Source organism: Erithacus rubecula, assembly GCF_903797595.1.
Source record: "Erithacus rubecula genome assembly, chromosome: 6".
Classification (NCBI taxonomy): domain Eukaryota; kingdom Metazoa; phylum Chordata; class Aves; order Passeriformes; family Muscicapidae; genus Erithacus; species Erithacus rubecula.
Genome location: NC_136688.1, coordinates 30,809,501 through 30,881,589, shown reverse-complemented (window position 1 = coordinate 30,881,589; position 72,089 = coordinate 30,809,501). Strand labels below are relative to the sequence as shown.

General features: G+C 36.9%; 1 protein-coding gene across 1 annotated transcript; it reads left to right on the top strand.

Moving 5' to 3' along the window:
- The first annotated feature begins 11,894 nt into the window (after positions 1–11,894).
- SPRED1 (sprouty related EVH1 domain containing 1) lies at positions 11,895–69,166 on the top strand. Its single transcript, XM_079308095.1, has 6 exons — positions 11,895–12,955; positions 45,354–45,528; positions 53,394–53,562; positions 54,824–54,873; positions 62,608–62,766; positions 67,398–69,166. The coding sequence occupies exons 1-6, from the start codon at positions 12,927–12,929 to the stop codon at positions 68,055–68,057; spliced, it is 1,242 nt and encodes a 413-aa protein (XP_079164221.1). The 5' UTR covers positions 11,895–12,926; the 3' UTR covers positions 68,058–69,166.
- The last annotated feature ends 2,923 nt before the right edge of the window (positions 69,167–72,089 follow it).

The window sequence follows — 72,089 nt, the reverse complement described above, 5'->3', positions numbered from 1 at the left end:
TATTGGATTATTCTCTATATGCCCATTCAGTGACCAGTGCAATTAATCCCAGATTTTGAGAATCGTAGACACTCTGACACCAGCAGCATCAGAGCCTACCAAGCAGGTATGGATTACCAAACAAGTAATATCATGGAAGGAAAATAGCTAAAAATGTTTGTTAATTTTGAATTGCTTAATTTTTCAAGAACAACCGAGATACAAATTTTCAGAAAGAGCTGGAGCATCCTCTTCTGAGGATAGGCAGAGGGAGCTGGGTCTGTTCAGCCCCAAGAAGAGACAATGGAGAAGGGACCATGTCTGAAGGGAGGTGGTCAGGAGGAGGGAACCAGACCCTTCTCAGTGGTGCCAAGCAATAAGAAAAGAGGCAATGGACAAAACTGATGCACAGCAAGTTCCATTTGAATATGAGGAAGAACTTTATTGTGTGAGTGACCGAGCACTGGAACAGGAGTTTCACTGGAGGCATTCAATAACTGCCTGGACACAATCCTGTGCCATTTGCTCTAGGATGGTGTGAAGATTGAACCAGATGTGCAAGCTATACTTACATGTGTGTCTGTGGATGAGTGTGGGTGTGGGGGTGTCTGTGTGTGTGTGTATGTGTGAGAGTGTGTGTGTGTGTGTGTGTGTGTGTGTGTGTGTGTGTGAGACATTTTAGAAACAACGGTACTTCACAAGCATTTAGAAGATTGATTTAGTAATGGAAGAATTCAACCAAAAACCCAGAGCACATTTCCAGCCATGTGTTCTTCATTGTACTTGTCTGCATTTCCATCTACAATGAATAACTGGAAACACTCTGTCAGTACACCAGATCACAAGAGGAGCAGGATGCTTCTTAACTACCACACATTTTGTAAAAGGAGAAAAGGCTGCTTGCTGTAGTGTAAGTCAGATCAGGCTGAAGAGAAGCAATTCTGTCTCTTCCTCCCACACACAGACAATTTACACCTGCACAATTCAGCTGTGCTGAAGCATTTTAATAAATCTCAGAAAATCAAGAATAGGGTTTAAAATTCCCTTCTCAGGAAAGATCAGAGATGTAGGAATGTCATATCATATATGTTGCAGCTGGTGTGTACAATGGAAATAATTAAAAATAGTTTCTAAAAACCTTACTATTTTTTTCACATATTTATGAATTGGATTTAGCCATTAAATTAACTGAACACTGTTCTTTGTACAGAAAATACATGTACTTTGTTATTTACAGTGGGAGATTTTTTTTATCCTTACAGAATGTGGAGGCTAAGAGGAAATATGTAAAGCATTACTATTATCCATGATTCATTGACAACAGGGCAGTTTTTGTCCATACTTCTTCAGAAATGGTGTTTCTTACAATAGTGCCAACTAAGAAAAAGAGCCCATTTTTCTAAGCACTATGGAAACAGAATAATCTTAAAACAAGCCCTACCTCAATCAGCTTACAACCTAAGGAATGAGAGAAAGCAGATAGCTGTTGTTACTCTTTATGTCTTGCCTTGTATAACGAAACTGTAAAGAATTATATAAATTGTTGCTAGTTCTGATGTAGCTTTGTGATTTGCAGATTAAACTGAAACTAAGTATGGTTTCTGCCTTACTGTTCCAACACATTTGAATTTCTGGATCTGAATGAACCTGACAACCTTCTTTCTCACAAAGGCTTTTAGTTTTACTTCCACAGTTTTTTAATCAAACTTGAATGAAAGGGGAGTCATGCTTAAGGTTTTCTAGTGCCTTCTAATCAGAATTCTTAATCAGACGAGGCATCAAAATCAGATCACACTTCTTTACACTTACTCTGAATCTTAATACTGTTTATTTGCCCTTAATTGTTCTGAAGTTGTTAACATGCACTCATACAAACTAGTAAACTGCCTACAAATGTTAGCAGACTGAGGTAGCAGGGGGAAATTTCACGGACAAAAATAGCTTTAAGGCCTTGAATGATAATTCTAATATCTTTGGGGAAGAAACAGCTACCCTGTTACAAAATGCCTCTTCAAATCTCATTTAAAAATATATGCAGGAGCAGTGGTCTCCATGTCACCTTACAAAGTGAAAATGTGTCTCATCAGTTGTTCAAAGAAAATCATCAAGCTGCAAAAAGACAGCAAGTAGAGCTCCTAAAGAACTGCTCTTGGATTCATCCTATTTGCATCTGGATGCATGTAGATGTCACTGAAAACAGCTGTGGTTATGAGATGGACTGACAAAGCAAAAAGAGGGCAATGAAGGGAGATATCACACTAGAAAAACTGGGTAACTTTGAGGACTGGAGAAGCAGAAACTAAATTAAAATGCTAAAATCAAGCATTTTGAAACTTAGAACAAAAGTTTTACAGTAAGATCCAAGATTTTCAGCTAGAGGAGACCCAAGAGAAGAAGGACATGTAAACATCAACTGAATACAAAACTATTTGGGCTACCAATCTACTGTAACCAAAGAAAAAGTGAAGTACGTTGATAGGCTATATCAGGGATAAGGAAGGATTCATACCATTAGCACAGAACCCTGGCAATAACTCTTATGAATTGTTCTGCACTATTCATGTTCAAGAAGAATGAATTCAAGCTAAAGTAGTTACAGAGATGGGCTACTCAACTGCCCTTGGAAATGCAGAGCCAGGCATATGAGAAGAAAATGGAAGTCTGTGGTCTAGTGCATCTCGAGAATGGGGACTGATTTCATGACAGACTAAACATATCAAGTGGGGAAATAACTATTAAAGGTAGCAGGAACACATGGGTATAATCTGAATTGATTGCATTAACAGATTTAGGCTGGATTTTAAGATGTTTTCTCTTAATTAGGGAACAAAGAGAGAGACCACCTTCCCTATAAGTATGGGGGAGACACATTATGTTGTTCTAACACAACAGTTTGTTCTAATGCCAACTAGTCAGTACAACAGAGAAATATAACACAGGTGCTCTTGTGAGCAGAGCCACATAAATTGACTTTATGGGGTTTTGTCCTTATTACTTTATAGAATTCTTTTAGCTATATATGCAAACCCTCATTTTTTGTTTCAGCAAGGTAACTGAACTCTTTAATTCTTTATCTATATACCCAGCCCCACTGAACTAATCAAATAAAATATATGGGTTAAAATACTGGAAGTTGGAAGCCAACTATTTTTGCCAAAATGATTTATGTGTGCCATGCTGTCCTGTGTAAGATGGAGAGTCAGCCATGCAAAAAGGTTGTGATATTATTTGAAATACAGCATTTTCCAGGCTTCCCAAAAGCCAATAATTTAATTCCTTCCTACTTGGTATGTTTACCATACATTGTATAAAATGTTACTATAAAAAGATATTTGTTAGTTTTATTGTTTAAACCCTGGAAATATAAAATATTCCTAGAGAGCTGGTGAGCAAGCATTTTACTGACATGTCTACGTAACATTGAAATACACTGAAAAGAACTAATAAATTTTTTTGGCAGGTTTGCCCCTAAACTTCTGTGCCTGTGATCTGTCCACTAACAGGTACAGCCTTAACATCTGACAGGTTATCAACAGCTTAAACATCTTTTCCATTTGTAGCTGACTGAAATGTCCCAAAAGAATTAATTTCACCATTGATAACTAAATTATTATTGAGAAAGTAGAGAGAACAATGCAAAAGTATTTCTTGATTCCAGTCTTCTCAGAAGGATTGTGTCCTTTATAACTCAGCTCTCTCTGAGATCCAAGACTACCTTTTTATGGTTCACAAGTTGTTGTTGTAATCAACTTGGCTGCAGGCCCAAAGCAAGCTGTGTGACTCAGTGACAGTTGCAATCAGTGCAACCAGGAAAAAGACAAAGAGCCAATACATTTGGAATCCACAGCAATGGAGGAAAATGTTTGGAGAGCTTTTCAAGAAGTCTATTAGTTGAAGAGTTTCAGATTAAACTGATGTTTAAAATATTAAATATCATTACCAAAGAACAGCATCTAATGTTGCCATTTATTTTTTTTATTTGAAGAGTATTATGTTTCAATTAGATACAGTTTGCTAATGTCCCACAATAAAATGTGCCACTGTTGCTGTGCACTACAAGACTATTGTTTGGGAAATGCTTAGACATGTTTTAATACAGGCAGCAAGTTCCACTCTCCTAAAGACACAAAAGAGGTCAAGAATGTCATTAGCTGTATGCATGAGCTTAACTCTTAGAAATATCAGTGAGATTTAAATATGGCCTAGACAGAAAATCAGTTGATTATGACCATGCACCATCCCAGAGCCCAATACCTCTTCCTGAAAAATAACACATTTCCTATTTGCAACTTGCAGATTGCTTTGAAATAAAAAATGTTACTTCAGTGGAAGGTATCTAAATTTTTTCTTCTTATAAATAATAAAGTCCCTTTGTACAAATTTATTGTGTAAATTCTTTCACAAGCATTTTGGTAGCATTTGTGTGATCTGTTTGTAAGAGCAATCAGGAATCCACACTAACACTGTTGCGAGGAGTTGAATCCAGGGTGAGATACAGACGATGTTAAATAGTTACACCTGTTCTGCACTTTCTGCAAGGAGAGGAAAAATGCACAAGCATATGAGAACGAGTTAAAGATATCCTGAATAGCTCCAACTTATGTAATAGTACTCCCACTTTCTCTGCTAGCAATTCATTGCTTCTTCATGAACAGAAATGTACTTAAAAGTCACCCACAATCACACATATGAATACAGTCCCACTCGCACATTTGTACAGCGATTCCTATAATCTTACCTTGTATCAAGCAGCCTAAAAATGAACTTTTAAGGAAGATCATACAATACACATTTTAAATAGCCCTGGGAACTCAGCAGATACATCAGTGAGAACTATGACACGACCCCTTGTCACAATGAGCCGTTGGTTACATAAAAATTGCCAGATTGGCTCAGATTAGTTGTCCATCGAGTCTTGAATCCTGTTTTTGAAGGTGACAAGTACCAGATGCTTCAGAGGCAGGTGCAAGAAACCCCCATACTGAACACTTATGTAATAGAGAGGGCTCTTCCTAAAATCAGGCAGTTGGTGGGTGGCTTGTGTTTCACAGCAGGAGAGTTTATAATGCCGTGAAATGTTTATCTTCATTATGTAACCGTCGATGTGATTACCCATCTATAGTCAGCTTGGGCAAAAAGTGCCACAGGGCTTTTAATAAACACTGCTAATCAAGACTTTGTTTTATTTCTCAGATGAGAGACATCAGAGCAACTGAGGATCCCAGAGATCCCAGAGTATTACACCAATTTGCCAGACTAATAATCTTTTACAATACAGAAAGTACTCTCAAGTAGGGTTTGTCTGGCCATCTAAAAGGTGAGTGTCTGGTCTAAGCTAGTCACTAAACCAGGAATATATTCCAGTGTTGATAACTAGAAGCAGTAATTTTTAGGGTTACACATGATAAACTTGAATTGGGGAAGTAAGCAACAGGACTTTTTCCTTCAAGTCCTTCTTGAGGAAAAAAATAAAAATCTCTTAGGCAAATTGAGTTTAAAATAGCCCAGATCTGAAGCAGACGACAATTCTAAAATAATATTCATAATCTCCTCTACTCTAGATGAAATACAGAGCTCCTAACTAAAATAAAAGGGTGAATTTTTTCCATAGTAAAGAAGTAAGATTGTAAACTTGCAGTCATAAAGTAGCAATGGAAACATGCAGTATAAATACCAAAAAACTCATCTATACTGGATGCTTGATTTTTAAGGAAGTTTATATTGGTGTTTTAGATTTTTATTACGCTTCTTCAAGTAAAGCTTTTCTCCAAGAGGCAGAATGCATGTATAATGATTAAATAGAATTTGTTTGATGGTACAATCATGCCATTAGTTAATTTAGCACAACACTGTATGGCTTCTAGAAGTAATGGCACATACAGAGTAGTCATCACATTGGATTGCAGCACAAGACCATTTGTAGGAAAACAAACAAGTACAGTGCAGAAAGTCTCTGGGTTTAACATTCTTTTAAACTAAATTATTTTGATGAAAGGGCAAAAATAAGCGTGGTGGAACAAGATATTGGAACAACTGGGCACCTGAAGTGGTACAAGGCAAGTTCCCTCTTTGCTATCCTGTTACTGTGCAGTCTATTTTCTAAAGCAACATTCACTTGCACTTGAGTTAACACTCCATTCAGAACTTGCTTATCCATTCCTGATTTCTTTTTGCTTCTATCAGACCAGAAAAGCTTGCGAGAGTTAGTATCTGTTTGCATATCTGAGGGACCCTTAAAAATAGAATGGATATTTCCATTCTCATTTCTAGAAGTGAGAGAAATCAGGGTGGAATAAAAATTATCCTCCCATGGAAGTCAAGTGATGTAGGAACTTAGTTCCTCATGACTGAACATATTAAATGCTTGTGTAAATGCTTCTTGTTCATTTTACTGAAAAAGGAACAGGTCTGCTTGATCTGCCTGCACTGGTAAGTTGAAACTTACCCATCTGTGCCCTGAAATGTATTAAAAATCTGCATAAAACTGACCACAGCATCTCAGCTGAAATCTCTTCAACTACACTGCAAGCTCTTGTTCCATCACACCATACCCTGGAAATATTTTAAATGAATTGCCAGAGACTGCACAAAACAGGGTTGCAGGTCTGGGAGGAGAACCAGGACTGCTGATGGGTCATTGTGTTCAGTGCATTAGACCACAGTTTCCCCTGTACAGTGCATTTCTGCATATGGTTCAGAAATATGTCTCCTGTTCATATTTCATATGGGCTGAAATGACTGCAATGAATCTGCCCGGGTTGCTGGCCAGCAGGTTCCACTAAAATTTCTAAATATGCTTGGGGTTTTCCCTTTGGAGGATCATGAGAACTGATTTTCTAGGTGACTATTGACCACAAGTCAAAAAGTAAAAGGAAAAAAAAAATAAATATATTAAAACTTTTATTACATTAAGAACAGTATTCTAAATAACATTTTTGCATATTCTTCACAGAATAATTACTTTTTAGTACAACCATTTGTGAATGAATGAGACTGCAGCCTTTTTCAGTGTACTTCAATTGTCTGTTTTCTTCCTTGGATTTACCCAAATTTGGTACCAAGCCACGCTTTAGGCTGGCACAACTCACCACTGCCTCCATAAAAAGAAGTTTTGCACTGTCACTTTCTTCTTGCTCCCCACTCCATGTAATCCATTCTTGGGCGAGTGTGAGTGTTTATCTAGTAACATAGTTAGCTGGAAATACTGAAAGACTAATCAGGACATTTTTCCCACGCTAGTTTTAATCTAAGTGAACATCCCAGTGAAGTACATTGCCTAACACACAAATATTTGGGCCACCTAAGGTGCCAGATAGAGAAGGGAACAGAGTAGGAGGAAGGCGAGGTTGATTGTTCAGTAGCAATGCTGTCCTAACTGGCCTTACTTTAAAGCACTTAAAATATCACCAAAATTGAATATATATTAATCCCAAAACACACTATCAGCACGCTCAAAAAGGATAGGATAAACTTCCTGAACAACAAATACCACAGATCACCACTGCAACTGCTGTGCACATCAACCACATCTGCCATATCAACACCACAAGATGTGTTCCCCATCTCCCACCTGGGTCTCCATCTTCCCAACATGTAGCAGCAATTTCTATCCAGATAGTTCTAGGTTATTGCAAATCATTAACTGGAATAATTTATGAAACTTTGATATTCTGATGAGTTAGATCCATCTCAAAAACATTAGAATTGATAAGGATTTGACTCTAACGTTATTTTGTATCTGTGCAAGATTTCTGCAGAGAACATAACAGGATTCCTGCTTAGAACTTAATAAAATCTGACTTTCCTGATACACTAATATAGATTTAATCAGCTCAGTTTAGCTAAATCCTTATTAAGATGTGTGTAATGACCACCCAGTGTTTTAACTCACACTACAATTGCAAATGAAACCTACTGCTGAAGAAATTCCCAAATGACCTCTAATAATTTTCCTCAAAATGGCTGAACATCCACTTGAGCTTCATTTTTTGTAAATGCATCATTAGCACCTGGATACAAACATAAGCATCACAGTGTTTTCTAGAGGCAGAGTTCAAAACTTTCATATTCAGGACTTAGAGCTAAGAATTGGTCACTTAAATTCTGCAATGACTGACTAATCTGGATTGCATTACTTAACTTCCACTGATCCTATTATGGATTTTAAGATGTGAATGCCATGCAGATCAGAATTATGCAACCTAACCCCCATAATACATCTATATATAATTCTTCTGCCACAGACTCAGTCCTGCTACACTCCATGGCCACTCCTGACCATCTCATTCATCAGAGATGTCATAGACACATGTGGAAATGGTTCAAGGAATGGTGAATAAGAAGACTGGGCCAAATGTATATGTTTTGTACATGTCTGAAGGTGTTTTGCCCATGATGGTATTTGGTGAGTGCTGTCTCTGCTGGACCTTATCTCAACCCACAAACCTTTTATTATGTTTTCTACCCCCAGCCCAGTTGCAGAGGAGAGTGAGGGATGCTCTGGCGGGTGCCTGATCCAGCCAGGGTCAGCCCACTACACTCACACAGATTTATTCTTGCATGTTATATGGCTTCCTAACAACATACATTATCTTCCTTTTGCTTTAACAGTAATGGTTGCCTCCTTAGCTCTCATTTCAAAAGTTCCACAGCTATTAAAATGTTGCAGCAGAGCAATAGCACTGATGTATTCGTTTTCATTAAGTGCAACTTAGGAGGCATTTGATATAGCAAAACATCAAATGTAACATAAAAAATAATTATTTTTAACCTCACTTGCCCTATTGTATACTGAGCATTGTCTCTAGATAAGGTGCCACATCTGTACCCACACCAAAAAGTGAGAACATTTCACCAGCTCTAGTTAATAGAGCAACAGAACTTTTCCTTTTTAGAGGTAACTTCTCCAAGCCATAGAGAAGATAGCCAGATTTCAACTCAGAACACTTAAATTGTCCAGATTCAAACAATGGAAAGCAAAGAGGCACATAATTTACAAAGACAAGGTCCCAAAATGTGTGGGATACAAAGCAGTAAGTTGTCTGAGATGTCTGAATGGTGACACACATGCCCAATTTGCTTCTCCTTGTTTGCACAGACAGGACTCATAAATGGTTTATTTTAGCGAAATAAACCATTTGCATTGAAAACACCTGCTCACTTAATTCTGCTCAAAAGAATCAAACCTGGAAAGCCCTGAAACCAGCTGCTGCTCAGCAAAATAATACCAGAACTCCAGGACTGTGCTCTTCAACCTTTCTAACGTGGACAGAGGAACACAAACAAACAGGCATTCAGAACTGAGGCGTAAATCACAGCAGATTTTCTGTGCTCTTTAGGATATTCAGGCAAAGGGAGAGAAACTGCATGCAAGACCTCTGCTTCACATACTGCTGCACGAGCCTGCTAGCAGAAGTCAAAGGGCATACCACAAGTAAAGAAGCAGTGGGTCCTTCTCCCCTTACTACCTCCACACAGAAAAAGAGAAGCCCAGGATGAGTCTCATGTTTTTCAGCTGACAACTGAATACACATTTTATTCTTAATAAAGATGTTCATAAAAACCTTAAGGAGACTGAAATCATGTGAAATTATTTGTATTCATTTTATTGAATTGCCACTATGAAAATATTTTTACATTAAATATATTTAAGGAATCAGAATAAAAACCATACACCTAGATTAATGATCTTGTCAGCATTGTGTCTCATTCTTCAGATGCAGTGACTACAGCTAAACCACTATCTGACCAACTGCACAATTCTTGAGCATTCTTGTACAGAATCATGTCAGTTTGACTTATCTTAGTCAAAGCAAAAACTTACAAAATGTTAAATATTTCAATTCTAAAGCCAAAAGAAAATGGGAAATAAAATAGCAGGAAGTCACATTATCTTGCCAGTCACAAGACAGGAAGTTCTCAGAAAGGATTCTTACTGCTAAGTAGAATATAATATTGTGCCCACAGCTGAGTTTTAAACACTTTTGATGTGAATTGTAAAATTATACAAAATTTGGTTTGTAATGTAGTTTTAGTATCCGGATGAGGTTGTGCCATGAATAACTGTTCCATTTTTAATGTATTCTTCTGAAAAAAATAATTACAAAACAATTGGAAATTTTACCCCCAAAGCCTCCTAGATAAAGAGCAAACTTTAATACTGCATGGTTGAGATGTGTGCTGCTTGCACATGTTAGTGTCTTTGCCAGAGCAAGCATGATAGCAGTTTACTGTAATTGTACCATTAAGTTTATGGCAGAATCCTTTTATAGAAACATGGAATTTTGATCCATAGGAATATTGCAACATAAATGATCTAGAAATGCCTTTCCTTGCCTTCGAGGTAAGATAAAAATATATTTTGTTTAAAATGCTCTAAGTAAGCACTTCACAAAATAAAAATCTGACTAAAACTGTATATGGTTAGTGAAATGGAACAACTTCCTTAACAAATACGCTTCACAAATGCAATAGTGCCCTGCTTCTGGGCATTCAAACAAACCAGGCGAGTTTATAGTCTGGCTTTCAGTGATGTGAGGCACTCCAGATTCCCTTGAAATCCTGGAAATTCCTCCTGATTCCCCATGTTTCTGTCTCTCCCTTCCTTGGGAAAAAGTCAATCAACAGTAGAGTAGGAATCAGAAACATTATTACTGCCAGGGGAGCTTGCCCCTTTTTCAAACAGAGAGAACAGGTCATTGCCACTCCTGTAGTACCACCAGAGCTCGTAAGAAAATCTCAAAGTTCCAGGAAAAAACGAAATGGGATTACAGTTGACAGAAAAGGTTCTTAGAGAGCAGCTGTGAAAAAGTGAGGAAGAACACAGGAAGCCTGGGATAATGGAATGTGCATTGGGAAAGTGATGCCTTACAGCATCTGCACCACTATGTTTTGGGCTCTCCATGAAGTTTGGACAATGAAATATATCAGCTGGCAAGCATGCTTACAAAGACTAAGAAGGAAGAAATAAAAATCCAACCGACAGACAAAACCACAGTATAATCTTTTATTATAACCTAATTTACTTGATGGTCTGACTCATGATTTTTGAGTCCTCCGGGTTTGTAGCTCTGCTCCACTTTTTCATCAGATCAAGCAGCACATTTACCATGCAAGTTCCTGAAAAGGGATTTGGTGGCAGCTACTTCTTGATTTCACCGCTCTACCTAAACCAACTACAAATGCTTCCACTTCGGCGTGCATGTCGAAAAAAGGACAACTCGAGCTCACACAACCCTGCCGTGCCGCCACTCCTTCAGAACCGCAGTTACGGGAACAATCACAAGACGGGCCCCGCTTTTCCAGTGTCTGCGAGAGCCGAGCGGTGCTCCGGGCGCACAGGGCAGCGCTCGGAGCAGCGGCTGCCGTGCGCTCTCCCCGGCGGGACCCGGGGCTGAGGCGCCGCCCGGAGCAGGCAGCGGGCGGGGGTCCCGCCTCACCGAGCCCCCGCGCTCCCACACACAGCCGCACCTTCGCCACTTAAAAAAGTAGCAAAAGAGTGGGAGCCCGACCCGCAGGAGGAGACTCCGGCGCTCAGCCGCGCTGCCCCGAGCCCCCAGCCACTGCAGGCGCCGAGCCGGGCCCCTCGCCACCGGCGGCCCGCTCGCTCCACCGCTCCCGGGACGCGGCCCCGGGGGTCTGCGCGGCCCCGCGCCCTCGGAGCAGGAAGGAGCGCGGCAGCGGGCACCGCGTATCCCTCCGCGGCGCCGTGCGTGCGTCTGCTCCCCGGGAAGCGCGTGAGGCAGCGCCAGGGGGAGGGAACTACTTTCAGGAAACTCGAGCGCCGGGAAGCGCCGGGCGCCGCGGGCAGGGCGGCGGCGCGAGCCCGTCCGGTAGCGGGCGCGGGTCAAGGGGATTACTTTCCTCCCCTCGCTCTCCCCTCCTCTCCCGCCCCCCTTTCCCCCGTGGTTATTTTGGATCAAGCTGTGGCGGCGGAAGGAGCCTGAAGTCAACGCTTCCGCCCAGTTTTCCTGTGAGGAGGAGGCGGGGGCGGCCGCGAGGAGCCGAGGCGGCGGCAGCGGCCGCTAATGGAGTTGTTGCCGGGGAGGAAGCGCCGCCGCTGAACTTCCCCGCGGGCTTTCTCCCTCCTCTCCCCCTCATCCTGCAGCCGAGGGCTTCTCTCTGGCCCTGGCAGCTCTGCTCCCCCTCCCTCCCCGCGCCTCTCCTCACACAAACAGCCGTGACGCATCCTCGCTCTCCGCCGTCCCCCCCCTTCCCACCCCCAGGCTGGTTTAAAACGCCTCCCTCCCCCCGTCGCCAGCCTTCTCCTTCGGGCCGGCGCGTCCTCCCTCCGCAGTGCTCGGCGTCGCTTTGGAGGGGGTGGGAGATCCTCGCCGAGCCTCTCTGCTCCCCCTTTCCCCTTCCCTCCCCGCCTGCCCCGGCCTGTGGCGGCCCCGGTGTCTGGAGGAATTTCTGCCGCCGCCTGCCCCGGCTGTGCGCGGGAGGCGGGCGGGCAGGGAGGGAGGCGGCCGAGCAGCAGCGGCAGGAGGAGGAGAAGGAGGAGGAGGAGGAGGAGGGCAGCAGCGAAGGCGGCTGCAGCGGGAGATGAGCTGCAGCGGGAGGACGGTGCGGTGCAGCTTTTTGCGGCGGGGAGCCCTCCCTTGTCTCCGCAACTCTGTCCCCCTCTGACTGGGAGCAGTTCAACAGCAAAAGATCCGTGGTTTTTGCTTCTGTTTGCCACCACTACCTTCACCATCACCACCATCATCATCGTCTCCAAAGACGGGGGAAATACCCTGCACCGCCGGACAACAGGATTTCGGGTTTCCAGGATCAAGACTGCTCTTCTGCTCCTTCCCCCCCCTCCCTTACTCACCGCACGGCCCGTGCCCTGGCCGGGGGCGGCAGACCGGGGGGGGTAACAATGGTGAAGTTTCTGGTGAGTTCTGGCTGCGCCCTGGCTGCGTCGGTGCTGCTCCGTGTGCCTGTCGGATCGTGGTGAGGAGAAAATGAGCGAAGAGACGGCGACTTCTAACGAGTAAGTGGCGGTGCTCCCTCTCGCCGGGATCGGAATGGGGATGGGGCTCGGCGCGTCCCTTCGGCTCCGCGCCCCGCGGGGCCTTTGCCCGCGCACGTACGTGTGCTGTCCTCGGACTGCGCATTTCTGCTCGCCTACATGGAAGCACAGAAGCTCCCTCTTTGTGGAGGAGCTCGGTTTGGAAGGACTGCGAGCCGCCGGCCAGAAAAGCTTGGTTTAGTTAAAGCCCGGTAGAAAACGGTGCAGGTAACGATGGTGTCTTGAAGGGGAAGGATGGGTCTGAAATGGCCAGAGAGGTGTCGGCACGTACTACCTCTGATAATATCCTATTACTTGTAGATATTTCACATGGAAACTAGTGTGTGGGAGCTTCATCCTGCAGGAAACTGCTCCTGAATTTTAATTGGATGAGTCAGTCAGTGTAAATACAGCTTAAACCTACCCTAAAGCCCTTTTTTCCCTTTCTTTCTTTTTGCTTTTTTTTTTTTTTTTTTTTTTTTTTTGCTTTTTTTTTTTTTTTTTTTGCTTTTAATAAGCACTTGGGACTTTTTTCCCCCTTCCCTTCCCCCTCCCCGCTCCCCAGAGAGGAAAGGGATAGTTCAAGGATTTCTGAATATTTTTCCTTTGACTGGTTTGGAGGAAATCCAGAGGAGGTTGTGTGTGTATGCGGCTGTATTCCCCTGCATGTAATCAGTCTTTGAAATACATTCAGTCGGAGACGATAAATGTTTGTCAGAAAACATCCGAGCTCTTTATGGCGTTGAAGCAGGAATATAAAGTATTTTGAAACTTTTCTTGTGATCGGGAAGTTTAAAGTTGATTGCTGCGGTCTCCGAGCCGTAGCGTTACGATTTGCGATGTCGGTGTTTGCTCGGGCTGATTTTATGAATGATGCGGTGACGGCCGCGGCCATGGCGGTGGGGAGGGAGCGCTGCGCCCATTGTATCTGTAGGTAGCGGTGAGCGGCCGGGGAGCAGCCGAGCTGACAGGCAGGGTGCGGACGGGGCTGCTCCGGCAGGAAAGATGGATTTCCCATTTCACTGCCTTCTTCCGAGCGAAGCCTGCGCGCCTTGGCGTGCGCTCCCCGAGCGCGGCGCTCGGTCCCCGGGGAGCGGCGCGGGCCGGGCCCGCGGGGAGCGGAGCCGGCGGGACGCGGGGCTCGGGCGCTGCCGCCGCGGCGCTGCGCGGCCCGGGGGAGCCGGCCCGGGGGAGCCGCGCTGCGCCCCGGGAGCCGGAGCCGCCGCCGCCATGTTTCCTTTTTTTGTGAATCGCTCTCATTTGCATACCACAATCTTCATTCATAAAAAAAAAAAAAAAAAAAAAAAAAAATTACGAAAAAGAATTGCTGTCACCACCGCTGACCTGCGGCGGAACCTGCCCTGCGGAGCGCCCGAAGCGGCTGCTCCCGGGCCCAGGGCCGGCCTGCGGCCCGCGGCCGGCGGCGGAAGGTCTCCAGGACCTGCTGTATTAATATGTGCTGTTCGCTGCTTGTTGACACAGTTATGTGGGAAATATCAGCTCGGGGAGGTGCTGGGAGCACGTGATCCGCTCCATTCATAAAATACCTGGCTGTCCATTCACAGTGCAGTACAGTGTCTGCATTCAGCAGCCTCGCAGATCAGACCTGCATGGGAAGGGAGGGACGGGCGGCCAGGCCGGCAGGTTTATCCGAGAGGGCAGCAGGAAGAGGGCTTATGGCTGCGACCATGGGAACTTACTGTCCAGGGAGATGTGGAGGCATGAGAAAGCCTCGTTGTTGTGATTTCTGTTTATCCTTTACCTATAAAGGAGCGTTAATTCAGAAGTATCTTCTCACTGTACCGTTTTCTATTTAAACCAGGAAGAGTTTTATTCAGAAAATATTGAAATATTTTCTCCTTCAGGAATACCGAGTCAAAAATAGAATACAGAAAATCGAATTCATTATTACCAACATATTTTCACGACAGTGTATTAATCCATTAGGAGTAATTTACATTTTATTGAACAATACAGCCTTAACATCTGCAAGAGATCAACATGGTGCAGAAGGAAGTCAGTCATACCTAATGAGGCATCTGAAAATGTTGCCTGTTATAAAATGCGGGTGACAGTGAAGACAACTGAATTGATAGAAATCAACATTGCGATTAATTTTTATTGTCTGTTTGCTTTGAGAATTTTACAGCAGATTAGCAATTGTAGTTTTTCCGTAACCTGTGCTGTGGCTAAAGAGACCTCTGAAATATCAGAATATCAAAAATGTTTTTAATATGGAATAAATTGTTTGGAGGAAAGTGTATTATCTTTGATTTTAAATTTATTGAAAATTTAAAAACTCTACGGTGAAATTTACTGATGAAGGATCCCCAGAACAGACAGTGTATTTGTTTGATGTAACAGTTTTGTGGTTGCCAGTGTTAAAATGGTGATGTTCATTGCTCATGAGTACCCTTTTTCATTATCTTAACAAATTACACTGAGTTGATCCTTAATTATACATTCATGGAGTGGAGGAGGCTTGTTGTTAGTACAGCTTAAGAGAATATCTGAAATATTACTGATCTTTACTTAATACAAGAAAGGAAAGCTCATATACAGTATTTGCTCTGAGTTTATTCAGTGGTGCTGTAGAACAAAATATGATCTTATATAAATACCCTTACAAATAAATGATGCTTTTTCTTAAAGAATAGATTGATTTGGGAGTTGTTTTTTTTTTTTACTTATTAAAATATCAGAAGAAAAATAAAAATGTTCCTCTGTTGCTTTGCTTTTTTTTAATAGCATTTTTGGTGTGGCCAGTCTCATAATTTCTCTCTGGTTGCTTTTGCACATAGCACAAGCGTGTCACTTTAAATGGCTGGGAAATATGATTGAAATGCCAGATAAACCGTTTCTGAAAATAGGACAGATCTACAAATTGAAATTCATCATATATTAAAAGTTCCCTGTGCTTAATTTTATCAAGACAATTGATGGCATCAATGGCCTTGAGTTCATTTACGGACCTTTCGGCATCTAAGCGTGAATACGGGTACTTTGCAATGCATTTTGTGTCATTTAGCTACCAGGAATATTCTGGTAATAATTGAGCATTATTCTTTGTTTATAAAACTTTATTTTACAGAGTCAGATATAAATATTTGTGGTGTCTAGAGTTTGACCTGAGTTAATAATAAATTCTCAGTGGTGGTGGGAAAGATTAATTAAGAAGCTACATTAAGGACTACTAGGTTTCTTCTTGATCATGAACATATGGAAGGCAGCCTTATAGAATTCTGATTACTACACATGAGTCTTCATCGGTGATTTCTACATTGTTCTTGTAATGATGTTATTGTATTTGTCAGTTAGGTATTCGTTAAATGGAAGAATTTCTATACCTCCAGATAATTTTATTCTTTTTTTCTCCAGTGATGTTTTGCAGTGGGGGTGGTCAGCATCAACACTATATATTTTCAAGAAGAACCAGTTTTTAAATGAAGGAATTAGTAGAATTTTTGGATTTACGGATCAATTTGCTACTCATGCAACTTAATGTTAATGTTAAGGAGGCATGCCAGTGAGCACTATACCAAATTCCTGGTTTTGTGGCACGTATTAATTGCTATCTAGAAATGTGACTGAATCTCAGTGTTAGGGAAAACAGAATGGTTGCTGTGCTGGGTAGTCCTCATTCAGTAGGGATGAATGATGACAGGCTTAAGATGGAGTCGTAGTTGCTGCAATTGAAAAGTAGGAGCACTGCTTTACTGGCTTGTTTACTTTCCTCTGTATTGCAGGTGGCCGCTTTTTATTTCAGGGAATGCTGCTGCTCTCGAATTGTAATCAGAGTTGCTTTTACATATTGTATTTTTACAGATTCAGACTGTCACATGCTGATTGTTTTACCACGTAAAGATACTCATTTTCCTAGATAATTTAATTAAAGAGATCGTAAATTAAACATGGTATATTCTAATGCTGTGTGCTTAACAGCCTCAGGTTATGGTGCTATAAACATCCTCAAGTGTTGATTTGAAAAAGTAAAGGTGAACTAAATTTTGAAATAAGGTATTTATTCATGTCTTCCTTCAATATATATGAAAATAATATTTGTGCTTCAGAAATGTATTGAATTTGTCTTACAAGCCCAGATACTGAAAGATGAATGTGAAATTGTATCACAGAAAATAATGCTTATTAGTTCTGGGAGGATTTGAACACTTTTTAGCAGGCTAATTTTCTTTCTCATGTTTAGGGCATATATAGATACTGAAATTCTTCATCCCTTCATGAAAGGAATTCGTAAATAGAACTAATTTTGTTTTTTAAGGACAGGATCTTCTAACCCAATTGATTATGTTAAATCATTGCAATTCTGATATACTTTCATTTGAGAGAAGGTTGTTTTATGGAGTCCTTGGGAGGCTTTTCGAGTCCTATGAACCGATTCTTGCTGTCTGTTTGGCTTTATTTTGTATGACACTATTTTGAAGGTGAAACTGAATTTGCATGTTACATAATCTGAGAGTCAGTTGGGAGGGGGGTGGTTATTTTTACTTTTTTCTTTTAAAAAAAGGTTCACCCTAGCAACAGTCCTTGATTATTGTGATATTGCAGAAAAATGCATTTGGATGTTTCAGCATAACTGGTGCCATTGATACTGTTTGAATTCATGAATGCCGAGTGTTTCCCTTGTTTGTTCATTTAAAATGTAATGCTCTTGATGTGTTAAAGTGACTGTGAGTACATCAGCATGACTTTTAAAAGTAAAGATGTTTTTTGAAAGAATATATCCTGAGAAGACCAGAAGTCACAGGATTAAAGCTGAGGGCTATCCTGGTGCATTTGGGAGTAAACGCTGGCAGTTTTGTTTGTTATGTACCCATTCTTGTGCATATCTGGAGAATTTGAGTATAGGTGATGACTCAATGGGATTATGACAAACACCAGAAATAAAAAATACTTTTCAGAGTATTAACACAAGTTTTAAAAGGAGGCAAAGGAAGTGATTTTGTCTTTTTTTGGTTTTACTCTGCTGATTCAAAAAAAGAGGCTATGATATGACATAGGGTGTATGTTTTCTTAAATGCCGTTGTTCAAATGTTTAAAGCTTTGTTTTCTCATTTCTATTCTTCTTCAGTTAGAACATGTCACAGGTTACTTAAAGGAATTTGAAAGATGTCTGGAAGTTGCCATATTGTTCAGGATCCTAGTTTCTTTATGGCTGCTTTAAGAAGGAATCTCTTTTTCCTTTCTGTTCCAGTGTGCAGCAACACTTCAGCAAGTAAATTTTAACTAGGAGTTTGCACAATTATTGAATGGCTGGAATTGATTGCAAACAAAAATTTAATGTTCCCTAGAAATATAGAATTTCTTCTTCTCCCTCGAGAATGTTCATACCTCTTTCTGAAAGCACTTTCCGTTGTTACTTATCAATTTAATTATGGCCAACTAATGTGCTACTAAGTTTCTAAAGTTTCCAAATTTAAATTCAATAAGATGCAAAAACATTTGTAACCTTTTTTTTTTATAGTTACTAATACTTGGCTAGGTGTGTCTCCTATCTTCAGCAATGCTTTTTTTTTTAGTGGAATGAAGAGGACTGAATGCTTTTGTGTATTGCTACATATTTCTAGACTTAATACAATAGCAATACATAATTCTGCGTGCTTGGATTTTTGTACTCTGTAAGTGAAGATTTTTTTTTTTGTTAATACTTAGACTATGCTTTAGTAAGATCTGTTTGCTGTCACTATTCCCTACTCTTTTTCTCATAAAATGCTATCATTTTGTATGTGGTAAAATATTTTATGATATGTCATACTAGCATAAGCTCTACCTGAAAGTTGCAATAGGAATCAATCTATAAGACTGCAGTGGTATTGAACAGCACTTACACTTGTATAAAGCAAGCAGACATTTTAAGTGCATGTGTTTTCTAACCTTTTCAAGCTTATCTTTACAGTAGTGTTCGTGCTGGTATCTGTCATATCAATTTGTTTAAAAGTAGATATTAATTTACCTTCATTCATTTCTTTATTTTCATTTTCTTCTACATATGAACAAGAAAAATAAGAAAACCCAAGCAACCTACAAGTCTTTAGATATGCTAAGGGACAAAAAAATTTGCATTTAAGTGCTAGAATTTGTTTATACATGTGGTTCTTATTAAATAACAATTCACTTGCTACACACAGGCCCTAACTCCCAATGCTCCAATTAAGGTGGGGAAAACAGATGATGAGGATGATACTATTATCATTATTACTATTGTTACTACTATTATTAATTTTGTCCCAATATAATGGCGGTAAATTAATCTATCTGTGAGAGGAAATCACTCACAAGCGTTTTTCTCTGTAAGAATTTGCTTTCATGTGACAGTAAATAATTCAAACAGGGAAAGCAGGCCATAGCAACTTCATCAGTTACTGTAGTCCATTCTGCACTGCTTTCTGATACCAAGCTTCCATTATACTTTTCATGTGTACACTGTGCAAGAATTCACCAAATGTGTATCATTGAAACATCTAAACCATCTTAAGAATTAGGTGGTATAGCATCTGTTTCTTCTTTTCCCCCTCATATATATTCATTGCTGTGTCTTAACTACTGCTGTGCATGATGTTTTAATTAGGTAAGGAAGTCTAATTCTGTTATAGCAAGTTTAATGCTCACCTATTCAGAATGCCAGAAGGAATTCTGTGGCCCAAATGCTTGGCTTGAATGGTTTAGTGAGCCAGTTTTTGACTGGAATAGTTTGTGATCTGCGACAGCAGGTGTCATTAAAGTCAAATTGGGGTTTTTTGACTTTTTGGTTTTTTGGTTTTTTTTTAATTCCAGGAAAAGAGTAATAAGTGAATAGGCCTTTCCCAAGATGATCTGAAATTGTTGACAATCACCCTTTTTCTTTGACTCCTGCTGGTTAGTTGAGACACTAAACTGAAGTTTGTCAAAGCAAAAATGAAACTGATTTATTTCAGTTTTAAGTAAAGTCAAATGCTGTCAACAAACAAACCTACCAACAAGAAGCATCAAGAATTTCATTAATGAAACAAGTAATTACTGTAATCTAGTGCCAAGTTTATTAAAAATTGTTACTGGGAGTGACTGTCTTCCCTAAATAACCCCAGAACTGTTAAGATGTAGCTGTCAGTGAGGATTCTCGCCAGGCGTTTTTATTACTTCAGGAATTATGCAGAACTGTTTTGGTAAAGTGGTATAAACCTTGAGGGCAGAAGTGATTTCTCTCTCCTTAGCCTTTTTGAAAGGATTAAGTAAGGGTAGTGAAAGGTGGGAGTACAGTGCCTGCTCTGATTTAGGAATCTTTATGTAGCTTCTTAGAAACTTTTTAGCCTCTCAGATGTGATAAAGTATTCTGAGTCCTGGCTATTCCTTTCTGTGCATGGTGTGCTTATTCTTTATCCCAGTACAGCATGTCTTAATATGAGGCTTCTGAATGGGGCTGATAAATGTTGGACCTTGAACAGGAATACATTTTTTAAAGGTGTAAAGAAGTTTATTTGGGATTTAGAGCTGAGATTTGTGCATTTAAAATGGGAAATCCTGAGGGGTTTTTTTAATCTCTGTGTGGAGCTGACCTTACGTAACAAAGCTGTATATTTGTAAACACCAGTTATTGTTGATAGTCACTGATCTTTGCTTGCTTTAGGACCAACAGTAATTTGGAGGTTTCATAGCAGAATAGAATTTGGATAGGTATGTTTGTGCCCTCTTCAGGGGGTACTTAACTATCTCATTACAAGTTCCACTTGTGATTCAAATGATAATGATCTGTGCTATTGATTATGCAAAAAACTTTTGGCATTGCTGTCTCTAATTTTGGAAGATTTTTAAGAAGAAATTGATTGCTGGTTCCAATTGTACATAATGAGCATGCCAAGGGAATGCAAAGTTGTAAAACTAAATGCTTAAGATTTTTTAGGTTTGAGAACTGAGGTTTTTTTTTTTGTGCAAATACAATCCATGTGGCCAGGGTGTATGAATTTTGATGATTCTGGTAATAAGACAGATACAGGGTTGTAATCAGATTGCCTGGGTTCTGCTCTTAAACTTTTAGTATTAGGAAATGGCCAATTTTCTTTTTTTTTCAACCCCTTGCCTCATTTACTTCTCTTCCTCTGCCAGTCTTCTGGTCATGAACAGATAGTACTGTGTAATTGAAGACTTCATCTTAGTAGGTGTTAAAATTCTATGAATACTAATATTGAAAAGTAAATCAGTATTTTGACAGATTTGTATGGGGATTTTTGTTTGATTTGTTTCTTGAATTTATTCTGACTTTAGTCTTTTGTCTTCAGATTTCAACTATGGGAATATTTCAAATGTTGGGAATATTGCCGTAATTGCATCCAGACTTGTAGCATGCTGTTTCTTATATTCTGTCTGCTAATATGATTTTCTTACTTGTTATCTGAAAGTTGGGGTTTTGGTGTTGGGGTTTTTCCCCCACCATTTTGGAACCTCTCTCTAGCTTTTTTTGAGCAGTTTGAGGGAATAATACTCTTGCTATATTGAACTTTATTTATGTCAGGTTCTTTTAAGGCAGTAATGGCATCTGTTATGAGAAGTCATGCATGCTAGACACATGCATCACAATGTGGCAAGTCACAGAGTGCCAGTGAGACTGTTAACAATGTATGGGCTTATTTGCATTAGGAGACACCTAAAGTAAGGGTTGCCATTAGGACTGGGTTTTCTGCTGGTGTCCTTCATGTATCCCATAGGAATGGTGTCATAGTTCAGGCTTCTAAGTGCAAGATGCTGCTCTCATCAATATGAAAATGTCAGTTGCTTGCCATTTCTTAATGAGTAAATATGTTTGCTATCTAGATCTTTTTTTTCCTTTTTCTGGGGGAATGGGATGAGTGAGGAAACTTGTAAGTAAAGTGTGTTCATAAAAATCTTTTACTGTGTTGTGCTCAGTGGTTTCCAAAGAGGTTAGTGTGTGTAAATCAGGCTATTATTATTTACACAGTTGTTTTAATGCATTAAGACCCATAAGTGTCTTGACATAATCTTGCTTCACCTTCTGCTTCTTTCAGCCTCCAGAAAACTTTTTAATGGATGTGTAACCATTGCTTGAGCAGTCTTGTGATGATCTCTAGCACAGTACTTTCATGCTTTCTGTATTTGCACTGAACGGGCTAGCTTAAAATATCTTATATTGTCTAAGGTGTATTCAGCTTGACACATCCTCTAGAAGAGCCCCCATATGCACCTTAAAATGTACTGCTTTGTTACTATGGTGATGCAGAAGAATCGTGCATGTTAACAACCCGTGTTAGGTAATGGAGGATTTGCAGAAATCAGTTAAGCATCTGCTTGGGGCAAGAAAACTGAGTCTGTGACCATACCTGCACCCCAGCCTCTTGGCTGCAGGCAGGCTGAGGGAATCTTCTTAGGGGATTGCATGCTTTCTTGTTTTCAGGTTGTCTGAGGGGAGAAGATGACTTTTTGGTAATGGTTTCAGAAGGTAAAGTAGTCTTACCTTATATACTTTTCCATCATATATGTAGGATGTTCTGCATAGTGTAAAGGGGATGCTTGGGCAAATGTGTGTTTGTCACTGACACAAATGTAATTTTTCTTTTCTTCAAACTACCTGGGCTGATGATGCATGAATTCACAAGCTTTCATTTCTCAGCTATAGCTGCCTGCAAATCCTGCACAAGGAGAACATGTCCACATTCATTCCCCTGAAGCAAGGTAGAAAACATGAGCTCTTTTCATGTATTACTTGAATTCTGGATGAAGAACAGGTCTATTCAAGGAAGCTATTCCAGAACAACACATGAATTTAGAGTGCTGTACTTCAGTATAGTGTAATTTCCTGTGGAGGCCTTTTACTTCCCTGTTCTGGAGTAAGTTGTGGTTAACTAGGGGAAAACTGATAAGCTTATTTGGCTAATTAGAGGAGCTTCTTCAGGTTCTCCCTTCTTTCCTTGTCTGCTTTACATTTTAAAAACTGTAGGTTTTTACATTAATTATTTTGGTTTCTTCTTTGAGTTCTTTTGTTTGTTTTTCATTTGATTGTTTTGTTATTGCTGAAAGTGACATGTCTTTTCCGTGTTTTTTATGTGTTGGTTTTGAAGTTCATGGGTTTCTAGCCATTCTCATAGGTTTTGGTTTGTTTTTAGTATTTTTAGGAAGCATTTTTTCCGAATATTTCTCTATTAGTGTTCTTGTAGAGATTATACTGAAAAGCTCCTCTGGAAAGTAAGCCACTGGTTGGTGTCTATTGGAGATGGTTCACTCGCCCATTGAGCATCCTTACAGGTCTTAATACCAGGGTTTTACCCTTGAGCAATGCTAGCAAGAACCTTGCCTTTTACCACTCTGGAACAATAAAAACATAACCCAAATAAAAACATGTGTTTCCTTTGCTGTAGAAAGAGAGAATGCTTCCCATAGGCTACAAGTTCATCCTCTTTTCATCAGTGAAAGACATTACAGAAATGTTGAAAATCAGTGCTGAGTCACTTCTCTGCTACAGAAAATTCAACTTTTTTGATATTTGCAAACAAATATTTCTTAAGTAGAACTACAGTTAGATATATAGCTCCTTTTTGGAACAAAACTGAAGATTAGACTTGAGGAATAGCTGGAAATAAGTTTACCAAGTCTGTTATTTCAGCTGGTTTTTTAGGCCTGAGTGGCTTTTGGCAGATACAGGATTGGCTTTTCTACCATTTGGCAAATCTGTGCTGCTTGAGCTTTAGCCCCACAAGTGAAGCTCAATAGATGAGGTAAGAGCTTTTAGTTTTAAGATCCTCATGCTCCTTTCAATATGAGCTTGGATCAACTTAGCATCCCAAATAAGGCATGATGATCCAAATCTCTGCTATGTATTTCAGGAAAAGATCATTTCAGTAGACAAGTTGCAAGAGAGATCCTAATTGTATTTCACATGGCAAAGAGGAAAGATCAAGTGACACTTGTCAAGGGCAAGAGTGATTTTGGTCAGCTTTTCTGAGATTGCTTCACAGTTTGTTTTAAAGGCAATTACAATCAGGTGCTGCAGAAATTGTAGTATCCTACAGTAGTAATTATTTGCTTTCTACATTTTTTTTTTCTTCACTTATACCTATGTATTTTATGGCGGAGAAAATATAGGTGTCATTTCTGTTACAGCATTAATGTCCATGATTTAGGGTGTATTTGGTGAGATTTTTTCAGTGTTGTTACTACTTGGCTTCCCCTGTTTTGTCTAAAGAATAAAACAGTATATTTGATTCCTGTGGAATTCACTTTTAACAGTTGAAATGAAAGATGTTGTCCAATCTTTTATTATTAACAAGGAAAAAAGTTCATATCATTTTTTCAGTAGGATATAACTTTGGTTAGCTTTATTTACACTGGGAAATGGTGTTCTCCAAAGGAGTGATCTTGCTTTCCTCTGCAATGAGTTCTTACTATAACTCAGCAAATAATTTTGTCAGAATGTTTTCCTGTTTGTCTTTGGGATTTGTCCTTTGTCAATAACAATGCTGGGCAAAGAGTAGGAAAAACTTTTGTCTAACCCTTTCTTCATGCAATATTTCAGTAGATCACAAGAAGCTCAGATCAATAGTTCTCACAGTTTAAATAGCCAGCTACTACCATGACAGTATGATCAGAAATTGCTCTAGCATCTGGCAGTGCAAGTAGGGAGGTTTATGTATTCCTTCTTTTTTGTTTTTTAAGGTTTGATTTTTCCTAACGATAAACTTCATTAATCTTCAGTCTCTTGACTCCATTATGTACCATTTTCTTCACAAAGGAAAATGCTGTGTGTGTGCTTTATTCATTCCAGTAGTAGCCTTACACTGCAGTTGCTCAGTCTTGGTTGCTACTAAGTGAGGTTCCAAGATCCACAGGAGTCAAGCTGAATTCAGTATTAATCATATTCCTTGAGATTGCACAAAATTATTTATCTGTGGCTTTGAAGAGTCTCTTAAGTAGTTGCTCCTTTGTAAAAGTACACAGAAAAGGATACTAACAAGCAGATCTTCATAATTCTATGAGTGTTTTTAAGAGATATAAGTAAATGCCCCCTCCCCAAACAGCATGAAGATTTGTAATGATATACCTGATATGTGCTATCAATGGGTTTGTTGTAAAGTTTGCTGATAGCTTACATAATTTGAAATACTTAACTCTTCAGGATAGGTTTAAGGGTTTAGTTGGGGGTTTTTTTCCAGACCCTTTCTGTCAACCTGTGAAGTATTTCAGAATAAACTACAGTTGTATAAGTACACAAGCCATTTAAAATAGAAATAAAAGAGAATTCCATTAATGCACTGTGTTTAATCAACACTGACAAATACAGTTTCACTAAATATAAGAGTACTGATGCTGTCATTTTGACACAAAATAACTTTGTCTCTATGTAGTTAATAGTTCCCTCTTAAAGCAACTAAAGCAAATTTACAGTTGAAATCAGTTAATGAGAGAGAGTGGGAGTAGATTTATTTAAAATCTACTGAACTGAAATGCTCAGTTGTTTGCTTTTTAATGGTAAAACAGATCTGTGGTTTGAAATGGTTTGGGGAAGTTGTGACAAAGCTGATGATGATTCAAGACTCTTTAAAGACTACAGAGGGGTCAGCTACAGTTTCTCCTTTCTGAGAAATTGGGAATGTCCCTTTGAAAATGTATGAGAAACTCAATAGACATTGAAGATGTTCATAGATGCCATTAATACCAAGACAGTGTTCCAGGAGCATCATAAATGAATAATGATTTGGTACTGTATTTTATTTTGCCTTTTTAATGCTGCTGTTACCTGAAGATTTTCATGATTTACATAAAAAGGATCTGGCGAAAAATTTTGTTCAACTACTTTCTTTCTGATGTTAAGATGGTGTTTTAGCAGATAGAGAAAATTATTGGGAAGTGCTGGCACTCTTGGGTTTTGGCCTTGAACAAAGATCTCATGAAGTAGAGGGGAGATTGCCTGTCACTTTCCTTCAGTCTCCATTTAGTCAAGGCTTGTTCATTAATACTTGGAAACTGGTGGGTTTCGTGTTTGTTTTGTTGTATTTTTGTTGTTTGTTTGCTTTTGTATGAATTCTTTTTTTTTAAAAGATGTTGCTTTACACTAGATAAAATTGAGGCATAAATGGATGATTTATTGGTGTAAACTTAGGTACTTCAAGATTTACCTATGTATTCCATAGTTATCTGGGCCAAGGCAATACTGACTGCAAATGTAAATTCATATGGGTTTGAGAGAGCTGATGAGTATTTGTTTTAAATTACGTTTTTTGTGTTATTGGACTAGGGTTGAATTATACCAGGACTCTTTTTTATAACGCAGCACTTTTTCAGCTGAAAATATCTTTTTTCAAGGTGGTGGTATTAAAGAGATGAAGGTATCAAATCAAAATAAGGGCAGGAGAGTGGAAGGGAAAAAGTAAAGCTGCTCCAAGGGCTACCTATGTCTACAAAATATAGTAATTCCTTTCCCCTAATTAGAGCTGGACCTTCTGCCAAGACAGATCTGCTTTTCCAGCTGGGGCTTGCAGTAGGTGATATATACCATTCTTTGAATTCTCAATGGCATTGATGGAACCTGAAGCTACTTTTCTTTGCTCCTGTCTGTCCCTGTTAGAAGTTGAAATGAAAGGTGATAGAGACAGTAAGACAATGCTGAAAGGAAAAAAAAAAAGGGGGGACTGACAAGGAGAGAAATCTGGGGCCTAGTTTTAGGTATGCATTTAAAAATCAATTAGGCAAACTGCTGGCATTGCATTTCTAAAATTATTTCAGATGCCTGTCTTGCATTTTGAAAGCTCTTCTTCTGGCAGTTTTTTAAGGTTTTTCATTGAAGTATATAGTACAGTGAACATTAAAGTCCTTTATTAAGATTGCATCTCTTATTGAATTATTGCCCTGTTGCCCAGTGCATTGAGTTCTGGAAAAATACCTAGTAAACTCCACAGCCTAATTGATGTTCTGTTTGGCAGTGTTGGAAGCTATAGATAGTTTGTCTAAGAATTGCTTCCAGTCCTACCAGTGGTATCCATGGCACTAGTAAGAAAACATTTTTAGGCAATTTTTATCAGCTTCACTTGTTAGCTTTCTTGGTACTTTAAAATAATGCCCAAACACTATTATGAAACTTTAAAGAAAATGCAAAGAGAAGTTTTAATGTCTCTGTGGGCTATACAGCTGCCACTCTTTATATGAAGAATGACAGGCTTCACCAGAATGTCTGGCTCTTAAAGCAGGAGACCATGATGCTGAAACACATTAGAGCAATGTTATTTATATTCTGCCAAAAGCAATTATCTTGCAAGACTTATAAATATGTGTTAGCTTTTATGTGTGTGATAAACTCTACAGACTTCCACAGAGATCTGTAGGTCTACTCAGAGTGATATATTTAAATTTTTGCAGGACTGAAGCCCAAGTGTTTGCATAAAAAGATGTTTCTAGTTGCAGGCATATGCTGATTATTCAGTAGCATGGCAGGAGTGTTTCTTTGGAATTGGTCTGTCACGATTAGGATTGTTAGTATGCTGCACTAAAGAGCTTCATATTTAATAGTATTTGATAAGAGTTGTTTAAAGAAACCTGTCTGAATCCGCCAGTATTTCTTTACAGCAGCAACTTCTAAGCTCCCAAGGGGTCTTACCTATCCAAGTACCCTATTTTTAATTTCTGTGAATCCTTTACTTTTTTTTTTTCCCATGAAGATGTATTAGTCCTTAAAAGTACCTTCAGTTAGCTACTTCAGGCCCTAAAAGTGGCTTTGTTCTATGCTGTGTCTTTTCATCACCCTGTGACAGAAAATGAGCTCCACTGTTTGAGAGGATTGGCCTGTACTTTGGATCTTGGCTACCAAATAGAGCAGCTTTTCTGTTCACCCCACAGCTGTTGTTAATGTTTCGTTCTGCAACTGCTAAACGATGGGCAAGTAACCATCCTCATATGAGACAAAAATATAACTCCATTAGTCAGCTGGCGTGGGTTGTTGAAGCAAAAATGCAGGCAGTATTTTCTCCTGGTGGAGAAAAATCCATCACATCCTTTTAAAGTTGCCATTAGCTGACTATGGGGCAATGTACATTTCCTGAATTCATGATTGCCTGTTCTCCTTACTTTGATGGCTGTCTACTCTAAAACTTGTAATTTAGTCAAACTATTATAAGATCATGTTACATCTCTGGGGTTAATTTTATTTGACATGTAATCTGTCTGGGAAAAACCTTTAAGAAATAATGATGTTTGATGCTAACTGAACCTCAAATTTCTCAAATTATTGTTGTGTGAATTAGTGAACCTCATTCCTAAAGAGGTTCTATGAGATTTCTAATTCTATATTACCCTGTAGGACTTTCAAGATTTAGTATTGAAACTCGTTGCTGTTAAACACACATTTTTAAGTTTCTATCAAAGGTGGCATTGGGGGGAGGAGGGGGTTATGATTTTTTTTTTTTAATTTGGGTTTTTATTTTTTGCAGCTGTCTTCTGAAGGTTGAAAATGTGATAGGCTAGTGGCATCTTTGACATTCTCTTCTTGACAGTCAGTATTCATTATAAAGTTTAAGTGAGGGAAAGTTATAATCCTTCAACTTTCTTACACTAAGATTTGAACCCTTAAGGTTTTTGGATGTTTAATGTTCATAACGTGAAGTTATGACCTAAAGCAGAACCAAGAAGATAAAAAGGTGCCCTGTTTTGCTAGCTGCTTATCAATGAAAAGAAAATTATTTTTCTTTGTTATTTTGGAAGTGTGACTCTTCCTTTTCCATCATATCTAGAGCAGTGTTTCAGTGGAGGATGATTTTTTCTCTCTAAGGGAATTACGTATGTGGTCAGGCTTCTTCTTAGATTAATGCTTAGGGATTTTGTTAAAATCTGTTATTTCTTTAATTATTTATGAACTTTTTTTAGTGTAATATGGACACAGTGAAATGTACAATCTCTTAAATTGAGAGGGATATTTAACCTTAACATGAAGATTGAATGGTTCTTTACAATAACACTTCTAATGTTGGTGTATCAAATGTCTTAGATCGTTGGTTGCAGGTCACAGGTACATTAACACCTATAAATTAAAGGCAGGCTATTATGTAGTTCTTATGCTGAGTGACCCATGTCTGTTTCCATGTTGTGTAGGATATTGATGAAGAAATGATGCAGTGGAAAACTGTGCTTTAATTTTGGTCCTTATTGCAGTAATGTTTCACTATAGGCAGATCCTGGATGAATCTCCAGCTACTTGACAGTTCTTTGTCTCTGGTGATTTTCATGTTACTTTAGGGCAGGTAATAGGCAATGCCTTCTGCCACTTCAGTTTTGCTCCCTGGTCCCTCTAGCAAAGCTGCTTGTTATTCTCAGTAAGTTGTCTATGGTAGTAAAGAATTTAGCATAGCAGTGAGCAGAAAAGTTAAATAGGAAAATTAGATGACTGTGTTTTTATAGTTATAATGACTCTACTAGTTGAATGAAACTAAAAAATAAAAATTACATAGCTGAGGGAACTATTTTCTGTCAAGTCACTTCTTGCATACTCATGTATGTTTTATACCCTAAAACCTATAGTATAAAAATGCTGTCAAATTTTGAACTATTTTACACAAGAACTTGGTTGCTGGGCTAAAAGCTGTTGTAAAATGCAATTATTAATTTATTAGATCGAAGATAAAATCTCCATAAAAATAATTTTTAACTTCCCAGGAAAGAACATGAGCAAGGTCCTATTTCAGTGTATTTGCTGAGACAATTCTGGTTTTATTAGAGTTAAAACACAGGTTTCAGGGATCTAAAGGCTGTGCCTTTTTGGGAATCCTATCAGCTCTCACTGAGACTGAGTAGTGTAATATCTCCTCAGGTGCTATCTTGGAGTGGTTTTCCTACTGGGTTTTTGCAATTTGGGGTTCAATAAAGCATCAGTGCTTCCCCTTCATGAAAGGAAAATCCATCCTCACTATGTTTCTGATTGGCCTGGTTTTGTCTGGCAGCTTCCAGGCAGTCATGGAGGTTTCTTTTCAGATTCTAACCTTTCTCTTTAGTCTCACTCTCCAGCAGTGGGTTTATCCTCTGCATGCATTGCTCATCAAACAGGCACTGTTTTTTCTTCAATACAGGGATTTTCTTTATGTCAAAGCTTTCCTACATGCTAAACAATACATCTGAATCTTTGGTTTTCCTCTGGACCTCTTGAATTAGCACGTAGGCAGCTAAATAGAAGCTGGAGCATGTTTCTGTGAGTATGGACAGGGCTGCTCTTACCCTTGAAGTAATAACATTTTCTGTACTTCCTGCTTGTTCGTTAGGCAAAGATGCAGTAACTGGTCTCAAATGCAGGCATGTGGACACTGGTATCTGTAGGCTCTTGCTCTTACCTGCTTCTCTTCAGATTAGCTTGGTAGGAAGCTTGTTTTGCCTCTTATGGCTTGAGAGAGATTGCCATATGGTCTGGTATAGTTCATGTACACAACTGTGATCCAGTAGAGGAAAGGCAAACTCCCAACCCCCCTACTGCTGTTTCAGAAAGGAACAGACAGGAGGAAGTAGGAGTGAGAACAGATTTCTGGATAGATTGGTAGGCAGTGGGGTGAATTCTTAGCACTTCCCACCAGAAGTCTATTCTAATAAGTGTCGGGTTTTAACTGTGTCTATGCTGCTGAGGAAGCTGGGATATGAATATGAAGAGTAAATGCATAAATAGACTAAAGGGATAATTTCAATTTAAAATTATAAAAGTGTTTATTTCATACCTGAAACAAGGCTGTGGTGCTCTCAACCTCTAGCTTTGTGTAGTTAATAATGGCTTGATTTTTTTACTTTTTTTCTTTTTAGCTTCCATTTTTTTTCAAGCTCTACATTTGACTGAATGTATGCACTACTGGCTTTATCTGGAAAATACTGCTGTAGCAGTATCCTGACTGAATGAGACTTTCTTAGGGTTCACACCTAGGAAGTATGTGTATAAATAGATCTACAGGGATTGAAATATACCAAATGCAACAGAAATTTTTTCTTGGTTTTTGGGTCCATTAAAGCAAAGGGGTAATGTTATTTGTTCCCAGTGTACAAGAGGAACAAATGGATTTTTATGTTAGACAAATGGCTAGGATATTAGTTATCAGTCTGATTTAAATCTTTACTGCTTTACTGAGTTAAAGAAGTAAACAACAAAAGGGCAGTCTATTTAGAATTAAAAAATTTGTGTAGACTATAGAGCAACTTTTATGGCCTTCCTGTGGACAAAAAAAAATCTCTTTTGCATACATGTGTCCCCCAAAATGAATATTTTTATTTAAGTTTTTATAAACCTATGCAAATCTGGATTTCTAATGATGAAATACAGTTTTGAGCTGCCAATGAAAGGCATAATTTGCATTCACCTACACAGCCTTGGCCTTAGACATAAGTGGCACATGACTGAAGGTAAGTTGGGGCACTCATCTGTCAGAACATTCTTTTTGGTTTTCTGTTTTGGTTGCACAACCAGTTCTTTCTACAGTTGTATACCGCTTTAAGTTAACCTAAAGGAGGTAGGAGAATTGTATGCCAAGACTGGAGGATAAAGGGGGAGGAGTTCAGGCTGGATTCAGGTGCAGAGTTTTAGCTGCTTTCCCATTATCCCATAAAAGCAAATAATTTTTGCTGCAGACCTACAGATGCTGAATCACTGATAGGGCTCTACATTCATGGCTGCTCAGACATCTCCTATGAATAACAGCTTGCAATTAATAAGGATTTCAAAAAATGAGAGATCTTCGTAGCATGTATGTGCTATGCATAGTACAGTGTACTCCTATCACATAACTGTTCAATGGAGCATCCCCCTTTAATTTGTCTTCTAGAGATGCATCATCTGTCTGTGTCAAAATGCTTACATGAGTGCAAACTTTTTTCTTTTGAATGCCAGTTTACTGGAAACCAGTGTTTAAAGTTTGGAATCCATGGACTTAATATTTGTATTATTTCCTTGCATTCTCAACAAATTCTGAATAACTTTTTAAATAATGATCCTTACTAAAGGATGAAGAGTTGCAAAACTTGTAGGGTTTTCATGTTTGAGGCTTTTTTTTCCTTCTTCCTCTTTTGTAGAGAGGAGATTTGTATTTCCTCTCCCTTATGTGCTTGGCATAATAATGCAGGAACATGAACGGGGTGGCGGGGTGGGGAGGAAGTGGTTACAAGCAACAGCGGTTCATGATGCCAGTAGTACTGAGCTTGGAAAATGTATCTTACCAATAAATTGATAATCTCAATTTAAAGCATCTCCCTTACAAGTATTTAGTTAAAAGTACAGTCACTTCATCAGTTTTTGTTTCTCTTTATTGTGAATAAATGTTTTGCAGCAGAAAATGTTCAGTTGCCAAGTGATCTTTTCTAGGGGGTTTTTGAAGGCTAATTTTCTATTTTAGAACCTTTTTTTGGGTGATATTTCCTTGAGTATTGGTGATTGTGCATCAATGAAGATGAGGAGATTAATCACTTCAGGCAAATCACATTTGTTTGGTATTTACTAAACTTCTTCCAAAGAGAGGCTGCTATAATTCCTTTCCAGTGAAAGATCCAGATGGAATACTCCCTAACTCTTCCTGAGACCTATGGTAGTTTGCATTCAGGCTTCTAAATTTATACAGTAGGACTACTATCTTCATTGCTATTTTATTGTAAAATTGTTGGTCTATTAGTATAATAGTTGGACCAGGTATGCTGTATCAATGTTTTAATGTGCAGAACAATAGTTTTCATTTCTTTTATATCTGCACTGAAAATATTAGGTTTTGCATGGATTAATGATACACAGATTTAAAGCTACATACAGGTTATACGTGTTTGAAATTGATTCTCTTCTTGTGATGTCTTTTCAATTGTATTTCTTGAAAATTGTGGTTTCTCTCACTACATTAAGGGATGAACTTTTAGTGTTCAGAATACCTATTTTCTGTGCTACCAGAGTTAATCCCTTTGCACCTTCTGGAATCAAGAGTGCTTTCTTTTCATGTATTCAGTCGTTACATAAAGGAAATTGTTTTGTTAGCATGTAAACTGGGCTTAACTAATACAAGGAGGGCCAAAACCTCTCATAGTAAGAATTCAGAGAAAGAGAATACATGTTTCTTGGGAGGAAGAACTTTTTTTTTTCCATTACTTTTTTTACATGTTTGGTCCTCATAATTCCTCACATATGAAGCAAAAAAACTTGATCATTAGATTTTCTCTTTATATTTATATTGCAGAAAAAAGTCAACTGTGCCAAACTTTGTGACTTAAGTCCTAGGTGTTCATATTGTTAGTTGTGTCCTAATCTCAAAATACATATGTAATGTAGATAAGCAGGCAAGCTCCAACTAAGCTGTAATTTACTGATCAGGGTTGAATAATTGTACTGGATTGTACTGGAAGTTGCTCTGGATTGATTCGCATCAGCTTTCCAATGTTGATAACTGCAAAGCTGCAGAAGCAGTGGAGACAGTGCATGGTAGAAATAAATGATCATGGCAAGAGAAGGATGGAGACTGCTTCTGGCAATAGTGCCAGATCATATTACTTTAAAGTGCTTATAAAAATAACTCTAGTGTAGGTTTGCAGGTTGCCTTGGATTTATTAGCAGGAGATAGTGTAGAACTGTCAGTAGTTTTGTGTTCTCTCACAAGTCTCTGTTTAAGGACTCCTGAGATCATGCTGCAGAGAGGAGCTTCAGGAAAGATTAAAAGAAATCTGATTGCTCTGCATTTTCAGCTGTCTCTGCTTACTCATAGGAAATGCTTCATAAAACCATTCTTTCTACTTTTTCATGATGCATACCAGTTTTCCAGCTGTTAAAACTGTTAATATGGTATAGGTTTAGTTACATTAACTTGTATTTGCTGGAAATTACTTAATTAATATACAGTTAAAAATTAGAAATTTCTATCTTACTCTGGGTTTAATTGGAACCAATCTAACCCATTTTTTCCTAACTTAAATTTGACTACTGCCCTTTTAATCTAGAAAAAAAAATCAGTGTATTATGGAAAGCCATAGCATAACAATTGCATGTCAAACAGTGATATGCATTGTGATTATGTTTGTCATTAATGAAGGGCACCTAGTTTTTCCTTGTGTGTCTGCTTCTTGTTTGGGAAAAGGAGATACTGTTTCCTTTCTCTTTCCTACTTCTTCTGCATCCCTTATTTTATTTTTTCTCCTTTTTGTTTTCTCCACTACTGTTATTTATTTGGCAAGAGACAATTTATACAAATCTTTTTTTCCCCCCAAATCTTTTCATGTCACTGACTTTTGAAATGTCTATTACTTTGCTTCAGTTACTTGAGTTCTGGCATTTTTAGCTCCCTCTTCCCCTTAAATAACACTTGGGTAATTTTTTTTTTTTTTTTTTCTGTTTTGTTTTGTTTTGGTTTTTTTTTTGTGCGTGTGTGCTTCCTAAAGAAACAACTGTGTCAGCTGTTTTTTTGTTTGGTATTTTGTATCATCTTTTTGTGTAGAATAGGCGATATTAGGTTTTTAATCAATCTCCTGTGAAAATACCTCATACAGATGGTTGTATTGAGTACTGGGCACACAGCACTTCCCAGTCAACACAGGGGTGAAGAAAACAAGGATGAGCTACAAGGATTTAGCTACCTAATGGTATCTAAAATTGCAGTGGCAGTTCTAAAATTCTTTTACTCAAATAATTGCTTCTCTCTATCATTATTATAATTTTTAAGAACTTACTGACTTAAAACTTCTTTTATCCATTCCTCCCAGTGTTATTGAGCATGATTAGAGAAGATTATTTCCTCTCTTTCAATTCATTTTAACTTCTTGATATTTGAGTAACCAAATTTAAGAAGCAGAGCCCTCAAAAACACTATTTTACATCCTGTATGTAAAGCTCATATGTGATAAATGCATTCCCAATGCCGGGTTTTGAGTAAAATGTACAGAACTCTGTCAGATGAACCTGTGTGATGCAGCTGATACTTGAGGCTTAAATTCCTAAACAGTGAACATTTCAGCTCAAAATTTAGAGATTGTTAGCACCACTAAAGCAGTTACTTGTAATATGTTGTTGGTCTTTTGACTTTGCTTTTCAGCATGCATAATAAAATGCTGATTGCTTTTCTTCAGCTGATAAAACAGTTAATGACTTCTCCTGGCTTATTTGAATTACTTGGACAGTTTTTTGCAGATAAAAGTACTCAAAATTCATTGTTATTTATAATAAGGGAAAATGATTTGTAATCCTCACTGTTTTGATAGTAGACACTGTCCTTGGTGTATAAATACAGAAGGTCCTTCTGTTGCTGCAGTAAGAGCAAAGGTCTGTAACAAAACACATGAGTACTACCAAAAGAGCCAAATTGAAATCCTTGAGTTTGATCTTCTCCATATCTTCTCCATCTACACCTGTTTGTCTCTTCTACCAGTTTAATTTCTTCTTATGTTTTCTGAATGTATAATATCTTCAGTCTCTCTAAGCAGAGATATATAATTTTCTGGTTATATTTCTTCAATTATGCATTATCCTTTTTAAGCAGCTGAATAGACAGAGATTCAGCGATTATTGTAGGAGTTCTCATAACTATAATTTATGAAGCGTGAATTTTTTTCTTATTTTGGTTTATTACATATTTGGTGGGGGGTAATGCATGTGTACTCTTTTTTCTTTTTCTGTGCAGTTGCTTTCAATTTCTAAACTTTTCTTCTGGAAAAGCAGCAAACAATGGAACTTAAATAATCATCATTTTGAAGTCAGAGGCCTTGCACTTGCCTTATTATTGTTTATGTTATGATGGTGCACGACCTAGGTATTCATTCCATGCAGCTTTTTGTAGAAACTTCTGAAGAATAATATTTTAGCAGTAGTTGGAATGGGGAATATAGTAAACCAAGGCTTAGTTACACTTTTTTAGGGGTGATGCTGTTAGAATTCCTATGTTCTGACCTTAGAGCTTGTGGGCTACCTATTTCTCTACTTAGACTCCTGTTTAACCTGCTAATTATTACTGAGCTTGTCAAACACAATCATACAATTACATAGTGGCTATGTAAGTTACGTTATTCATGATGATGTATGGCAAATATAAGGGGCATACTGTTGAAAGATTTTGTATAATCTTATTAGTATTTTGTTTTTCCTGGTTTGATGAATTATTGTAATAGAAGTATTTGCATTTGTATTTCACCTGTTTATTTCTGTTTATTTCCTCTCTGTGAAATATTCAAGGTTTGTTAAAATGACAGAAAAGACTGGTCCATACCATGAAATGTGGTGCTGTGTAGCAAGGCAGCAGTGAATGTACACTTCAGTGTACATGTACATGTGTGTACATGTACAGTGTACATGGTCAGTGAATGTACACTTTTTAAAAAGTTCTGCAAGTTTGCAAGCTTCTTTCTTAATGCTCATTAGGACTTTCTTTTTTACTTTGACTTTGCAGTTTGGTTTGTAGTCTTTCTGTTTTGTTAGTGCAGACATTTGTGTGTGTTTGAAACATCCTTTTGGATGTTTATTGTTTTCTTATTATGTTAAAAGGAGAATTTAGCATTAGTGATTTTCTTAGACTATAACTTATTTTGCAGGATCACTTTCATATTGTATGGTTAAAGTCCTTGAAAAGCCACATCAATGTAAATGTTGAGACAAGCTCTAGGTTTAACAATATCAATGAATGATGCTACAATTTCAATTCACATGGGTTGAAACATATGAATGTGATTTGTATACAACATTCATTAGCAATCTCACAGCTCAGCAAGGCTGTTAGAGTATTTTTATAAGTGTGCATATGCTTTATTTGGTTCCAGGTTCTGTTCCTATTCTGTGCAGGTTGAGTGGGAAAATGCATGCCAGAAATGACCTGTACTTTTTAGAAATGTTTTTTAATGTGATAAGAATAAAATTTAGATTGTGCTTGCCTACCTAATAACAATATTATTCTAGGTAAGTAAGCTGAGTGTATCTGATGCTTTTTTCTTCCATAATGCATTGCCAAAAGTTCAAGAGTATGTAGCAGCTCACACCCTAAGCTCTGTACACCAACAGGCAACTCTGAGCTTCATTGAATTATGCTCATTACAGATGCTCCCCGATCCAAAGAGTCTGCAGTCCAGGACAACCTGACAGAGTAAATACAAAAAAATCTGTGATGATATTTTCTTACCTTTTGAGAAAGTATAGCAACTTTGTCCTTTTTTTTTTTTTTTTTTTTTTGCTATATAAGTTCTTAGGTGGAGGAAAATAATAGCTATCTAAGCATTTGTGGAGTACTATACTATTCCTAAATAAAACAAGCAGTGGAATAGAAAGTACACAGGTGCTTGTTTGAAAATAACATATTTAATGCAGTCTATTGTACCTTGAGGTAGCTAAAATTGTTTATAAGGAATGTGTTAATAACCTTCATCTTATTTTAGTGGTCAAGAACTTTAATCAACAAGCCATTTTGTAATAATGTATTCACATCTGTTAAAAGGGTTTCCAGTCCTGCCATCTATAACCCCAGTGGCTAGATGACCAGCTTTCACAATGAAAGTGATCTTATTGCATTTGCATGCTTCATACATGGACTTTGTGAGCATATAAGACTAGAGGAAAATGGCTATGAAAGGAAAGAGAATTCTGACCTGTTCAGATACAAATAGTACCTAAAATCTTTCCATAAATTGTTGTCCTAAACTGTAATAGTCCTTGTTCTTCCCAGGAAAATGATATGCGCCACTGAATCTGTACACTTCATTAAAAAAAAAAAAAACAAACCAGAATCTAGACTGGATAGTGTTGTCTGATGAAATTTACTGGAAGTGCCAAGATGTCTTAGTTTCAGTGGAATCTGCCTTAGGCTGCAGACTTGTGCTTGTCCTAAGTTTGCTGAAGAGCTCAAGAAAATGAAAAGCTTGTGTTCCATCATTTCTTTAGATGTTTCTTTGTTTTTGCAAGGTTGGAAAGAAATGGTAACTTTTCTCACTAGAAAAACCCCAAACTAAACCTCTTTATCTTGCTTCACTTGTGGGCTCTTCCATCTTTCTCTACGTGTTTACATGTTAAACGAATCAGAATTAATATGTGGCATCAGTACCCAATAGCTTGGTAGGAAGCACGTAATGATTTCGCAGAATTAAAAGAGGGTACAGACAGTTCTGTTCTATAAATGGAATGAAGAGATTCCTGTAGATCTTCAGGAATTCTGAGGTAAGGAAGAAGCAAAAACTATGAGAATATATGCAGAGAAGGGAAGACAGGCTAGAATAGAGAGTGGATGTTTCTGGAGTTATGGCTGTCAGCTTTTAAAAATGAGGCAAATTTAAGTTGTCTGGAAGAAGCCCATTAAATTTGGAGGGTACATGAGTACCAGGATCTGACCACTTGAATTATGTTACCCATCTGCCTAAAACTGGATGGAATTTAAGCCAGAAGTCCTTGGTATCAACAGTCCTCTGTTGTGAAGCTGTGGAAGTGGTCAAAAAGCATCTTCCATGTCCCACTTATCTCATAAACTATTGCAAAGGGGTATTACATACTATATGCTATTTATTTCATTCTATTACATGTGTCCAAAACCTGTAGAGCCATCTTTGAATGCTACTTGATTATTTTTAATTTTTGTGTGGAAGGGTAGAAGGAAAATAAGTTTCTTTGGATTTTTTATTTGATTGTGTATTTTGTATTTGATGTCATTTTCTAAGTAATATGCCTTGACCAGATGGTGTTACAGAACTATTTCTATTATGAAAACTTAGGCCTTCAGAAGGCAGTTTCTTTAAAAGGAGTAAAATCCAAGTATGTGTTGTGATCTCCTTTCCTGTGGCAAAATATTACTTTATTTAACCAGGCCTCATGGATGACATACAAAAGTAATAGAAACTAGCTATATATACTACTTATCAAATAAGAGAAGATGCTGGGGAGCAGGGCTAAAATGTTTTTCACATAAATGTCAAATACTTTGTATGTAATTTTGGTGGGTTTCAAATCTTAACAGCTTCTCCATTCTTCATATGTTTTTGTGCTTTGCAAGAGTGCATACAGCAGCAGCCATTCTTCCTTGCAGCATTGATTACTTGATATGATCATAAATCTTAAATGGTCTGCATGCAGATAGGAACATTCAAACCCTATTCCTAGTTTTTTTTAAATTATTCTTATGTTTTGTCCAAGAGAACACCTCATGAGAACAATATAGTATTTTGACACTTGTTCATTTGTGTCTCATTTTCCCTTTTGAATTGTCTGTCTGCTGTTAAACAACTTTTTTTATGAGCCTCTTCTACTAAATCATAATTGTAATCATGTATTTTTGGCTCTTTCAGGATACCAGATATCCGTTCCTATTTATATAATGCTGTTTCCTATATAGCTTTTTCCTTTTGCCATTTTGGGTTCAAGCCATTTTGCTTGGTAGCTCAGGTTTCTGTAAATAGATTTTCTTCCTGTTGTTTCGTTTTGTTGGGTTTTGGGGGTTGTTATTTGACCAAAAATGTTCCATTCAGGTTTTTTTGACAAAATCCAAAGCTCTTCAGTAAACCAGTGTGGTTGCCAATATCGTAAATGTAACAGCATTTGTGTGTAGCTCCTCCTGGAAATCCATGTCTTTCCATGCAAAACTCCTCACAGAAATAAACTTCCTGGCCAAAGTAGCCATGCACATTTGCTGTTTATTGTGAGGAATACTTCTTGCCTCTTTTTAAAGGAGGAAATTTGACAAGTCTTGCATTTTACCAGCATAAGAGTTTGGTGTATGTTCTATTCATTGATATAATTTTGAAAGTAGAAGGGTGACAGCGATGTTAAGCAGAGCCTCATTTAGTAACTGTTATTCTGGCTATATCCTCTTCATTAAAAAATAATAAGATATGCTATACATTTACTTGATGTAAATTATGTTTTCTTTAGCACTTGTGCTGCATTTGCATCTCTTTCTGGTTTAGGTAAGTCATTAATATTTTGTGCCAGTGTCACTCATTCTCTAAACCTTTAGTAACAAAGGTTTAGAACACCAGCAGTATACCGAGAAAGCCACGTGGTACAGGTGGCATTACAGACTTTAGCTTAGTGGTCTGACAGTACCTTTTGGTATGTACTTATGGACATGTATGTACTCATGATCACTTCTCTAGCTGGGAATCATAAAGTCTTCTGCTGGTATTTGGATAATAAGAACCATAAAAAGCCAAGTGTGGTTCATGTATGCCCTTCTGGTAAGGCTACAAACACAAAAGTATATTGCACCAGAAGCTGGAGGGACTAAAGTATGTGTGTGAACCAGTCAAAGGTAAAGAGCCTTGATCCATGACCATTTCACATTTGGAAACCAGCCTGGAACTGTTAACTTGGGTGCCAGCAAAGATAGTATAATTTCATAGCAGAGTGTGTCACGATTTTTCAGAATGCCTTTTTTTTCCCCTTAGCCTTGTCAGAAGTGTTTAAATAGCAGTTTGCACAGTGACAACTCTTGCTTTGAAGTATCATGAATTCTTATAAATTAACCCATATGTTTATAGGTTATATTTATAAAGTTGTATTTTATTGAAATTGCTGTGCTTTGAAATATGAAATTAAAGAAAGAATGAGTGAGATTGGAAGGCATCTCTGGATGTCATCATCTGTGCTGCTCAAGGAAGGGTCACCTAAATCAGCTTACCCAGGACCATGTCCAGCTGGCTTTTGAAACTCTCCAAGGATAGAGACTCCACAACTTCTCTGAATAACCTGTGTCAGTACTCAGATACCCCCACAGTGAAAATGTGGTGGTTGATGTTCAAATGGAACTTCCTGTGTTTCAGTTTGTCCGTTGTATCTAGTGCTCTCGCTGGGCACCACTGGAAAGATACTCTGTCTATCCTCTTAGCACCTTCCCTCAACCTATTTGTATGCACTAAGAAAATACCCACGAGTCTTTTCTTCTTCTGGCTAAGCAGTCCCAGCTCTCTCAGCCTTGCCTCATATGATGGATGCTTCAGTCTTTTAATCATTGTTGTTGCACTCTGCTGGACTCACTCCAGGAGCTCCATGTCTCTAGTGTACTGGAAAGCTCAACACTGGACAAAGCTCTCCAGATGTGGCCTTGGTAGGGCTGAGTAGAGACAGAGGATCAGCTTCTGTGACCTGCTAGTGATATTGTTGGCATCCTTTGTCCAAGGGCGTGTTTTTGGCTTGTGTTCGTCTTGGTCCATATGAAACTCAAGGTCCTTTTCTTCAAATCTGCTTTCCAGCTTTGAAAAACTTATAATTCTAAATATTTTTACCAAAGCTGAAAGAGTCCGTTTCTCTTATGGTTCAGATTATAATTCCACTTGCAGATTCAGGTTTCTTGATGGTAATGGTAGTAGCTGTATAATACTAAAAAAACCAATTTGCAATTACAGTACAATTGCTTTAAGGAAGATTTCTCAAATCACTTTTGTTTTTCAGTCCTATATTAAAATAGAAATGTGCAAAACACAGTACAAGTAAAAGAATAGCAATTTTAATATGAATTAGGAGAAGGAACATTTGCATACTCCTGAAACTAGGTTAAAATATATGTAAAGCAACAAGATGGCTGCTTCCTTGCTATCCCCAACATCTCTTCCTCTTTTTCTCTGGGAAAATTATTTTGGCAGAAAATTCTAAATATTCATCCTCTTTTGCCTGGCTAATGGAATAAAGGACAAATGTAATAACATTTGTTATCTTTATTGTCTTGATATTAAATGTAAGAAATACCCCAAAGGATCAAAGTAATTTATTTTTCAAATGCACCAAAAAAAAAAAAAAAAATCATAGTGGTGAAATTTCAGTTCTGTTCCTTCCCCAGCCACCAAAAGCAGGCTTGTTCCTTAGTTGTTGAGCTGAAGGTCCCAGTCTGTCTTGGCCAGTGATGTGCTTCCGGAGATTGCACAACAGTTCATCCAGCTCATAAGTCAGTTTGGGCCCAAGAGCATTGCAATGATATAAACACACAGCTTTTGGTGGGAGGGGAGAGCCTTTAAAACCTCTTGTCAGATTTTAATGCCTGATGCTCTTAAAATGCCTGCTGCTGGCAGGCAAGGACTGCAGGTCATATCTTTCCTGTCCACTTATGGTTTGTCACCCTTTGATTTTGCCCCTAATACTTTCTTACAGCTGTTTAATTCACCCCACTTCAGATGTTGATTTTGGTATAAGAATAATCTTCATTTGATTATATTTTTAGAATGAAACTTCACACAACATATTTATATATCTTAAAATAACTTTGTTTCAGGCTTACTAGGTATAGCACTCAGACACGTGCTGTACTCCTCAGTAAGTCTTCACTGCTAGAGGGGAAAAAAAGTGTAGATAACCTTTTATTTTTTTTTTTCTCTCCTTTATTCCAATTTATAATTTCCTTTAATCACATAAGAATACCATACTCTTATCTCCTACCTGAGGCACTCAGATGTTAAGAGAGATCTGTTTCCTTAGTTGTTGAAAACTGGTCTCGAATTCCAGTGTCGTTGTCCCCAGTCTTACTGATGCTCAGTACTGACTTTAAGAAAGCAGCATGCTCCTTTGGCCAAAGTACCATTTCCTTTAAACCTTGCACTGCCTCAAGAGTTTCCATTTGCCACAACCAAAACCAGGGAGTCTCAGGAAAGGTTAGCTTCAGTACAGTAGCTTTGGACTTGCTGTTGCAATGCTGCTCTTCATGCTCCATTTCACACACTTGTGGTAGCTCTGGTACAAGGCTTTGTAAGAGCAATGCTCAACTGTTTGATTTTTCTTTTGTTCAGGTATTTCTGATAGAGCTGCTAAATGTGCAAGAGTAGGTAAAAACCTTAGGCTGTGTTAGGAAAACACTAGAGCCTTGTCTGCCCTTTTTCCCACTGGTAAGGTACACCAGCAGTTATTTGTTCTAAAGTTCCAAAGAGTAGATGGGACTATAATGCTTACAGATACAAGACTTCCGAGCACTCTCATAGCACCACTAGTGTGACAGACAGATCCTGTTTTGTTTGCCGAGGATTTTGGAAACAGCAATCATTCATAGGTCCTACCACTGCATTCTGGTTAAATGCAAACCAGCTTGTGTTGTTGCTAAAAATAGCTATTGTTATCACTTGTGAGTTCCATTCAAATATTAAAAAATCATGTTAAACAACAGCGACCAACAAAAACATAAAACTAAAAATCTCTTGTAGACTTAGGCATTGTTACAAGTACAGAATTTGTCTAGTTAATCTACCAGGTGGTTATATGGAAAAACTGTCTTGTTTCAGTTTAAGAGATTGTTCATTAAATATTACATTTTGGGGAATTTTATTTTGCACTGATGCAGTGGATTTGATAGTAGTTTCTAAAATATTTGAAGGGATAGATGTTTAAAACATTCATTTGGAATATATGGAAAGCAAATCACAAGATTATTATTAACTAGACCAGACCAGGCATCTCAGTATAAGATAGGGAGAAAAAAACCCAACACTGACAGAGAACTCTATTGAATGGGTGTAGCTTAAGCCTCTGTCTTTGCTTGTCCTTGGCAGTTCTTGGAAAGAAAATGGACATGGAATGTGAACTTCCATTTTAAGAAAAAAAATTAATGTTGTTGTAGGCTTTCTCATGTAGCCTAAGGGAAGTTCTCTTTAACTGAGCTCTTGCTGCAGTCGATTGATATACAAATAAAAGCTCTAATATTCAGATTTACGACCAAATTTATAGAGCGAATAGCTTAAAAGCTGAATTTGTGGTTCACTTAAACTAGTAGACAGTTTTTCATCTTAACCACTCATTGCATCCTATTTCTAATTGGTTTAGAGCAGAGTCAGAGTTTAGAGGCTCTTCTGAGAGAAATGAGATGAAAGACTACCTGTGTAGGAAGTGTTCAACTACAGTGTGACCTCAGCTCTGAGTGAAACACAGTGATAGAGACCAGTGAAAGAATGGTTCAACTTTCAATAATCATCGAGATGTAGCCAGTTTTATTTGCAGGTATTAGAATTGTGTGAGATGCATTCAATGAAGGATTGGATATTTCTTTACTATATTTGTCTGATGTGTTTGAGTTCTTAATTAAAAGGTGTTGGTAAAGAAATGGTGAGCAACATTGACTGAACTGTCATTTTAATATGAGATTTAGAGAGAGGAGGGGGCTTTGCAAAGGAGGCAGCAAACAAAATTCAGCTGCCTATAAGCTAAAGATTTATAGTCTTGTACAATTTTCCATTTTGCAAACCGTTATGTATTTAAGCTTTAGATGCTTGCTCTGATATATACATATATATATAGATAGACATACACACACACACACAAGTGAATCATTTGTGAATCATACATGTGTGTGAGAATGTAATATATTAATTACGCAAAAAAGCCTACCTTTGTTATTTTGGGGATTTGAGGGGAGTGTTGGAAATAAAGCAGTGATCTTCTAAAAGTGCAACAGCTTGGTGAATAGCTTTATCTCAAATACAGAAGGAGCAAGTTTGATCTCTTCTAATATTTCTTCTTCAGCCCTTAAATTTGACATCACTGGTGCTAAGTCACATAAGTACTTAAACCCTAAACCAGGAATATGTAGCAAAGATAACACCTTATTTTAAGGTGTTGAAATGTTCAGTCATCAACAATAAACTGTATTTCAAATGTAGCATCTTATCCTTGGCAAACCATGGGGTTTTCCAAGTGATGTAGTGGCAAATTCATAACCAAAACTAATTTTTTTAATTTAATTTAAAAGAAATAAATGGGAGCAGAGAGACAGGGAGGTTACCGAAATCTTTTTAGTACTCTGAAATTTGGTTTTTAAGTAATGGTATGATAATAATTTGTTTATTTTATAAAAATGCTAAATTATGAAAAAAATGTCAGATTATAAAATGTAAGTAATTTTACACACAATGCAAATACAGAAGAGAAGCAGCAAGTAGACACTGCAAATATGGATTTTAAGTAGTTGAAACTGATTCTGTTTTCAAGACCTACAGTGTGTGTCCTGACCTACCCTTGCAGAAGATGGGTTATATGCATGAGGAAGAGGGATAGATAAAGGGAAGCAGAGTTTCTGGCTAGAAGCCTGATCTTGTTTAGATTTCAGTGACAGAAGGCCTGACCTCTTTCTGTTTGCTTGTTCTCTTTTCTGTGCAATTTCATGGTGGCTGACTGGCTTCATGATTAGTCTAAAATAAATCAGGAGTTGATTCTTATTCTCTTTCTGGCCCTCTAGCTAGATAATTGAGTTAAAGTTTTTAGAAGAATATGAGTTTTGATTTGGCAACCATATTCTCTGGTTAAGCCTCTTTACAAAAGATCACGAGCTCTGAGAAGTCCTAATGAAGGCATAAAAATACAGAGAAACATTTTTTAGAGAGTGGCCTTAAATTGTTTTCTTCTAGGTGATGTTTGTGCAAGTCCAGTGTTAATTATTGTGATCTTGGTTGTGGGTTTGTTGGTTTTGTTTTGTTTTTTACTAGACTTAGGTTGTTTATGTTTATGGAAAACTAATTTCTTCTTTTGCTTCTCTTTCAGTAATAGTTATGCACGAGTGCGAGCTGTGGTGATGACCCGGGATGACTCAAGTGGTGGATGGTTACCACTTGGAGGGGGTGGACTAAGCTGTGTCACAGTCTTCAAAGTCATTCCCCAGGAAGAGAATAGCTGTGCTGATTTTCTTATCCATGGAGAACGACTCAGGGATAAAACGGTAACAATTTGCATCTATTTAATGATCATATTAAAACTATGTGGGACATTAAGTATAGATGCTTGCTTATTATTGCCTATAGACTACAAAGTAAATTTATAGTTTGTCTAATGCTGTTGCTGAACTCTTCTATGTCAGTGATTGTGTACCAAAAGAGCCAGTTATTTGTTTTAAATGTAATACCCTGCTTTTTTTAGAATCAAGCACATTGATTTTTTAGAAACTCTCCATCCATTTTGGGAAAAATTTTGCTATTAATTTTTTTTCTAATGGAAGATTAGAGTTAAATCTTGTTTCTATACCAGTTATAACTGCATTTAGGAGGAGTGTTGAAAATGAGAACTTTATTAAGAACATGAAATTCCTTGGTAGTGATTTGGTTAGCTGTGGAATATGGCTGTGACAAATAGAAGCCATTTTATGTGTGAACAACTTTATATTGAAAGACAACTTGAAGCTGACAGGTCCAAGAATTGGCCTGGTTTGATGAACACATAGACAGTATTTGTTCATCAGCTACCTTAGATAAAATACCAGTTATAAACATCTCTTAAGACACTTCATGAAAAATCAACCTTACAAAAGGAAAACTGGTGCAGGATCTCAGCCATTTCTACATGCAGACCTAAGAGAGACAAAACAGATTTCTCAATGGGGCTGTGTCTTACTGTGGGAACAAGGAAGAGTGGAGAAAGCATAAAAGCTCTGTCTTCATGACTTTTTTCAAGAATTTATTCTTTTCTGCAAATGAACTTTGACTCCTCTGTAAGCTTAAGAGATAAAATTACTTCTTATAGTGTACTGCTGACCCTTCCTCAAGCACACCAGTTTCTCCCAAGGCAGGACTGCTGAGTTTTGTGCCTTGAGTGTGACTATTGTAGGAAGGGAGCATATAAATAGAAATTCTGCTGACTCAGTTGTTTCAGTGGGGCATAGCGCTATTAGCAGAGTACCCTGTGTTCCCGCATAGCTACGTGCACCTGCAGTTCCTTCCTCACTTTGCACTAGTTCCCTTTAGAACTTTTTTTAGCCTTGTCGAGGCTCTTTCTGAGATGGTTAATTGCATTTAGAGATACTTGATAATTTTTTTTCTTAATACTTGGAATATTCACAGCTTGCCTTAAGAGTAATCAAATGCTCCAAACTAGAGACTGTCTTAACGTTTTGCCTGCGTGCATATAAATATGTCTGGCCATCAGTGTTCTGATCTGTTTGCAGTGTCCTCTCTCCCATTTCCCTTAGACAAGAACTTGTTTTGTTTCCACTTCTGGTAGAAGGTTTTAAATGTTTCTCCCCCTCTTCCTGTCTAAAATCAAGCTCATGTTAGCATGAATATGTTTTCCAAACCTTTATTGTCTTGAACAGTTTGTTTTGTTTTCGGTTTTTTGTGTGTGTCCCATCCTGTGTCCATCTGTCTTCCTTGTACTTGTCCCTCAAATGTGACCTAAATAGTCTGTCAGGGCAGATTGTAATCTTGCTGTAGTTCTGGGAAGTTTCTCTTGGAAACCAGCCCCTTGAAAGCACAGGATAAAAGGTGGAAGTGCAACTTTTAACATCTCTCCTGTGTCTATTGAATAAAGCTCAAGGAACTAACAAATATGGATTCAGGGTGTGGAGAAGAACACTGGACAGTCAGTAATTCTTTGATAACTGAATGAAAGGTCACTTTGTGTTCATGTATTTCTACAGACTTCAGATAATGTAATTCTAAGCTAATATGTAATGAATTAACAACCAAGTGGTGTGGTATGCAACAATACCCCACTTGGCACAGAAGAACCAAGATCCTACACCAAGATATGTGATCATAACAAAATTAGATCATGACACTTATTTAGAAGGGCAGAAGATAACAGGTATTGAAAGAGAAATTCTTTTGGACATGTCACTGATTTAAAAACTGTTCTGATCATTATGCTTTCAATATGGTTAATGGTTTTACATTCATTCTTAGGATATTCCTGTGGATTCACTGTTCAAGCATAAATTTTAACCTCTTCTTTAATGAAGACGAACATTTGGGGGTCTTAGTCCAAACAGAAGTGACATGTGACTATTTTATTTTATAATAATTATATATTTTATTCTTTTATTTAGAAGTAAAGCAAAAGTGGAAACCACTGTATTTGCTATTGAATAGAGCCCAAATATTTTGATCATCTTCAGATTTTGCAGAAGTGTTATGCTGAATCTACTGTTTCTGTGCACCAACTTCCCTCTAGTCTCATTTTAGAATGCCCTTAGTAAATCTCACTGCTTGAATAATCTTTGGAGTTAGTATGCTGTTTAGTTGGTTGCTCTATAATTGTATTTGAAAAGAGAGTATAATTTATTTTTTTTTAAACTTCCTAAACAGTTTCTAACATTTCAGTTATTCAGACTTTGAGTACATGTCTCTTCAGGAATGTTTAATTAATAATCTACTGTAATATCCACAAGTCACTTGGACCATAGTTTCCAGTTCACTAACTTTTTTGCAAGGTACACACAGCTGTTTCTGAAAATACTTCTATGGATTAAAAGAGAAAGTCATCTTTATAAATTAACTTCCACACATTCTCTAAAGCTACATTACACATTGCTAAAATACCTTTCTAATCAAGATTATATCTTGATTTTCTCTGGCTAATAAGTATCTTCTTTTGTGAACTGGCCTAGCTTCCAGAAAATGTATAGAAATTCCCTTATCCAGGGAACCTAGAATGTGGAACTTGGAGCACTTTTCAGTGACATGGGGAAACATAGGTTTTGAAATATCTTAGATTAGAAAGTAAACAGAGTTCAGATCTATGGCTTTTGCGTAAGATAAATGGGAATCATAGTGCCAGTATAATTGTTTAACCAATGTGTCAGTAGAAAGGTGGAATTCTCTCCCAAAGCAGCTCCATAGGTGAGGTATTTGATGGAGCTATCTTCCAGATGCCTCTTAAATGGTTATACTGAAGAAGAATTAATTTACTTTAGTTGCTGCTTCTGACGCTACATTGCAGATCTATTCCAGTGTGCCACATCTTCCCTATTTTATAGGCTATGCAGGCATTTAATTACAGCTGTAGATCTCAATCTGTAAGTCAGCTGTATAAATTAAATACTCTGGAATTAACATAAAAATATTGAAGATCCTTGTTTGAGAGGGCTTGTGTTGTTTCTTTCTAGACCTGAGGTTGTTGTCAGGCCTTCTGTGAACCAGTTTCAGACTACATGTAGAACTTCCAAAATTTTTGTGCAGTACAGAGCTATTTAAAATATCTTGTGGCATTAACAAAAGCATCCTAGTTATCTGAGAAAAAATCAAAGTGGTGGCACCATTGAATTAATTTGAAAGAGAATGCTCCCTGCTAGTTTGCTTAGGTTGTTTAGATTTGTGTTGGAATGTAAGGGTATTTCATGAAGACTTTTCACATAATTACACATTTCCCCCTTTATTATAATCACCTTCCTAGACCAGGCTCCAGCCAGTCTGCTTGGAACAATTGCACTCCCTCGTAACCTGGTCAGGTCTGCTGTTCTCTCTTTCTGTGTTTACAGGAGCTCTCTTCTATCTTAACAGCACTTGTGCTAAAACATATTAGGCTCAAAGTTACTGGTTTTTGGGCTTTTGTGAATTTTGCCTTCTTGAATGAAAAATCTATTAGATTTCTCTGGTTTATTTTCTTCTCCAGACTTTTACCATATAAGTTTTTATCAAAGGATGAAAAAAAAAATATTACTAGTGTCTTTCAGATCATGAATCAAGAGTGACAAAGTTTGAAATCTTTCCTTTGAATAAAATCAAATTGTGTAAAGGGAGAGACACAAAGCTGAAGCTGAATATAAATACCACTCTCTTCTAAAAACCTGCTGTTAACTACTTAATATTTACTTTTTGCATTGTCTTTAAAGTTTGAGGGAAGGTTGGTTCTGATGGGCTGTAGTACAGCCCTTACATCATCTTTGTTTTTGAACTGAGCCAAAAGAAGTATGCATAGAATAATTATGTCATATGGTTTCTGTGGCACTGGGTTCATATACCCTGTAGCATGAATATACTCAGGTCATGCTTCTTGTTCCCAAGAGTAAAGCAGAAAAGACATTTAAAAACTATGTGCTTATGTTTGTAGATTTGGATTAGGAATGAGAAAAAGACAGGCTGTCTGTCTAAAACGTGCTCTTGCAAGCTTTGAAAGTACAGCTAGAAACCAGTAAAATAGTATCCAGTGTTTCAAAGTGTTCAATTATTTGGTCTATTACTAAGAAATAAATTTTTACCAAATGCAAAAGTTTGGATTTTTTCTCTTTTTTTCTGAAATAAACTCTAAATAATGATATCATATCTTAAATACTCATTTCTGTTTAAAAATATTTGGATTTTAAGTGCCAAAGTACAAAATTTCTATCTCTGGGGATTGATCTTGTCTACATAAGCTAGATATACTTTATTGTCTTTAAAGAATTTAATTTTTAGAGGTGAGGAAAGAAACATTAAGCAAACAAGTATTTTTGGGTAGCAGTGGATTCATTAATGTTACCCTTAATTACATCTAGATATTTAAAAGATTTTTGTCATTAAACAGGAGACATACAGCTCTATTTAAGCTCTGAGAATTTAAATTTTGGTCATGTGGATCTGGTTTTCTTTTGTCTTAGGTCTGATGATTCTGCAACATTTTCTATTATGTGCCAAAGCAGATGTTTCAGATTGGAATGGAAGTCAATATTAAGTCCCAAATGAAGAAATCCTTCAGAACAGTAATCCATGGGGTGTTTTTTAAAATGAAATTTAGTTAAGCTGTAGGCACTTTATTTACAATTTTTCAGGGCTTTGCAGTTCTTGTCCCTGGAGATCATGGGGAAGGTCTTCCTAAAAAGCTTTGGGAGTATGTATTTTGGATAACTTTGTGGGGGAATATATGATGTTCACCTATGATGTGGAGAGTTCTGAACCATAGCAAAATACACTAAAAAATTATTGGAGTTTTGAAATACATCTGCATAGAAAAAGCTTGGTTTCCATTTCCAGGCCTTGGAGAATATGTGTATGAGGATACTTCCTCCCCAACCCTATAATAGTTTGCATGCTTGAGATCAGGAAGCCTTTGGCAAAATTAAGTTTTACAGTTTAAAAATTCACAATTCCTGCAAAGCACAGGACTGTTTCAGAGAGAGAAAAATGCTTCCGGGGATGGTTGGTATTTTTATTTGATTTGGATTTTTTTTATTTCTGGATGTAACAAATACTATTGAAGGCCTGGATGTTTATAAATTTGTGTCCCACTGCTAATTGAAACCTATAGGTTTTCAGTTTTCTCTGAAATAGAGCAGGCTTCAAGTCTTGCTTGTATAGATTCTTATATCTGATAACACATACAATTTTAATGCAACATATTTTTCCCTTTTCAATGTCCTTTCACTTATATCTTCTGTGTTAACCAGTCTGTTTTCATACTGGTTTAGATGGGAAAAATCAGTGTCACCCCCTCAAATGTGTTGTTTCCTTGAATGAAGTTGAAAAAATTTACAGTGTTGCATGGGATGTTTACTTGTTTTGTTAATCATAGCTTGTTATATAAAATGTGGGGGTTGGAAGTGGCAGATGAGTGTTGCTTTTTGGGCTGGAGGGAGTTAGTTTGGGAATTTGTAGCTTGGTTTGTGTGTCTTTGAAAACCATAGCTTCTACTCAGTGAAATTTTAATCCAGTTTTTATCTCTAGTGGTAAAATTGTGACTGGGTTTGAATTTTCAGTATGAAGTAATATAGATTAATGCCTTTGGAATCAGAAATTCATTGTAATGGTATAAAATCAGACTTGCAGTACTTTTTGTTGATGTTTTGGATGACACTGCACACAAAATAAATAGTTGGTGTTAGTGTATTAGAGATCCCCCTCAAGAGCTCTCACACCTTGAAAAGTCAGTGTTGTGAGAAGCCTTCATTTTTAACTGCTTTTTCAAAGAGGAAGCAAGTTTAAAACCATCCAGAGGAACAAAGAACTGTTATTTGATGCACCTTAGAACTGCAGAATAATCCTTTTTTAATTCTCCAACAATTTTTTCTGCAGACCTACAGGAAGCAGATTCCTTTTTACGTTTCTTGTATGCAGTTTTGCCTACATGTTGTTGACCATTTAGGGAGATCTGAGTGGAGAATAGAAAAAAATATTTAATGCTGTAGGATTATATATGTGCAGAAAGAATATTATCCTTCTAGAGGCAGAGGTAAAAGGCAGTATTAGTTGAGAGGAGATGATTACCGGTGGGTTGTAGGGGGAATAAATAATGAAGGGCAAAAGATAAAAACCTATTTGCCTATGTAATAATTTGACAATGAAATGAGAAAATGAACACTAAGAATATGTAAGAATAACCTGAGTATTGGTATGTATATATGTTTGGGGTTTTTTTTTAAGTTTGAGGAGTTTTCTCAATATAATTGTTTATACTTAAGCTAGTTTTACCATATACTATGAGGAATTCTATATTTTTTCTTTTAAAAATCCACATATGTAACAAAGCAATCAATTAAAATTCTGAAAGTGTATCAATGAAATAATAGAATGTCACTGAAATGATAGAACATCATTGAAATTATAGAATATTGAAATTCCTCATTCATCTCAGTCTGCGTAGCCCTTCATCATCAAATACAGAGAGACACATTGTCTTGCTGGGAGCTTTATTACACTTCTATGGGAACAGATCACTGCATCTCCCTCCATACCTTCTTGTTCACATAGGATTTTTTTTTAATCAAGAAACACTCAATGCAACAATGTTTCTTAAAATAATTTTTGCCAGTAAATATGCAAATATAGTTTTAAAACCAGACTCTTTGAAGGGAAAAATGATAAAGCTTTCCAGTACCTGAAGGGAACCTGCAAAAAAAAATGGAGAGGGATTATTTGACAGAGCATATAGTGACAGGAAGAGGCAGAATGGCTTCAAATTTAAAGAGGATGGATTTAGATTAGATACTAGGAAAGAATTCTTTATTGTGAGGGTGGTAACAGGTGGTCCAGAAAAGTGGTGGATGCTCCATTCCTGGAAGTGTTCAAGGCCATTTTGGATGGAGCTGTGAGCAGCCTAGTCTGGTGGAAGGTCTCCCTGCCTGTGGCAGTGGGGTTGGAACTAGATGGCCTTTGAGGTTTCTTTCAATCCAAACCATTTTATGATTCTATGTGAAGACTGTGGCTTTGCTTTATAACTGAATGTGCATGTATACCTGTAATGATTTTATAGCCAAATAATTCTATTATTTACAGTTACTGGTTTTTTATAGTTCAACATGAGCCACAAATTAATTTTTGTCTAGTATAATCATTAAAATCTTAGGTTTTATTAATTTTATTTTTTCAAAAACAATTCTCTTGTATTACTTTCACTTGTCTAGTAGCCTTTCTGGGAGAAATCTAAATATCTGCCTGAAAGCAGCATGAAGTTAGTCTAGTCCTAAAAGATTTTGTAGATCCTAGTGATACAGTAAAACTTTGTATCAGCACACAATGCTTTTTGCAGGAGATGTGACCTATTTCATTTACTGAACATCTGCCAAGTCTGTACTGGTTGTTGCAGTTATGAGATACTTTTGTGGCTATGAGATTTTGGAATAGGAAGATTGACTCAGTAAACAAATAGTATCTTCAACCCATACCACTAAGTGAATGCCAACCATACCAACTGATAGTGAATACTTTGGCTGTAATGGAAATGAATTTAAAATTATATCCTTGTAGCAGTAAGAAATTTCAAGAGACCTCTATGAATTATGTTTTAGGTAGTTCACAAAGACTAGTTTTTGTTCTCAAATTTGATATCTTTTTACTGATTTTTTTTTTTTTTTTTTTTTTTTTTTGTCATTGATATATTTTCCTTCTGTTTTCTTTCTGAAAGGTGGTCTTGGAATGCACATTAAAGAAAGACCTTGTTTACAACAAAGTTACTCCTACTTTTTACCACTGGAAGATTGATGACAAAAAGTTTGGCCTCACATTTCAGAGTCCTGCTGATGCAAGAGCATTTGATAGAGGTATTCGGAGAGCAGTAGAGGATATTTCTCAAGGTACATATTTCATGTGAAAGATTTGGTGGGATGGAAGAATATTGAGTGTTTGCTAAAAAGGATGCTAGCACTTTGTGTAACATTTACATTGACTGTATTTAAGGATGTGGATTAAACTCTAGTATATTGGGATTTTAATAGTTTTTGAAATAGTACTTCTGGCATTTCTAAAGTGCCGTTCATTCAAGTGTCTTAAAGTGTTTCACAAACACTAATAAGGTAATTGCCTGAAACATCCCTACATAATAAAGCATTGCCTCTTTCTTTTAGACATGAAGAAATGGAGGAAGCTGGATCTTAGAAGCTTTTTGCAAGTCCTGTGTTCTTGTAGGATAAGCTGGGAAGTTGAATGATTTGTGACCTGTTGAGTTCTCTCTTTATCTGCACGTACTCTCAGTTAATAGTTTTATTTTTTACTAACAGCTGAGTTAGTAGTGGTTCTGCATTCATCATAGTTCTGAGGACAGGTTTTTTTAGGAAGAGAAGAATAATTTATTCAGACAGCAATATGGCCAGCTGGCTCCAGAGCTTCACTGAATTAATGGAAACCAGTGAGCAAACTGAAGGATATCATGAAGCCTAGATTCTGAACTGAAAATAAAATAAATGTATTGCTAGATTGATACAGGAAGGGAAGAGAACAGGTGTCTGTTGAATTGAAAGAGCATCTCTTTTAGGCTTGTGAAAAGTAATTTTAGGGATTTTATGTGTGTTATCCTACTAATCCTGCTAAGTGAGGACCATGTTTCTGAAGCGAAATGCTCTTTGACATGCTCTAATGGCTGCTTTGGAATTGTGTTGGTATGATCCATATCCCTTCAAGACAAATAATTAGAGAACATGAGAGTCATTTTTTTTTCTCTTAGAGTTTCACGGTTTCATTTTCTGCTGATTTATAGCAAAATACAGCACTGTGTGCATTCATGCCAACCAAATGTCTGTCTTTAATTTTCAAAATGCCATATTAAAAGGAATATACTCCCTTGCTTCTCACTGCTGATGACACTTTGAAAATGCTTTTATAGGGAAGGTGGGAAACAAGAAGAGTGTGGCTAGGAACACTCAGTATAGAAAATGCAGAGTGTAGAAATTAATGATGCCTACTAAATCAACTTGAAATGCAATGAACTATACCTTAAAGTAAACAAGAATATTTATATCATCATCACTGGATATTGAGAAATGGTGTGGATTACTGGAAGGAGTAAGTGGTAAATACAAAGAAAATAACCTTGTCTACTTTTTTTTTCTTTATATGAAGGTTATCCACCCTCCCAAAATGATCTTGAAGTGGCAGAAGACTGCTTTCAAGTGAGTAAATTTTTAATTAATTGTGCATTTTTTCTTTTACAAATGTACTCAACAAATTTTGCTCTGATTAGTGAGAATAAGCAAAATAAGAGCAATAGCAAAATTCAGTTTAATTAAATAAGTTCCAGAAGAATTATATCGAAGACTTATAATATTGTCTGTCCTAAATAAAGTAGTTATTATTTAATCCGTAGGATCATTAAGTATCCTGAGTTTAATTTTTGCGTTCAAAATGTCTGTTCAAGTTATGTTCTCTTTGATATTATTAAGTATGAAATATTCTTCTGGGAAACAGAAAATAGAGGGATAAAGAATCTTTTTCCTTGTACATCTTGTTTGTTGTCTTAGATTTCACTTTGCAATGATAAAACATTTCTAACATCAAATGGTTGGAGTTGAAAAGATGCTGAGACAATGGTTAAAAGAATCTAGTCCAAACAAAGACAGAAGTTCAGACAATTCTTAAAAGTACTCTGAAGATAAAATAGTCACTTCTTGAGATTCCAAGTTTTTATTGATCCTTTTTTTGCACTATTCAATTTCTGTAGGTCATAATCATATCACGTACCATACATTGTGGAGATACATATACACACACAGAGTAAATAAGTATAACTGAGTAAATCCTACTTGTGTCTATGTATACTTGCTATTTTTTCCTTCTTATTTATGATTTTAGGGAAAGTCATGTCTTCATTCCCACATAAATTCAGTTTTCGGAATGCAGAAATTAAAATTAATATGAAGATGGTAAATAAACAAGTTGACTCCATGGTCTTGGTGACTATTCAGAAAACTAATAGTGTTGCTAAGTGATTTCTTCTGGGAAACAGTCTTGTCACTTATGCAATAATAAATCCTGTGTCAGTGTAAATAGATCCAGCGTAGAACCTCTAGAATGCAAAATCAAGAAAATTAGCAGCTGACTTTGAAGATATTATGATAGACTGAGAGTCAAGTACTTAGGATACTGCAATGCAGTGGCAATACAGAAGTCTCCTGATATCTTTTCATTTTATGGCAGAAGAAATTTATTTCTTTGTGTAAGTGTTGGCTGTGTAACCACCTGTTGTTCTTTACTTATAGTGCTTTTTTAAAGGCATTTGGAAGTAAAATTGCTATAAATATTAGATATTTCAGATTTTAAAAAGAAAGGAGAATTTGACAGGATGAAGGAAATATGTTCCAAAGTTAATGCAGTCCTTAATCAGCTCTTGAAAGACTTGCTTAAACATGCTTTGTTGCAAGGATTAATAATTTAACAGTTTCTACAGGCCTAATGAGATTAGAACAAACCAATTACCTCTTGATTTTGCTGCCTAGTTATTACTTTTCTATATAAGGATGCCAAAATTGAGCAAAATACCTGAAATTCATTATAGTTACAAAATTTTTATTGGGAAAGTGGAGAAAGTGTATTTCCAATATCTCATCTATATACATGTGATATCAATACACTACCTATTTATATATATAAATATAGGTTTACTTTATGTTCCATTTAAAAAAATTAATGTATATTTTTTTTAAAATGTCTGTAAACCAGATATCATGCACAATATATGTATTACAGGTAAAAACAATCTTGTGTGGTACAAACTGCTGGCAGAACTATCTTTTACATTCTATACAGGAAAACATACTTAATGACTTCATCACAACTGACATTTCTTAACTGTGGATTTGTGGTGTGGATAGATGTCCTGTTTTCTAGAAACAAAAAAGCTAGCCAGTATCTCTTACCATATCTACACACCAAAGTGAAATAAGTGATAGTAACATTGCTTATCAATAGCAATACCAGAAGGGAGGAAAACAAAGAAATGCAGAGTAAACTGAATCCACCCTGGTTTAGCTCATCTAAATCAGGTTTATGTATCAATAATGAAGCTGTAATTGCAGTTTATGATATGAGCATGAGTGTAGAAAAGCTTTACACCATTTTATTTACAGGCATCAGGTCTGGTCTCCAAGAATACATTTGAAATACCAAATAGTCCACATTCTCTTTCAAATAAATTCCCTCCCTTCCAAGACTGATACTCTGATAAGTGATACTGGATACACCAGGGTCTTTTCAACTTAATGCATAAGACCATCATTGTTTAAAGATAATATATTGAGTATTTGAAAAGTCATGTTGATTTGTCCTGAATTCTTACTACTTCTATGTAGTTTAATGGTTTTTTGTTTTTCTGTTTATTTTATGAGCTGTTTTCCAAAGTCTCTATTAGTATTTTTGAGTGTGTTTTGGAGTATATCTATACAATGGCATTTTGGAGTGTGGATAGAATATTAAAGAGTAGTTTTTTCTATACTGTTCTAGCTATCTTACACAGCAGAAATAATATATTTAGTAGTAAAATCCTATATTTGAGGTATAAATGTATTTAGTATTAGTATTTAGTTTGTACATAAATTTCATTAGCCGTGGCTTGTTTTTAGTGTTTGGTTTTATTAATGAAGAGGACTAGATGATGAAGAAAGCTAAAACATGCTTCCTAAGTTATTTTACTAGCTGGCTATATTTGGAGCTGCAGAGAGCAAATAAAATGATCCAAAGGAGATCAAAAATTATCATCTCAGTGTAAAATCTTAATACTTCCTTGTAATAAGTATTATCACATTTTATAGAAGTAGTTAGCAGAAATAGTGATTGTCCAAAAGTTGTACATTCGTATTTTATATGTAAATCCAAAGCCTGAACTTTTGTCTTGTGCCTACTAGGCTAGCAATTGACTTGCTCCTTTATACCTTGGTTCACTAAATTTTTAATTTTTTTATTTTTCATTTTGTAAATAAAATCTCCCAGAGAAAGCATTATTTTTGCTGAAGATCAATTTTATCATTTTAAGAAGACATAGCTTCGTTATAGTTTCTTTAGCCTCTCTGTTGTTTACAAATAATGTTAAAATCCTAGTATTAAAATAATATGATCACTTAGGGGTTTTCATGGTTGCCTGAATTATTGCAATTATTTTTAATTGTTTAATTAACTTATTAGCTGCAAATTGTTCATATCATCAAGTAAGGCCTAGTCTTACCAGATTCATTTCAAACAGAAATGCACAAATTAGTTAAGGCAGAGCTATCTGACTTTCTGTAATTTTGGTAAATGGAAGCTGGAAAAGTATATGTACTTATGTGGAAATATGCAGTGGGAATTTGTTTTTTTAGGAAGTTTAGATATTACTAATATAAAACCTTGCATCGTGAGTGTAGTAAATGACCAGCTTGAATAAGTCAGTTTGCTTGTTTGTTAAAGGACCTGGCTCAGGTTCTTTTCCTCTATCAAATATGAACAAGTTGCTATAAAACTCACCTAGCTTAACTGAAAAAAATAACAAAAAAGTCTTTTTCAAAGTAAATCTAAATTAAATCTAGAGCTCATACAACTAAAATTGGTTTTTTGGAGGTTTTGGATCCTCTAAGGCATAAGTGTAGCTTTTGTGAACTGAAATATAGAGTAGTTGAGCTTTACTTCCTTTCAGTTTTTGTTGATTCAGCCATATTGGTGTTATTTATAGGCTACCAACACATTTTAACAGTTTTGAAGTAATAAGAATTGGATCACTTATGCTTTTGAGTTTCTTACTACTGGCAGAAGAAAACTGTAGACTGATAAATTTTAAGCAGAAAATAAAAAGTTTGGGTTGTTTCTTCAGAAATAAGCACACTGGACTTTGTTAACAGGAAGGTGGAAAGGCTTGCAACTTACATGCCTCTTAAGTGGTTTTGGTGCAGGCAGGGAAGACATTAATTGTTCATGTGCCTCTCTGTAAATACACTATTTAGTGTCCTCTTCATAAGGGCCTTCAATGACCACTCAATTTATTTTGTGTCTAACAAAATGTTTGCAGAAGCTTTATTTTACAAAACTAACATTGCGACTTGTAAGGAAATAAAAAATTATTTACCCTTGACACGTTCTAATTTTTTATGGATAAGACAATATTACATAGTAAAACACTAAAGATTAGAAATATTTTGTACGGTTAATAAATTGTTAGGTCCAGTTCTTAGAACTAAAAGTAATGCTGATTCATATTATTGATTTCAAATAAATATTCATATATTGTGCTAAATAGTTTTGTTTTATTAAGCTTTTTTTTGTGTGTGTTGGAGTTGTATATTAAAAACAGAAGGAATTATAAATTTTTTTTCCTCACTGTGTTCCTAGCAGTCTCCTTACATGTAGTGTTCTCTATCTATTCAATGGAAAAGCCTTTGCAGAAAGAGTCATATCAAATGTCTTCTTTTTTAGTTTAAACTGTACAAAATAGAGTAATCTAGGTAATATTTCAGCCTATGTCAGAAAATAATATTGCTCCATCAGTCTCAGAAATAGCCAAAGCAGAAAGAAGTCATTCAGATTTTTTTTAAACCTGTGTCATTTATTCAGAACTGAAAAATTAAGGAAAAAGCATTTAAACATTTCTTCTTGTTAGCACCAAAAGCAGATTTTCGGGCCTCATGGGAAGTAAATGCAGGAACTGGGATGCAGCGGAAATGTGGTCTCTCATCCATCCTTCTGTGTAATCATTAAACTTACTTAGAGGAGAACATTTTTAACAATGTTTGCAGAACAATGTTGAATTCTCTCCCAGACTTAACTCTGGCAAAGTGGGAGAAGTAAGGAGAGAAAATTTGAAGAACAAGAGAAGCTCAGTCTGGTTTTCATTTTCTCTACAGCTGTCATCTGGCTTTGAATTCTGCTGGAGAGCTACAGCTGGAGTCATTTTATTGCTTTACCCAGCATCCTTTTGCTTGTGCGCACAGAAATGTTTTAGTAGTCTTGGAAAAAAAATTCAGAGTATCTCTTAGCAACCATAGGACAGTAATTATTATACCAGCAGCTGGGAGCAAACCAGATTTCCGTTGTGCATTAAAAACTGGCGTAGGTTACTTTACAGATGATACTGAATAACCTATGCCAGTACTGTACTTTGCAGGCTGTGGTTAAAGAATATTGAATGTGGGCGGTGTAATTGCTTTGGACAGTAGAAAAGAAGAATCTGTGCATCTGTGTTAGTGTGTGATACTCTGTATATGTTTTTGTGGAAAACTTATATGTTTGCTTCTTACTTAAATGTATTTTCAACACAGTACCATTTTTGTTTCTAGGTCTTCCTACTTCAGATTGTCAGTGTTTCTATTATAAATGTGAATTCTCAGGTGTTTATGACCTTGTAATAAAATATCACATTGGAGCAGAAAGTGTTGTCCAAGGAAAAGGTTTCTGGATACTAATAAATGCGGTTTGACTGTATCAAAACTACAGTTTAATTAAAAGCAGACAGTTCAGCATGTTCATCTGTCATTTCTGTAATTCAGAATAGTGAATATCTATTGGCTAAAGAACTGACATGATTGCTTTTCATTTTAATACCAGAAGTCAGTCTGTGTCCACTTACTTGTAGTGTATAGGTTGGTAAGCTGAGCACTGTGCTTTCAGAAATGCTGTCTAGCGAGTTCTTGCCTTACAAAAGGTCCCATGCTTTTCTCTGTCTGCTGCCACCCCGAAATTTGTCCTTGAAGTCAATTAGTTTGAATTGGGTATCTGTGCTGGAATTTTCTGAAAGCATTCTTTGATAATTGCTGTGTGTAGGGCACAAGAGTTTGCTTTAAGATTAAGGTTTGGGTTTCGTACATCATCTGGAGCTGCTAGTTAGCACAGTAAGAGAGATCTGTGCCTGTGTCCTTCATTAGATGAAGCCCTCCTTGACTGCCAAGGGGAGTACTTGTGTCTGCCTGTGTGAGCATGTGCATGTGTCCTTTTTGCTCTGTCGTGTAGATGGTTTCTTTTTAAAGAAGAAAGGTGTGAATCACCTGCAGGGACAGAAAATAATGGAGGCTGCTGTAAATCTCACCCAGGGATAAAGACTGGCTTGTGGGTAGTATGTGTTTTTTCCTTGGGAAGGAAGGATTTGCACTTTGCTCCCTTCTCCCTAGACCACTCAAATTTATAATAGCCAGGAGAAGGGAAAGGAGGAAAGGGGATGCTTATCACTGTGATTTCTGTAAAATGGTTTCTAGCTGTTAACTTAAATACCCATAATAATTTTCAACACTGCTCAGACCAAAAATGGTTGTAGATATTTCTTCCTCATTTTGAATACAGCTCTTCTGTAGTCAGAGTCACTGTTCTGGAAGCGTTTTATGTCATTGAGCAATGTATCTGCAGGAGTACCTCCTGCTATGAAGATATTTGCTATTGCAGTAATATTTTCTGCTTTTTGCTCTTAAAATAAGTATACATATATAAAGTCTAATTGTTGCCAGTCATTCCAATATTTCCTTTATACTCCTTTTCCAATAATGTTTGACCAGAAAATTTAATTTTGACGATAACAGGGTCTATTACTTTGTGGTGCTGTCATGCTCAAGAATCTATAAGTAGTACTTTTTTTTGGTGTTTAGCCTGTCTTCAAAATTTTTCAGGGGAACTTTAACCTCATTGAATGAGCTTCTGTGTTTCTTGGGGTGTATGCTCTCTAGTATTAATTACACTGATCATTAATTAATTATTAAATTTAGTGTTTCCCACAAGGGGCTTCTGAAACAATATATAAATTCTTATGATGGGATGATTTTCTTTCTCCTACAAAATCAGCTACAGACCAGCTACTTCATGTTGTCGAGATGTTTTAGAACTTGATACATTAGGCTTTTATGTATGCGAGGTATTAATGTAATCCTGTAATAAGTTCCTCAAGTATTTTGGTAAGTGAAAGCAAATGATTTTGAGTCAATACTTAACCTGCCAAAACTTTAGGTTTGCCTTTGCCTCAGTGTTTTTCTGTAGTATTTTTATTCTTTTCCTCTAAATGTTTTCTTGATACATACAAATCCTTATAATAAAGCTGAAACATTCTCATTGCCGGAAACTGGATGGTGCCAGAGTTTTCTGTGTTATCCATGATGACAGCAAACAAAACATACAGTACATTTTTGGGGGCCCAGTGGAATTTGTATCAAAATGCTCTGCTGTATCTTAAGTATGTCCCAGTCAGTCAAGCTTAAAGAATGTTTTTCAATTCATTTCAGAAATTGAATCATCTTACAAGCCAGTAATTTCCACCCAAACATACTTCCTCTTCCTTCTTCTGAATGGCACAGGTCCTGCAGCTATCTCATCACATATTGCTTCGTAGTCTCATTTTTGTATCAAATTATAAATTATTAAATACAACTGTAATTGTGAAAAGACAGTCATTACATTTTTAATGTGCACTTCCTGCAATTGGATATTTTAGTTGGGCCAGTATAGGTTAAAATTTACTTTCTCTTCCTTTCTGGCTGATTTTGCTTTTAATTTATTAAAAGATCTGTTTAGCTTTTGCCTTACTAGTCTCAGAAGTTTTTTTTCTCCAATTGTGTTTTTGTAAATACTGGCAGCCTCGTGGGTAGTTAGAAAAAACATCATCTCAGAGACAAGTTAATCTCTGCTTCCTTAAAGAAGTCTGATTTAGCAACTGTATTTCAAAGGCGTGTGTCCAAGTTGTATGGTGTCTGCAGAGAAATTCTGTATTTACCAAGGCTGCCTCAAAGTAAAGAAAATACTTGCCTACTTCTAAATGCTTTCAAAAATATGCATTTAAGAATACTTGTGTTTATAGATATCTTTAACACATTATATAGAATATTAACACATTTATGTATGAACTTGTTGGGTTTGGAATTGTTTTCATGTAAATGCAAAAATCATTTCAAGGGAGTTCTTTTGTGTTCTAGACTGCTCAAGAAAATACATCAGGTTCACTAATGAAAGATCACCCTTTTCAACATGAAACTGTAGTAACCAGTGAAACTTACAACAGTGCAAATTTAAGGCCTTCAACATTTGAGGATTTCAACACCAGGAGAGCCTGTTTACCAAGCCAACCTAACCAGGTAAGAATACCAATAAAAGAAGCCATCCTTACTTTGCTTGCTGTGTTAATGGCACAGTATGTAGTTTCTGACAAGAAATCACTGTGTTCCAAGTCCACGTACTCTCAACTTCTTGAAATGTTCAATATAAACTTTGCAGCTGAAATATTATAGCATTATTATGGCAGAGGTAAAGCTTTGTGAAGGTATTTGCCTATCTTTGTAGTGCACCAGACTACATGAATAAATCTCTATTTTTTTTTAAAGTCTGTTTTTGTATTGCAGATTTCAGTATCTACAGTCTTTAAAAGCTGTTTAATTTTTTTCAGAAAATGTTAATTGGTTATTTTCTCAGTATTGGTTACATGTATACTGATACTGTTTTGCTTAGAAACATTGAAAAGTATCTTTAAAATTGATGTCTTGGATGCGCTGTATAGTAGGGCACTTCTGCTAAATATTTTTGCTGAAACATTGCTTGTGCTTTCTAAATGCCTATTTCAACTAAAGTACTCTGTTTTGGTGCAGAAAGGAAAATATGTATCAGTTATGTATGAAGTGTTCAGCCACTGGTACAGCTTTTCCTTTAGCACTATACATGTTGCTTTTTTTCTAAAGCTGAAAGAACTGACACTTTTTGTAGACTAGAGAAGTAGTGTTAGTAAGTTGGACAATAATTAATTTGGTGGTTTTATGTCTAGAACCAACTACATAGGAAGGTTTTAGAAGATGAATTCAGAAGTCAAAGTAGAATGCAAATTCAAGTAGTTCTGAAGACTTAGCAAAAAACATCTCTGCTGCTTGAAATAAAGCTTTTTAGTACCTTCAGTTATTTTTGCAGAGAAAAATAGGTTTGTACTTAAGTCTATATCAGCTACTCTTAAACTGCTTTATTGGGCAAAAGAAGCAAGCAGGGTCATCTGGAGAACCAAGAACCTTCAAATGATTAATTTTTCATCTTTAATCATTGATCTACTCCAATTTCTCTTCGTATAAATCACCTCATATTTTTATTTCTGTTAAGGTACATATTTTTCCTTCTTCCCATTTACTTGCAAAGATAATTGTAAATATTTTTTAGAATAGAATGCCTGGGTTCTTAGGTTGGATATTGCAGCTGATATTTAATGGCTACAGTAACTAGTGATGTATGTCCTGTTAGTCTTGCCTGCATTGTAAAGAGAAGTGCAATAGCTTAAAATACTTGTATGTTTCAAAAGCATGTATAAAATCATCTACTGAGTGATACTTCAGGTTGTGTTAAACTGATTATTCAGTGTCTGATAGAAATTAAATAGAAATTTCTTTCAAATGACAATGTTAGAATTCAGTTCTTGAAAGGTTATGGGGCATTCCATGAAAATTTAAGTAGGTATTCTTTACAATACTGTTCTCATATTATAGCAAGTAGCAGACAAACACTGATTTTTGCATGCATTTTGACATAGACAGGTCACCAAAGCCTCACATTCTGTATGTGCACAAACTGCACTGACTCTGCTAAACTCCATGCGTGTAGCCAGCCAATCTTGAGCCAATTACTGAGTTTGTTTCAATTTTGTGTAAATAAGTTTGAACACTCTTACTTAAGAGTGTGCTCATAAGTTGAATAGCTCAAGAAGTACATGCTCCAGTTAAAGAAATGGTTAATGACAGTTCAGGTTTGACTGTAATATTTTGACTGTTAGTAAAAAAAAATACTCAAGTCCTTCAGCTTTCCAACTTCTGATAAAACGGATGTGTGTTAAACTTAGCACTTTGTGATGAGGTAGGCAGCTGCTGGTGTCTTCAGTTTGAGAAGTTGCAAGGTTACCAAATTAAGGAGAAACAGCAAAGGCCACAGTACCAAGGAAGTGACTTGTGTGTTGTTTAAAGGTACACCCCTTCAAGTAAGGTGCCATACTTGTGGGTTCAGTTGTGTCAGCAAAAATTCTCTGCCTAATTTCCAGTTGGCTAATCATGTTCAGAATCGGATTCTCTGGAATTTCAGTTTGCTGTAACATTCTTCCTCCCTTCCTGCTTCAGCTTCACATAGATGACATTTGTACTGAGTTTTAATTTTGGCTAATTAGAGGACTGAATGCATTATTCTCATTAAATTTTGCTGCTGTTTGTACCTATCTGAATTTGGATTGCGAATTTTTCCTAAGTTTTCCTGTACTTCATGCACTCATATAGGTCCCATTTAATACCCAGTGAGTAAGCTCTTTCCAGCATTTCTCCAGTTTGCTTATTTTTCAGCATGTTCTGCTCAAAAAGTATTATTAATATCAGTGCCATAAAGAATGTAGTGGTGCCTTATTTGTAACATGCCTGTTAAGCATTTTTAGGTGTTGGGCTCAAAACTTGAAAAAAATAAATGTGCTCTATGTATGTGATGTGTTCTGCTCAAACAAATAAAAAGCCTTCAAAGTCTAGGGAGAGAGGTCAGATTCTACAGTTGTTAGTATTTGTAGTGATCTTTAATGGCTATTAGCTGTCTGGGGAATGGGATGTTGAGGGTGGCTTTTTTGTATTGAGGTTTTAGGGTTTTTTTTCTTTTAAACAATGAGTTTTATTTACTGTCTGAAGTGCATGCATGATATTCTATGTGGACAGTGGGGTAAGGATCTTTTATGCCTGTAACATGGAATTCTAATACTTTTGTGGCTTTTTTTCTTAAATAAATTTATGCTGTAAAATGTTCAAATAAGCCAATTAGCCATAGTTAATTATTTTTGCTAAACAATAGATTCTTACTTTTGTTTGAAAACAGAATAGAGCTGAGAAGCAGTCTGCTTTTATAAGCAAAGGGCTTGCATAGGAGCCCAGGGAAGTATTGAAAAGAAGCAATGTTAGCTGAATAGGATATAACCTTTCTTCTCCCTGTATCCTTGAAACCTTGTGGAAGTTCAACTATGTGGCTTGGAGCCAAGAAAAAAAAAAAAAATTGTTCTTGTTAGCATACTCCATTTGAAAGTCCCAGGGCAAAGCATCTCTAATTACAGTTCTGTACTCATCACACAAGGATTGTTGAGCAGGGAAGTGATGGTTAGAGCAGGCTACAGATATTCTTACATAATCAGAAGATAGCATATTTTAAGAAGCTCTTCCTTCCTCTTTTCCAGCTGCCTTCCCTTTTCCCTTCTCTGTCTCCTACCCCAAAACCAGGACACGCAGACTTCAGTGCAGTGGGAGCATAGACACGTGCAAAGTCACATAGAAGTGTTTTAACCTAAAACCTCATCTTCAGTAGTTTCACACACTGCAACAGATTAGGAACATGCTGTTCAATTGTTGTACTTGACTATGGAATGGTGACACATTAATTCTCAGTAATTTGAGTACTAATAAGGTAAACCCTCTCAAGGCCACAATACTGATGCCAAAGATTGTTCCTAAGTAATTCATGATTCTGGAAGAATTGGTAAGACTAATAGGTTAGGGAGTGGAAGGGTTTTTTGCCTTTTCTGAGAGATGGTTTACAGGCTGTGCACTTGACAGAGAAAAAGGCAGAATTTGACTTGAAGCCCACTCATAATCTGGCTCTGTTTATAATAGCCCTACAGTGTAGGAAAATAATTGCTGCCTGTAAGGTAGCAATACTGAGGCATAGTGAGACCCTTGCTTTTTGCTGCACTGTCTGCTATTTTCAGGGGCTACTTTCATACACGTGCTAAATTTTTATCCTGACATTATTTGCACCTTTTCTTCCGAATCACTTGTAATGTGATTTCAGTAACATTCAGTGGTAATCCACTATTTTATACTTAGATATCTAAGGCCTGCAGTATTTCAATTTGGATGATTCTCTGAATTCTGTCATCTTTGACAACTTTTTCATGCCCTCATGCCCTTTCATTGTAAGGTGGAAAAAACAAGAACTCTATCTTATTTCTTGCTGGTTTTGTATATGCTTAGCACATTCCTTATTACTTGACTTTTAAAGTAAAAGGTCTTAAATTATAGTCAGTTCATTACAAACTGAGAATTTAAGTAGTACTTTGGGTCTTTGCCTGCCAGTGCCCTAACTAATCAATTTAAGTACTGTATATTACCTAAGGGGAGACACATTCAAAAGATGATGTTATTGATTGATTGTCATACTGAATGTTATTCTTCATACTGCAAAATCCTTATCTAGAGCACAGCTTTGATAATATGTTACCAGTATTCAATACTCTTGTTATAAATTGGAAAGCGTTTGAAAACTTAGAGCAGGAATTAAGGAAAGCTTCTCCTGGATAAAAGAATAGTGAATATATTGGGGAGTGAGTCCTAAAGCAGCAGATCATCACATAAAATCAGCATATAAGGCATAATTAATCTGTGGAATTATTTTCCACTTTAAGATGTTAGCACTCTAATTTTGAGCATAATTCACAGAGCAGCATCAAGTTTTATACGGATGCCAAATAGCAAAAGCGCTTATGAGACACTAAAAAGTCAGGAAAGAATACTAAAGCTCATAGACCTAATACTCTGCAGAAGACTCATTATTGTGGGGATGCTTGTAAATTGTAATGGTGAGTTAATAATCTAAATTTTTTATCCTCAGGCAGCGAGAGAAAAAAATTTTATTTTTTTTAGTTTTCTAATCTAAGTTTTACATTGTAGGTGGACATAAATTTGGGACTTCACCAAAGTAAACTTCTCTTACTTTGCCATTTCAGGTCCCACTGAAGTCAATCAGGCATGTTAGTTTTCAGGACGAAGATGAAATTGTCAGAATAAACCCTCGTGACATTTTGATACGTCGTTATGCAGACTACAGGCATCCTGACATGTGGAAGAATGACCTGGAAAGGGATGACGCAGACTCAAATATACCATTTTCTAAATCAGACAGTAAAAAATCTGACTATTTATACCCATGTGGGGATGGAACTAAGTTGAATTCCCTCAAAGACTCAAAGAGTTCTGTGGTATTTAAAACTCAGCCTTCCTCATCAAAATTTAAAAACTCAAAAAGAAGAAAAGAGGATGGTGAGCGTTCCCGCTGTATATACTGCCAGGAAAGGTTTAATCATGAAGATAATGGCAGAGGAAAATGTCAAGATGCGCCAGATCCTATTAAAAGATGTATCTACCAAGTTAGTTGCATGCTTTGTGCAGAGAGCATGCTGTATCACTGCATGTCAGACTCTGAAGGAGATTTCTCTGATCCTTGCTCGTGTGACACTAGTGATGACAAGTTCTGCTTACGCTGGTTAGCACTGGTGGCACTCTCGTTCATTGCTCCATGTATGTGCTGCTACCTCCCCTTGAGAGCATGCCATCACTGTGGTGAGGTGTGTGGGTGCTGTGGAGGAAAGCATAAAGCTGCGGGATGAATCAGTCTTGTGCCAAACAGAGCTGAAAAATCTTTGTTTCCAGGAAGCATCTAACTTGGATTTGTGGAAGCTTTTTGGCAAGCTGAAGGGAATCTTCTTTCATGTAAGAGATGCTTGATGTGGAGGAAGCAACAAGACTTGTCAGACCTTGGCATTTTACAAGTGCTAGCCACGCCTAACTATTTCCTTTGAGCGCGTGGCATTTGTTGCAAGTTGTGAAGGAGATTTTGCAAAGGAAAGCCTGTTCTTATTATTGGCTATAAAATGAGTATATAAACTATGATTATACTAAAAGGGATTAACTTTTGCCACTTTGTACATTCATGGTTTAGGTGAGGGGGCTCTTTTAAAAGGATTTAAAACTTATCTGAGGGGAAATTTTAACTAAAAGTGCACTAGTGACAGTTGATTTAAGATTAAGAAAAGTTAATACTCAGCAAATGAGAAATGAAACTGATTTTAAGTGCAACTAAATCACTTATTAATAGTTTTTTGGAAGCAACTTTATGTATAAATAACAAATGTTTATATTTAACTAAATGTGTAAGGTACGAATTATTACATGTTAAACTTTCCTTCCCTCTGATATAGTAGGTATGGACCATATCTACTGTCACATTCCATGGTAGTATTTTAAATAGTTAATTTAGTTGCATTTTTATTCCAGATGGACAAATTGATATTTTCAGTCCTGGTTCCCTTCAGCTACAGTTTGTGTTGAGTTGTATCCATGCATTCTGATAATCTAAAAACCTTTAAAATATTAATTATTCTAGTCTTGAGTGACCAATATTTTTTTGTTAAGCACAGATGTAATTGTCTAAAATGTTCTTGTTAGAACATAACATTTATTTTTATATATAAATGACTTTGATTTCAACATAATAGCAAAAAGGATGTTGTTTCTGTTGTTCAACCAGCAAGTTGTTTTCTTTTGGGGTATCCTCCAAAAATACTTTCTTGCATATTCAAATGTTCATTAAGCAAAAGGTACATTAAGGCAGTTGTAACAAATTGTCATCAGTGTTCTTGTTTATCCTTTGTTAAACTAGGATCCTGTTCAGCTGTTTATCAAGTACTATGATTAAAACAAAAGATTAATAACAAAAGTGAAATTGTTTTCATTATTTTGAACCACAACTTTTTCTAATTTGAACGGGCAAGAACAAAAGTAACTGTGTGTTTTGTTCAAAAAGAACAACAAAAGGCTTAGCTTGAGAAATAAATTACAGCCCAGGCAAAACTGAGTGACCTTCTTAATTGGGGAAATTTGGGCGGGGCTGGGGAGGGAGGCTGGAGAGTGAGAGAGTGTGTGTATGTATTTTGTATGAGTGCTGGTATGTTGTGTATGGCATTTCTTATGGTTTTGTACTTAGCCTAATTTTCAGGTAAGAATCAATTAACCCACAGAGAATTTTTAAAAGCATTATATGTTGTGCTGTGTTATGAAATAAGAATCGTTTAGTCCTTACTAAAAACATGTAAAACACTAAAACCAGTCATAATTCATTAGCAAAGGTGCCTGTTTGACATCTTGGCTGGTGTGGGACTAGTTGTCTTTAGTATACCCTTGTTACTAAACACAGAATCAAATAATTTTAATTTTAAAAATCCATTACTTACTTTTCTCACTTACAGGCATTTCTTCGGTATCTTTTGTGTAATTCTTTTTCTGCATGTATTAAGCCCCTTCATTTTCCTTTGTAGCCCAGAAGTGAAATGAGCAAATGTATATAACTATCTGTCTGTAAAATACTTTTTAAAAGAAAACATTTATATTTATATTTATATTACAGCGTGAATTGACCACCTTGTGTACATAGATCATCTCAAAGTATTATTTCACATTGAAAAAGATGACAAATATCTTGATAACTATAGAAGTTATGGAAGAGCTTTTAGTTTTGTATTGAGAGTTGATTGGATAGCTGAAGTCCAAGAATATGACATGGTAGCAGCAGTCTTGGGTTTTCTTATTTACGTATTTGAAAGCTGCTACTCCGTTGGTTTTCATGTTTCACACATTTTCAGCTAAACTTGGTTGCCTAGAATAAATAGACTGTTACCTTTAAAAACAACTTTGATTAAAAAATGGTGATTTTTTCTAATGAATGAAAGGAATTTAATATTTGTGCTAGGTTCCTAATTCAAGGTAGAGAGGTATGAACAACCTAAGAAAAGAACTTGCTGGCTGTATAAGAATATGCTATATAATAATATTGTATATATACTTCAGAAAGAAATTAGTTTTAGCAATTTCCTCTGAGCACTATACAACATAGTGAAACTCCTGGTCCTGTACTGTATTTTATATGACACATATACTTTAATATTTTTATCAAATGTGTGCATTAATATTTTCACCTTGCATTTAACTACTTAGCTGCTGAAGTGTTTTCACCTTTTGCTTTTCTCTTTGAAGACTTGTATCATCTAAAGGCAGTTACTGAATGGGCCCATGCTTGCTTGTTCCTGTTGTGCTGCAAGTGGCAGCCAGCTTGCCTGGTTTGGGAGACCAAAGGAATGCAAAGATCCGCGGTTGCATAAGGATTGGTTTTAGCTGCATGCACGTGTACTTATTCTCTGGTGCTAGGGATCTTCCCCACTGTTACATTTAGGAGATGAGCAGTGGAAGGGAGACATACAGCAAACCCATTCCAGATCCTTGTTGCATCCTTCGGCAGCACGTAACGTTCATTCATTCTATCTCTTCTGAAATACTTTCTTGAGCGTTTGGAAATTTCTTCCCCCGTCTGTAATCCTTAACATCGGAGCTGTAGTTTGTCAGGCATGTAGTAGCAGAGCTTTGTGTTGCTTGTTTCCGAGCCTTTGGAAACGGCCACTGCATATTAAGTCCCTCGCTCGTTGAAAGCCCCGGTTACCGTGAAAATGTTTCCCCGTGGAACTGGGGGAAGTTAAGGGAGAGCGGCGCTCGGGCACCATCTGCTGGGGAAAGCGGGGCAGCCTGCGGGCACAGCTCCCGGTGACACCGACTGAACGGCTGGGGCTGCCCCCTCAGGCTGTGCTACAGCCGACAACTTACCGAATAGTCACTTGCAGTCTGACGGCGATACTTTAGCTCGTCATGTCTCTTAGGTTTCATTGTTAATACTGGAGTAAAAATCCTTTTACCATAATTTTGTTAGGTTTAAAATTGTTGTGGTGGCCTGTTACAGGAGCACAAGAACCAGGAGTGAAATTAAAATTCTTTTGATTGTGTCATTTGGCTTAGAAGAAAGGGGGTTATTATTATTCTTTTTTATTATGATAATTATTTTATTAATTTCCCCTCTCAAAGTTCTTCCCACAGCAAAGTGATGGAGTTTTAATGCTCATGTGGAGGGAATTTGGCCTTTTGGTTTGTGATACAAATCAAGTTGTGAGTATGCACAGGTGGGTGTGTGCTCTCGCACATGAAATTCAGTAGCTGTGAAGGATATACCTACAGCTGTGTGCATGGTCAAAGCAATATCTAATAATAATCTCCAATTATTATGGTAACTGTTCAGCAGACAGCGTGATGTTATAGAACCCTTCAAGAGCTACTAGAAGCAATGTTTCAGTCTTAACCAATGAATTTTTCTCTAGAGAAGTGAAGGTATTTTGAAGAAAGCCTTAATTGTGCATGTTGGAATATAACATTCCCATTTTGGATGAGTTCTCTTCAGTGTGTACCTGGAGGGATAATGTTGAACACTTGTGTAAATAATGCCCAGGTTTAAATTAGACTTTAATTTTTTTCCAAGCTTATGGCACAATGTGCAGCCAGTACAGCTATATATTCATATTAGTAACATGAAGATCAGGATCGCTGGCTGGCTGCAAAAACAAGAACTTTAAAAAGATGCCTTATGGTACTATTAGTCCAGCAGCTGGATGGATAAAACGTTTACTTTGGTGCATTTAAATATAAAGATGGGTTTAGGTGGATAAAACTTATTTACTTTGGTGGAGGGGGCTGTTGGGTTTTCATTTTGGGCTGTTGTTTTTGTTTTTTTTTTCCTCTGAAAGCTTCCCTTAAATGTATAAGTT

Bases quoted from the DNA above. Each gene is read 5' to 3' on its own strand.
- SPRED1 (XM_079308095.1), top strand. From the start codon at position 12,927: ATGAGCGAAGAGACGGCGACTTCTAACGA. The intron at 12,956-45,353 runs GTAAGTGGCGGT...CTTCTCTTTCAG, and splicing joins GAGACGGCGACTTCTAACGA to TAATAGTTATGCACGAGTGC. The intron at 62,767-67,397 runs GTAAGAATACCA...TTGCCATTTCAG, and splicing joins TACCAAGCCAACCTAACCAG to GTCCCACTGAAGTCAATCAG.